The 72,089-nt window shown below is 38.1% G+C and overlaps 2 protein-coding genes across 2 annotated transcripts; one reads left to right on the plus strand and one right to left on the minus strand.

Moving 5' to 3' along the window:
- The first annotated feature begins 453 nt into the window (after positions 1-453).
- Positions 454-6,821, plus strand: LOC135467669 (serine/threonine-protein phosphatase 6 regulatory ankyrin repeat subunit A-like). The gene is made up of 5 exons (XM_064745466.1): positions 454-611; positions 2,304-2,566; positions 2,847-2,961; positions 3,294-3,420; positions 3,775-6,821. The coding sequence occupies exons 2-5, from the start codon at positions 2,312-2,314 to the stop codon at positions 4,250-4,252; spliced, it is 975 nt and encodes a 324-aa protein (XP_064601536.1). The 5' UTR covers positions 454-611; positions 2,304-2,311; the 3' UTR covers positions 4,253-6,821.
- A 24,336-nt stretch (positions 6,822-31,157) lies between these two features.
- LOC135468864 (homeobox protein Nkx-3.2-like) lies at positions 31,158-38,936 on the minus strand. Its single transcript, XM_064747323.1, has 2 exons — positions 38,250-38,936; positions 31,158-32,248 (listed from the first exon to the last, which is right to left on the minus strand). Exons 1-2 carry the CDS (start codon positions 38,734-38,736, stop codon positions 31,824-31,826), a joined length of 912 nt encoding a protein of 303 aa, XP_064603393.1. The 5' UTR covers positions 38,737-38,936; the 3' UTR covers positions 31,158-31,823.
- Between the last annotated feature and the right edge of the window lie 33,153 nt (positions 38,937-72,089).

Below are 72,089 nucleotides of genomic sequence, written 5' to 3' on the forward strand. Positions count from 1 at the left end.
CCTAGGCCTACATGTAATTTCCTATATAGGCCTAGGTCTGGTCTTGTAGAGCTGGGCTTCAAAACCTTGTGATTACACAATTTTCTTCCATGTCTACAAGCTTAGTTACTCGTTGTCATGGTAACTTTTACCTGCAAAAGTTTAATGGCTTACTGGTAAGGAATTAAACAAAAAAAAATGCCTCTGATATATGCCATATAGTATGGTGAACTTTTTATATCGGACGTCATGTTATATCTGTTATAATATGCCAAAATCAAGGCAATGATATTTTCTATTAGGCCTGTGCATTTTAGACCTATATAAGTTGATTAGTTAACAAAAAATGAAATAAGCTACTAGTTCCGTCTCAAATACGACTACAGTTATTCGCTTCGTAGATGCCGTTAGCAAGTATTGCAGTTGTGTATGTTTTGCAAATTAATGATTACTCCCTTAATCCGGGCTACAAATTCCAAGATGGCGGATACGTGAATTACGAGGCGAAAATCAGCGAAATTCACCATTTTCCTGTTATGTTGGTCCAATTTTGCTGATTCGTACAGCGTCTGCAATGTGAAGAAACTGATATTTGTGACTTTATATTCTACAACAACGCTGTACTGAACCGGGTTAGTGTTTTTTCTCGTCACAATATGTTCTTCATTTGACTATATCACTGATCACAACAACAACATCTGTCAACATCCCCCCCTCCTCTCCCATCACACCTCTCACGTTCCAACAGATATGTTATATTACAGCTAATTTGAACAGTAGAGCGGTCACATGATATTAATTATCTAGTATATGTGCGTTATGAGAACGCCGTATCCGTGGGTTCGGCAGTTTCACATCTCGATCAGTCATTGACAGCTGATAGAAACGATGACGATACCGTACGCAACTTCTCTGTGTAAAGCTTCTGTGTCTTAAGCCCTGGATGACTTTGTTCGCTTTTTTGTTAAATATATACTTTAAATGACACTCACATAGTCTTAGCTTGCTGCCATTCATCTTTCTAGGATACTAAGTACATTACTAACCTCCCTAGTCCATCTAGTTCAATTGAACTAAACGTCGAGGTTTATTTTCAACAATTTCTGATATTTATCTGCCTCGACATTTAGTCATTGAAATAAAAAATCCAGTCAGTACATTCTGTGAAGCACGTGTTGTAATGAAGGTGGCCTTTCTGAATACTGTCCTCTTCATTTGCTATCCTCACCAATGGAATTAATAAACTTGCTGCCTTAAGAATATTACATTTCTTTACCAGCCTTTTGGAAAAGTAAAGGTATGAGTATGTTGTTCATTAGGTGGCCTAACCACGTCACAAAAAAAAAAAGAAACTCAATATTCATGCTAAAATTACATATATATTGGCTAAAATTAGCAGACCAGGTGCCCCACAAAGTGGAAGAAATAGGGTACATGGACTATAACCTCTCTGGCCTGTCCAGTTACTCCTGTACAGAGCTCAGGGTCCTAGAGCACGAGACTGATAAAAAATTCAAATGTAAAATAGAGAACATAGTCATCCAGGGCTGTTCTGTGTGTAATCAGTGCGTTCAGGTTAGTCTCCAGTGGAACTGGCAGTTTCATAAGTCATTAAAATTATTACAACTGTAGGGGCAGTCGACATGGGCCAGATTGATAAAAATTAAGAATTTAAACAAATGTTATTGAGGTGTAATCATGGTTTGCCAGAGTGACATGTCAGATAAAACCAGGCATTGTCATTACATGTACATTACATGTACATGTACATTGCATGTACAGTGAAATTTAAGTATTAAAAGCTTTCATCTGATGAAATTTAGGGAATGTGATTTCTTAGCTTCACACCATCAAACAGATATAGAGGGCCTCACTGTCCTATTTCATCAAACTTTTGTGAAAGCAAGATGATACAAAATCATTGTTCATTGAAAGTTAAAATGTTGGTTGGCTTGATATGTGATCAGTCTTCACAAAGCCAAGAACAGTTATAAGAACATCCAAGAATTTATCTTCATATACATGTATGAAATAGATCTGTAATTCTTCAGCCTTTTCGCATGTTTGCAATGTGTTTATTCGAGCATGTTACGAAGGCATTATTCTGTGTTGCCTGATAGAATTATACTTTTTGTGAAGGCCTGAAACTGGCCAATCCAAGCAGTGTAGTTTTGTCATAAATTGCACTGAAAGTTGCTCTTTCATATGCTTAAAGGCTGAGGAATTAATCATGATGTCAAATGAGAGGTACAGTATTCAAATTTCCATTGTCAGAATATGTGGTCTTCACCGTATAGGAATTTTTTATTTTGCGATTTTTGTAGCTGCTTGAATGTGGTTTCCCCACCTGTGCAGTATGGGTAACTCCAAGTCGGGACGAGGGGAAACAGTTTCTTTAGGCATGCCTGCCCGAGAGAGGGAGCTTCACTTGGCAGTCATGGCTAATGACAGAGACAGCTTGAGGGCAATCCTAGCTCAGGGAGTGGACATAAATTACCCGTGGAGCAACCCTGCAGTTCCTAGTGTGAAGGACAGCACAACACCTCTGCTGGCAGCCGTGTCTCTGAATCATGTGGAGATCACAATGGTAGGAAAATGAGGGATTGAACTCCTACAATTTAACTTAACTTGGTCTTCATTTTCTGGCTCAGCCCATGATGTGTCATTAGCTCTGTGATGTCAGCAGGGATTGATACATAATATGTCATAACATTTATTTTCCAAATGGTTTCATGTATAACGATGCACAAATTTACAGGCACCAATAACTATGTCAAGATGCATCTTCTAGCATCTGTTGCTAGAGATGGTGTAATTTTTATCTTTTAAACTTATTTTTATCGAACATCTTGGTTCTGTTTTTGTAGATTCTTCTCAAGGCTGGTGCTGAAATTAATCGAACTGACAGAAATGGCTGCACACCTCTGTACAAGGCTGCATACCATGGTAGGCCAGTACTGGTGGACATTTTAGTGAGGGAGGGTAAGTTTGGAAATTTCCACTACACCTTAGATAACAGAACAGTATCAAAAATAGACATAACTACCTTGGCATTGTCATCCATGTCCATGGTTAATAACTGACACTGAACATGACCAGCTTACAGTGTGTCAGAATAATATGTGAAAGCTACTAGCACCACAGTACACTTTTCAAGCTGGCAGTTCTGAGGCAGATATTGTAGTATAAAGAAAGAACACCTTTTCTTTCATTGTAACTAAAACAAAAACTATGTATCACATAAATATTTGAAATGTATAATGTCATGTTTTTGTATTTATGATGCAATATAATAATGTTCTTGACATTTTCAGGCGCCGATATCAACAAACCTGACAAAGATCTACAGACTCCGTTGTATATCTGTGTACAGAATGCTATAGTACACTCCAGCTATGCAGCGGTAGACAGACTTCTGGCTGCTGGAGCCTCAGTCAATGGGTAAATGCACAGTTTGCCTCTTCACAGCAACAACAAAAAAATCCACTAGTGATGCAAATCACAGTCTATAATTGTTTTTCTTTCCTTACTCTTTTACACAGGAGAGGTTTGCGGATTTCATGTTGCATTTTTTTGTTATCAGACATAAAGGTGCTTCTTCATACAGATAATCCGACAGACGAGAAAATAATGTGTTCCTGCCAAAAGGGAGGTAACTGGATTCTGTATCAACATGAGTTATGTACCTTTGCTAACACTTTCGCTCTTGCCAATTTCTAAAGACTGATATGTTAAGATGGCAATGGCTCAGATGTACCTTATGTTTGTTTGTTTGTTTGATGGCTATGTTGACAGGTGTGACAAGGCAGGGCAGGCCCCTATCCATGTTGCAGCCCACTGGAAGCTGAAGGATATGATCCGTGTTCTGTTGAACGTGAACAGCGATGTAAACATGATAGACTACTCAGGGCGGACTCCGCTGTATGTATGTGTTAGTTCTCTTAGTACCGGTTTATATAACGAAGACCTCAAGTACCAGGTCCCTTGTATAAAGATTCTGTACAGTGCTGGCTGTGACATGCTGAACCTAGTGGACTGGCTGAAGTGGAAGGGGCCTGGGATCCCGGCCGAGCTGCTGGCAGACGACGAGAACTTCTTCAGCTGGTACACGTGCAACATGACCTCGCCTCATTCCCTGTCTAACCTGTGTCGTAAGGTCATCCAACAGCGTCTCTCGCAGCGGGGAAACTTCGTCAAGTTTGTCCACAAGTTACCTCTTCCTCACAAAATGCAAACTTACCTATGTAGACAGATGTTTCACCTGCCGAAATGAATGCAATCTTGTAGCAGCTGTGCTGGTATTCTCTCACACTAACCTGTACATAATGCAATCTTTTCACGTTTCTCTGAAGTAGCTTCGTTTGATACTGTACAAATGGTAAAATTTTTCTGGCCTGTGAGCAGTTGAATTTCAGAAAAGGAAAGCCAAAAATATTGAAACCCAGAGGAATTTCTGCAAGATATAATATTGAATCATTCAGACGGTATTTAGCAGAAAATTTCTGTGAAGTTTCTGGATGTTTTCTGGAGTGTTTGAGATATTAGTTACAGTCTTATGGCTGAACCTCAGAATCGGGGTCTGTCTCTAGGGAGTGAAAAGTTGTGTGAGTGTAACATGAAACAGTTTACTTTATGACAGACTAAAGCTGGCAGCTATAAAAGACAAATAATCTATTCTGGATCGGGATGCGCACTAACACTGCATCACAGAGGAGTGAGCACTGGTGTAGAAAAGAAAGGCATGATATAAATGTAACACTTAAAGATTTTTTTTTTTTATCAAGGGAAGAAACTCTTCCAAATTTTAAACTTGTTAGCTTTGTAAAGTTATCGCCCTTGCTATGAATTCAACTGGTACTAATTAGACGTTACAATATATCTTGGGCTAGTTCTACACCAGGTTTATGTCCTATCTTGTAATGGCAGTTGTCTGTTTATTCTGTCTTCGTATTCTGTCTGCGTAATAATTTGTTATCACAGGGGAAAATGTTTTTTTTTTTTTAAGTTCTTCATTCTTCTGTCACCTGTGGAAGATCATGGGTTTCCTCCCATCATTATGCTGGCCACTATTGTATAAGTGAAATATTCTTGAGTACAACGTAGACTGCAATCAGACTAATAAATGAATAAATAAATTCTTTGTCAATTTGATTTTTGATCTGTGTAAGTAGTGTGTGGTAGTGCTGTTTGAAAATTAGTATTAATACTGGTTCACATGCTATAAGCCTTTGCTGGAACAAAGGAGATAGCTTGCTAATCCTAATTGGTTACTTTTCTTCAACTGACTAAGTGACTTGTATCATACTGAGTATGTAAGTATTACATAGTGAACACAGATCTTTATTTAGTCTGTTTCCTCTTTTCATTGCATTATTATAGGGATACACAGGAATGATCATTAAGAGGATTATTAACACTTCTGTATTGAGTGAAGTGTAACGATCAATTTTCTGCCCAGATTGGAACAAAAATATTTACGGGGAAAATAATAATAATAATATTTATTTTGGATTTTGGATAATGAAGCAAAACATAGTTTTAACCCAAAACCTAAGACGTTCTTGCTATGCCCATTTTTTGTTGGGTCGAGCGGGAAACATTTTATACATAGTCCATGTTTTTCGGTTTTGCTTTTGTTTTCACAACCTTGTCTCATTTCAAGTGTAATAGTTGTAGTAGCAATTAATTTAACAGTGCTTAGTTTTTATTTTCTAGTCAAAGGTGCTTGGTGGCACTTCCTCATTTGCAGTTTTGCTCATATTGAGTAGTGCTTTTGTCAACTCCAACAAATGTTTTATTTGCTGAAATTGTCAATTCAGTGACTGATCAATGATTTTCTGTTGTGTATATAAATGTACATGTAGTGCTAAATGTTTTTGTATTCTATAATCTATGACTTGTAATTTCCAGAGAAAAAATGAAATTTTTGATTAGATGGACAGTGCATGTATGCTGTGCTTGTTGCTTGACCATGGATGATTTTCAGTTTTGTAATTTTACCTCTGATATATAAAGGAAGGTATTATGTATGCTTAAATTCATTTCTTGTGAAGTTCAAATTAACATTATGTAAGATAACATCAAAGCATTTTTCCCTAGAGGTTAAGGTTTTCTTTTCGGGTGAAGCCTGGTGCCGAGCATTTATTTCAAAAGGATTAATTTGAAGCTTTTCAGTTCTTCCAAGCTTTGATGCTACAAAAAATGCACAGGAGATTTTGTTGCAGACAGAGTCCTTAATTTTGTGTCAGTTGATTGCATTATGGGAAGAAGGTTTGATGAAAGTGGTATAAATGATGGTTCAAGTTTCATACATGTTGAGACAGTTGATATCATACAGTGGCAGTGTTACTGATGATTTCACTACACTATCCAGACTGTATTACTTCACACAGAGGGGACTTATCAAGTGGGAGGCATCAAGAAAAGAACATTTAACATGGGTAAATGCAGGGTGACATTATTCGGCTAAAAGTCACTGATATTGACAAGGGAGATTTTGGGAGAAAAGTTAAACAGTATGATTATTGAATGTAATAATAATCTGCATTTACATGACTTGGTTCAGCACACACTGTAGGGATAAACCTGTGAGCATTGAGCCAGCAGGGTGATCATGGGTTGTTGGCTTCAACTGTTCATATTTAGTATTACAACCCATATATATATATGTTTCAAACAAAAAATGTTATTTAAAGGGGCTGGAACCTTGTAAAGATATCTCTAATTACTCTTTATAGTTTACAGAGGCTCTAGATGTAGACTAGATTTTGTTATTTCAAACACTTCCAGAAGATTTACTTTATTAAAATTGTAGCTGCTGTTGAAATTCAGATGTCTTATGTTGTTTTTGCCGAATGGCTTGCCAAAGTAAATTTCACTATACCTGATTTGATTTATTTATTTATTTATTTGATTGGTGTTTTACGACGTACTCAAGAAAATTTCACTTATACGACGGCGGACAGCATTATGGTGGGAGGAAACCGGGCAGTGCCCGGGGGAAACCCACAACCATCCGCAGGTTGCTGGCAAACCTTCCCACATACGGCCGGAGAGGAAGCCAGCATGGGCTGGACTTGAACTCGCGGCGACCGCATTGGCGATAGACTCGTGGGTCATTACGCAGCGCTAGCGCGCTAACCAACTGAGCCATGGAGGCCCCATCTGATTTGAAGTTCTGATAAAATATGTGCACCACAAAATAAAAACGTTTATGGCATTTTTGAAACTGGACGGCATGGCAGTGGTCAACTGGTTAGAGCACCTGCCTTTTAGTCTGAGACCCCGAGTTTAATCGATAGTCGGGTCAGGATCAGCAACGGCAATTTTGACGCTGTTTGTTACACGGCTCGCAATAAACCAAGACTTTCCCAGATTCAAGTCAGGAGTATTTGACATGGCGTTTCAGTGAGGCGTATGTTCGGTGGAGGACCAGTGGTTTTCAGCGAATGACTAGGTATGCTTGACTGCAAAATGGTCCTAAGAGCACCATCGACCACCAAGATCCCTGGAACAATTGGTGTAGGAAAATCTAGAAATGTACTGTCCATCGGCAGGAACTGAACCGTCATCTTGTGTGTCAGCGGGATTCGTGCACCTTACAACTGAATGAGCCACGCCCACTAAACTAAATCAAAAAGCCAGCAAAGTGCATATATTACTATTTCTGGATGTTTTTACTACTTACTTTGCTGGGTTCTTGGTGTATGCGCAGAGAGAGAGAGAGAGAGAGATGTAGGGTATTATTGTCAAAGCAGTTTACTCTATTGACCATCTTCCAACGTCAAATCTTTTAAAATTATCCATTAACTAAAGATGTTTTCTTATCTATTAACTACTATATGATAAATTAAAAAGGGCTTAAAATCTGACTCTAGCTACCTTCAAAGTGTTGGTGAGTTAGCAGGTGTGGGAAGGGCTTAACATGTGCCCGGTGCGGCGTAAGCCGGCCGTGTTAATATTTACACTGTTAAGTAAAAACCGTTTATCTTCAGCCCACATGGTCTTTCCGTGCACGTGGGTTCTCTGGTCTAAATAGTTTGGAGATCTGGTGTTAGAGAGGTAGGCCATATTTTGACTGTTGAAATCCTCCGTCTTTACACTCTCTTCAGGCTGTCCACGCAGTTTTCCAGGGCAATTTTTTACCCTTAATCTCTCCACATTACATGTCATAGTGAATAGAGCCATGTTGCTGTATTATACCTTCCAGTCCTTAATGCAGTGTTTCTACATTAATGTTAAAAGTCTTGTCATACTCTAATTTCTGAGAATGGGAGTAATTTTGTTTTAGGATGTTACCGAACAATATTTTAGAATATTACTCTAAATTTGAGTATAACTTTCGACATATTTACCAAACATTTAGCTTAAGCAATTGCAAGCTAATGTATGTGTACTTAGCTGAAAGTCGAATAATTTCAACTTTAGTATTCCGGAAAACAACGAAATATTCCGTTTAACCGGTTGCATTATATTTTATGCATGTACATGTACTATACGGGGTATATGCACGATGTTGCCCCATACACTGAAAACCGCCATTCTGGTTATTCTTTGTACACGTTTCCTCTGTGTTGCCAAGTATATCTTCATTATACTATTTGTTTACTATTTCCGTTGGGCAATAAATGAATACAAAGGTGTGGTTGTTGGCGAAGATTTTCAGTAGATTAAACTTTATGTTTTGAGTGAGAGAAAAAATTCCCATCTTTTGAATCTCATGCTGTTCACCAGTCAAAATGAATATGTATGAAGTTGGCGATATATCAACGACTTTATATCTTAAACTACACATACATTTTCCCGTAACTTGCATCGGCTGAACATTTGGAAAATACACGCGGTAATTTATAATCTAAGCGTGCACTAATATTGTGTTCATCAACGGGCGGACAGAATAGAAAAACATATACATTTCTTCGAATTTGTACAATGCCTGTACATTAATACGCGATCGGTAACTTGAAATAATATGGAAAAAACAAGCAATTTAACCATTGTGTGGATTATAGATATTAGCTATACTGGTGTTAACCCCCCCCCCCCCCCCATCATTTTTTATTTGCTTACCTGTAGATCAATCTCAGTCTACAGACACACACGTCAAGTTACAGGGACAACATATCTATAACAGATGATACGTATAACAATGCGGTATTCAACAAGGACTAGAAAAACGAAATAATATGTATAAGGAAAAACAAAATAGAAAATACTGAATATATGTGTGCTGCTGAGAGTGATGTGAAGTGATCTGAAATTAATTGCTTTCTCTTCAAATGGCATAACAAAACCTGGATGAAAGCAGTTATCAAAATAGGTTTGACATCTTTCTAAAATTTATTTGCATTGTTTTAAAATTGTTCTAAAAAATTCACCAAATATATATATATATATATATATATATATATATATATATATATATATATATATATATACAAATATATGTACATGTACAAATGTGATCCAATGTGTATGAAGAACTTGTTGATGGAATGCAATATTTTAATTTGTATTGTTCATAAAAGTAACCTCCTCTCCTCTTCTATGTATATTACCAGGCATATAGAAAATAAAACACACGTATATATTCAGTGCTTTAACCTACCCTCATTATATAGCTTGGTTTCCATTTACTCTTAGCCCTTTTGTCGTGGAAGGTTAGGCTATGCCTTTGGTGATGATTTTGGGTGGCCCTAGCCTCATAGAATTCCTCTTAATGAGATAAAACCAGTTTAAGCTATGTTGGGATTGTTTCACTCCACACTGATATTTTCTTAAGAGGCGCAGACAGAAAACAAGGCTATTGTTATCAGCTTGAAGGCAGGTAGCCTCTCAACTGCTGCCCGCCGCTGCCTTCTCGGGTCATACGCCCAAAACTTACGCGCCAATTAGCCCGCTATCTAGCCATCTAAACAGTCGCTTGTAAGAGGGTACGGTAAGGGTGAGGATACCTGGTGGCTGTGATTATCCGGGGGGTGGTCAGCCTCCTCGACTCCCCAGGACCGACTTCTAGATCCCCATCAGGCGTGCCGTGCTATCGCAGAAGCTTTGGGATCCGAGCGCCGGTACAATTTGTTGTCCAAACACAGGGTGATACGTGACATTTGTAGATCAAACGTTGGAAAATTTATCAAGCGCCGTTTGAGACGTGCGGACCACCAGACTGGCTGTAATAGCCTCTGGCTCTTCTACTCGCTCGTCGTTTTGTCCTAGGCTCTAATTAGTCCCTCATGGCCTGGGATAGATGCTCTTTGCTGACTACAATCCGGATCAGGTCTTACTGATCCTGTGCCACAAGGGAACACACAATAACCACTGAGGAAGAAGCCAACAGAAACTTGACTAAAGAGAACCTGTTATAGTGCTAACAGAGACGTGTCGGCCTGTATACTTGGCTGTTTGGAAGAAACAAGGTGTCAGGTTCCGCTTTCAGTTTACCTGGGAAAGTACAATTCATGCACATTCCCGGAAACTTGACTCCCAAGACTTGATTCATTACAAATTTATTACGGACTTTTTGAGAAGCATGCATTAAGTCGGCTCAAGTATAAGACGAACCATTTTTCTTGATCGTCAGAGTGAGATGAGTCATACTTGTATACCACAACTTTACTGGATTCTTAAATTGCAAAAGTCCCCATATATAGCCAGGTTTATTACGGGCACAGGAAGGTGTACAAATCAAACTTTTGTCAACCCTGTTGACGAGAGTTTTATGAGAAGGAGAGCCAGTTAAGGTCATTTAAATACTGTTATTTGTATCAGTAAAAAAATCAGATGCATGTCAACAAGCCCGAGAATCCATAACAACCCAAACTGTCTCATGGAAGAACTGGATGCCCAAAAGCAGATACCGTTAGACGTTTTCCACTTTGGATTTCTCTATTCTCTATACTGCGATTCCGCCCCAAGATATCATTGACCAAGATATAATTTCATCCTTAATTCTCGCAAACAAGTCCAGAACAAGTCACATTTGCATTAACGTCCAAAGCTACAATGTTTTGTTTTAGTCCTAACATTTATAATAAAGGTTACCATTCATGGGGTATTTCATTGATCATTGAAATAGTGGAATTTCTAAAAGTCCTTCTCTTACACTGTCCTTATGACAGAAGGGATAACTTCAATTTTGAAATTATAAATTGTCCCTATGTGGATGGTAAATTGTATACATATGACATAAACGTATTGAGGATTTGTTGGATTCTGTGTAAAATGTAATACCAGTGTGATAGTTGGCAAATTGTCCCACGTACATAACTGGTGAAATACGGCCTCTTGTCAAATTTACCTCAGTCAGGGGTTTATTTTGACTGTGATAATATAATCTATAATTCCACTTAAATGGGGTCATAAGGGATGTATAAGCATCTATGTTTATTACATTATTCTGGAATAGTTGCGTAACTGATGAGATATCTATATTTGTATTCGACATGCAAAACAGCGATCCATGGACAACCAGTTTTAAAGTGTCATGTCATGCATATGTATCACTGAATACAAAAGGTATCAACAAAGATCCAGAGTAATCTATGTGTCTAACAGACATTCATATACCAGCCATCAACCCAAATGGACGCTCCAGGTCAGTAATCGCAAGACCAATTTCCAAAAGACGTTTAACACAACCACCGAAGAACTAAGAGAGAATATAAAATACGTAATTAGGACGGGATCATGTCAACGGAAGCAGTGCGCAGTTTCCAGTGATGCTGAACAAAAAACCCTGCAATTTTAGGCGAATGAATGAAATCATGCACTATTCAAATCGTTTACCATGCCGCAGTGTATAAGTTGTCGATAATTCAAACATGTATCTCATTTGCGCTTTGTCTACAACTGTTCATATATCCCCACGTGATGAGTCACTTTAACACCATGAATATATAGCCCCGGGTTTAGTGGACTTAGACACAGTCATGAAGCAGAGATTCAGCTGCTGGGCACTCTTACAAGAGAATTATACTCTTTGTAAAATTTAAGAAACTTAGAGTGAAGACGTTTGATATAACCTTGACCAACCAGTTTTATGGTAATAACTTGTGAGGTTCACTGAAACCGCTACAAAGTATAACTAAAGACGTACAGCATCTGATCAATGCTTCATGGCGAGATATGTATATACGACATTTGCAGGACCTTCGGCATATTGCTGTCCAAGAATAATTTAGAATATCAAAATTGTGAACTGTATACTTGTAAATTATTGTAAGACCCGAGCACCGACAATGACAATGTGATAGTTGGCAAATGGTCACACGTAACTCGTGAAAATTCCCTCTCTTCTCAATTTACGCGATGCAGTTCGGCATTTATTCTATAACTGTTCATTTGCCCGATCTCCTCCCATCATAAGGGAAATATTCTTGAGTACGACGTAAAATACCAATCAGATAAATAGATAAATAAAAATATAATTTTTGCTTAAACAGTAGCAACAGATCGATTTCTATTTAGCACCCTGGCTTAAAACTGGTGGTTAGCTCCTTCTCTCGTATATACATACTACCAACTTTGTTTGCTTTATTTATATATTATTTCTCACATAGTGCTTTAGGAAATGGTGTTTTGGAAATGAGTGTTCCGATTATTGACTTGCAACTTCCCTTCGCGACATAGGCTTACCAGTGCTACACGGAGTCAATTTTTCTATAGCTTTTTGTTTTATGCTTATGTTTTATTTTAAGCACAGAAAACTCTTTTAACATTTCAGTGTGCTACGATAATGTATATCGTTTGGAAACTATCGAAGGCAGTCTATGCATACTGCAGTATTTGTGTGAAATTAATATGAATTAAAGAGCTGCATGGGCTTAACCATGTGATACACTTTTGAAGGGTTATACTCATGTCATCTTCCTCATGTCATCTTCCTCATGTCAAATAACTGCCTCTTTTTACAGATAAAAGTAATATATATTATTTGTTCATCAGTTTTTAAATCAAAATTTTTAAATGAAAATAACTTATCGATTTGTACTTTAATGTAATAAAAATGCGCAATAACTTCATTATATACCTTTATACTTTCATTTATATAATGCCACAGGGCATATAATGCCAACAGAGGTTTGGGCCATTCCCGTTTCTGTCCGAAAAGAGACTGATTTTCCACAGCGGGGGCGATAACGTATTAACGTATCATTGTTTTCCCAAGTTAATAGTTCTCCTAAAATTTATGTGCAATTTTATTCAGCACGATGAATAAATATCTCTCTTATATATAGGCCTTGCGTTAAGAGAAATTAAACAATATTATAGGCCATAAGATGCAGAGCGCCATAGATATACTGGACACTCTGTCCAAATTTTAATACAACAAAGCTGTACTCGGTGTAAAATTTAAGAAACATGGAGTTAATAAAACAAAAGACTTGCAGGAGAAGCAGATAGCGGTGACAGTGTAATAACTGACAAATGACACACGTAACCAGTGAAACATGGCGTTATAACTTGAGACGTCAATAGAAATTGTCACACACGTAACTAAGATGTGCATGGTATTATACCAGGTGAAGGTTCCAGTGTAAAAATGTAGGAAAATTCTTATCCAGATGACAACTCACAACAATCCTGTGGCCATAACCTTGCGTGTATACTGGAATGAAAACTATAAATATATAGGGACGTTATATCCGTCAGTATATTCATTCCCTCCACCACTGTATTGCAAGATGATCACTTTACTGCTATATACTGCAACATAACTATTTGCTAAACCACTGTCAACATGCATGGTAAACTCTTGTGTTACTTGATGTGTAACCATAAGGCCAGCAGACAAAAGCACGGCCCAGTCATTTTGCATGCCACATCTCATGCGCTGATCAATCGTTTTCATGCAAGACTATATGTCAGATATACAGAAAGTCGAGTCATCCAGCATAAACGCATTAACCTATATGTCAGTTATAGTGACGTATCAAACAAGTGCTTATCTGATACTTTGTTATATGAAAATGGTGAGGGATGAACAGGAATCTCATTTCGTAGTTTTTCTTTTCTTAGAATTTTTCAAATTTGGGATGGATTTGTTTCTTTGTTACAGATTAAATGCGTACAAGCTGTCTGTCAGTTTGCTAACCATTAAAATAGTATATACAGCGAAAAGAGTACTGCTTTCACATCCGTGTAATGTTTAGCCTGTAGATCTATATTTTTAGTCTGTGATTACTTCCTATTGTAACAGAAGCAGTCAAATGACCACCATTATCAGGATATAATCACTTTATAGGCAATACATACCAGACTTCCAGGTCGAGTTAATCTGTGAACAAAATTGATCAATATATTACTAGTAATGGGACTCAAGTTTGTGCATGAAATTCGCACGCAAGCGTGTCTTGATGGCAAACAGTATGACCCCTATGCAAAGATGTTTGACATAACACACCTTTCATCCTTAACTCCTTCACGATTCGTCCACATGAGGAAGATATTCACAATGCGACTTGCCACATTTAAACGTTTCCAGCCGTTCACTGGTATTTTTTACACTCTTCCCTATTTCTGTCGATTCCCACGTGAAAATCAACCTTCCGTGAATACATAAATATTTCAAATACTGCCCTTCTAATACATTTCTGAGGAAAATGTAGATTAAACTGTTTTGTAATATATAAATTTATAAACCATGTTCTGAGTTAATCTATGTGTCAAACCAAACATTCGTATACCAGCCGTCAGTCGAAACGGAAGTTCCGAGTCATTAATTCCAAAACGACGTTGAACACAATCCCCCATAGAACTAAGAAATTATATAAAGTACAAAATTATAGGACAGAATCATGTAAAGAGAAGGAATGAACGGTTTTCAATGATATAAGAAAGATGCGAAGAATGTTCTGTGCGAAGGAATGAAATCAGTATTAAAACCGTGTATACTATATATGCCAATAAATATATAAGTTGCCGATAATCCAAATAAATCAACTTTCCAGGGAAATGATCTCTTTTCACTCTTATCTTTTCGCTTTTCTCCCTTGCCTTCAACTCAATATTCAAGATTTTTTATATTTTTATATAGATCATGGTAAAATGATGAAGAAAAAAGTATACACATGTAATTTGCCAGAAAAAATCGATTTGTTCGTTAATTTGTTATATACCTTGCAACATTGTTTATGTTATAATCCTATAACTTTTAAATGCAAATTACAAATGGACAAATTTCCGGGCCGAATTTGACCGGTTAATTTTTACGTGTAACAATTAGCCAATTCTCACTCTTTCGTCACTGCGTTGGTTTTACCCTCTCTGTATATATTTTGTATTTCGTTGCTTGATGAAGTCGTTCGTTGCTTGATGATCTGGAATCAGTTATTGCATTCCATAGGCCTACAGAGCGTTCGGTGACCGGGGAGACCCAAGGAATATTAAAAATCATACCTTTGTTTAATGAAATCGAATGCCTTTCGAATATTGAACTCATATTGGTAAAGTCTATATGTATTTCAGTTATGCAATCAAATGGGATATTCAGAACGAATCATGTTTAAATCCACAGATATAGTGTCTAACAATGTACACATATATAGTCTGATGGCTATAGATAGAGGTATTATATTTACGAATATATGAAATCACTATCTAGAGTTTCATTTCCATACTGTTTACCACTGTCAAAGCTAATCTGTAAGGTCTTTGTACACTCAGTGAAATCTAAACCATAATCATCTTGTCGCGGAAGTCTTGTGGAATTTCACACAGTTTACACACCAAATGAAGGCTCACTGTTGACGGCGATTGTTAAAAAAGACGATTGACAAATGGCTTATAGCGAAAGCATTACATTCTTGAAAAATATTAGTATTTTATGAAGAACATATTTTATAGGCATTGATGCTTGCTGCATTTGCGTTTAATTTGTATATCAAGTTATGTACAAGATTAGGCCCATTTCGAAACATCAACACAGTTCACGGGTTATGATAAACCATTCTCGTTGTTGAAATTGAAAACAATTATAACTTTATATTTATATTCCACATGTATACTGGTGAAATGACAAATAATATAAAACCCATCTGAAACGTGAATAACTTCTGCATATGCAGCATTAAATGATTAAACGAGTTATCAGTAACAAATCCTAAAGCATCTTGTATCTTCTCTAGGAATTAAAATTGTTTAAGTATTTAACGGAGTGGAATTTACAAGTAAGCTCTAAGTCTCAGACTGCGCCAACAAGTGGTTGGCATGCAATGTAACCATGTATACACATTCCATTTCAGTCTTTGTGAGCGATCCTTCATCGAACAAGTGAACGGTCACCGGGATCTATCGTGTCACCAAGTGGAGGGTGACAGATTTGTAACAGATCGGGTCCTATACTCGTCATTGTATTAGAACATGTGGGCTTCTGTAACACCTTGGTCATCCGGCCCACTTTGATATCGACCCTCGGAAGACTACAAACTAAACCAATGTTATATAAATTAACCTTGTTTGTTTTACTTGAGGCTGTGTATCGCGGACAAGGCACACACCGGGACAACCCTCTTTCCGACTTCCTCTATTCCCTCCTCAGATCTCTTCCAACGACACAGCCCTCTCGTGTTTACAACACCCCTTTTTCCGTTAGCACCAGTTATCCGCATGCGTTTTCGATCGCACTGTTTCGAATTTACAGCACCCTTGTGTTGAGGACATCGATACGGTGTGGGTGTGTTGTATGGTCAGACAAGGCAGCCTTCTCTCCCCTTCACTAATAGATTCCCCATGGATGGCTCTCCGGTCGATTCCTGCCATCTGCGCAAAACTCAACTTTAATTTACACCTAACAACGCACCCAACTACACCCGAACAGCGCTTGAATCCCGAAGTACAGTTAAATGAAAACACATCTTGGATATAGACCAAATAAAGCTAACCTTTTTGTTAAACTTATTAATTGTCTTATTACATAAATACCATGAAGAACACTTAGGCAACCTCAAGATGTTTCAAACGGTGATGATGTTCTAAAGGAGCAATTTTAATTGCCATATTTAGAGGTTGGGGATTCAAGTTCAATTCAGTCAATATTGTGACTTCTCTAAGCGGGTCAGCGTTATGTCCATTGAAAGTGAATGTATTGAAAAAGATAAAAATGAGTGAAGTAATGTCTTCATATCATATTTAAGCATTCACTTAAAATAGAACAGACGGAACTTTGGTTTCCAGAAAATGTATTTGTACCTTTGTTGTCAGAAGGTAAGATAGTTCCTGTGTTGAAATATATGGGATAAATGTTGAAACGAAATAATTTTGTTCTCGTTGATATAAATTCTTTATCATTTTTTTCCTCCCTGTTTTCATCGAACTTTTTGGTATGGCAATCCCATAAAAGAACAAATAGGTCAGCACAAAGAGCGACATAACCTTGGAATGTTTTCCTTTATTCCGACAGTACATTCCAAGCTAATATCCGCCTCACTGGTTCCACACAGAGGGCCGTTTCAGGACAAAGCCATTGTTAGGATCATAATGGACTGGCGGTTGAACCCGTGCAGTTTTTGGATTGTTGTCGCTTTTTATCAGTTGAGAAATGCCAAAAAATATTTCCAAATTATTCTAAAATGCCTGCATGTCAGAAGAATCTGCTTCGGTTCAGAAAGCCAAATAAACACTCGTTCTGCGATTATTTCTGCGACCATATGAGGCCAAGATGTTCTACATGATGCGCCCATTCCACGCTCTCCGCGCATTTACAACCACTTACCGGCTACCACGGTTATCCTCACCCCTCGCTGAAAGCGCAAATACCAGAAACATTTGCGATGGACAGAAATGTGCGATGACAAGATATAAGTTAACGATGAAAATATAGCGTTTTATATACGCACATATCTGTTGGCGAAGGTGGATAAAAATACTTATACACACTAAACATTTGAGCACATTTACCAGAGAGAGGTGTACAACTCCGTCATCCACTCCGACGACATTCTGGTGGTAATAGTGGTGAATAGTACACATGTGGATCGGGGTTAGTAATGGATGTAGGTTCTGTCTCTACACCTGACACGAATAAGTTGACAGGGTGTACGGAAACACCCTGACTGGCCGGCTGTATAAGTGCTGGGGTCTGGAGGGGTGGGGGTAAGGGGTGGTTGTGAGGCTTTCTGGCTTCAGCATGGGCAGTCGCATGCACAACCCTTAGTACTGAGTCAAGCAAAAAGTCTGTAGGAGAATGGAGAATCAAACGTCATCTTCACTGTTTAAATTATTCCCCAGATTGCGACAGGAAAGGTGCCGTTATCCTTGCCTCCAAGAAAACCTTCCCAGATAGGGACGGCTGATGGAAATCTGCTCCCCTCCCAGTGCACAGGTTAACACCAACAGTTGATTAGAGCCATCGGTTCGGCAGAATTGCCCCTACCTCTACCAACCCACTACAAGCCTCACCAGCTTTACTACAAATGTCACCTGCCACATGCCACATTGGACACGGCTCTGTATAACTACACTTTTTTCTCACTCAGCATAACTATCGCAAAAAAGCATTCCCAGGAGAAGGGACCAGGTTTGTCAGGACCTGGTAATTGGTACCTGAATTTCGTACCCAGTGTTCCGTGTCTGTTTTTATAATCACCACGTGTATAGTTGTGAAGATTATTAATCTCGTTTACAAAAACGACGACACATCAGGGTGCAATACAAGGCTATTCAAGTCATGTTTTTTTCACGTCGATCTATTGCCCTATACCCTTGTCAATGACATAGTCATTTACAGAAAAGCTACGAAAAATCTGACTTACGATGTGTTGTGAAGGTGATCATTAATACTGAACCTTCTCGATACGTTGAATATGTGTATCAAAATGCATCCCAACATGCCACTGGGTCGAAAAAAGATTGGTTGTTATAACATTTATAAAGAAACATTCATATTTGCTTCAGAAATGCTTGTCACGCAACAACGTGTTATGATCTTTCACATTCGGTTGTATGTAAAGATCATTATTGACTAAATGATATACAAATTAGCTTAAGCTCATTCAGGAGGGGCCTTTTATAACACCTAATATTTGATTAACCGAAAATAATTAATGGAAATATGAGTTAGCTGTATATAATATTACAATAACCGAAACAATCTTGGGGATTGTGAGTTTACCTCAATTATAGGGTTTCATTCCAATCGTTCAAGTAAATACCTAAACTTAGCAATTTATCCACTCCTAGTACAATGGCTTAACTAGAATCAGGTAAAACTTCAGTTTAAAAAATGTTAATAGCATTTTATTAGAAACAAAAAATGCAATCCGACCGGGTCCAAGTAAATGTTTTCGACGGCCGGGTGTACAGCATTAAGGTATCTTCCTATGAACAAATGGGATGAAGAAAAAGCTCAAAACCAACACAGTTGGAGAGAAAACATGATTTATACAAAGAAATGGCAGTACTTTTTTAGAATTCTCTTTTCAAATGATTTTATTACTTATTTGGAAAAATTTGAATTTCGGAACAGAGAAAAGTTTGATAAAGTTGGTGTACACTGGCACAGTACCTTCCTTATTCTTTATCACAAAATTGCGCTTGTGAGCTCCTCTAACGGCTTTGAATAAAATATCCAGTGTGAATAAAATATCCCGTGTGAAGCGAACATTTTTCGAGGAGAACAAATTGCTTGAAATAAAAAAAGTGTAGTAAAAATCATCAGAAAGTCTGCTGTGAACTGTCTAAAAATACATGTAGTAATTTAAATTCAAATTCCTTTCTTTTTTGTTTTCTCCTTTGAAAAACAATGTGAATGGCATTCAGCTCATGTGCTTACATTCCTGATTTTCCTGTTTCCTTACGGCTGGTTAACACATTCAGGTGGTCAAAGAAGGGCGTTAAGGCAGAACGGGTAAGGAAATATAATCGGCTCCCAAGTCTTAGGAAACTGGGGGTGGGGAGACTTGTCCACCAGGGACAGAGACAGAGTTTATGAGCGTGTAAATGAGACGGGGCGTGGGGCTAAGAAGCTATTGAACACCCAGATCTGTCTGTCGGACTCCGGCGGACACGTGCACAATATGACAACATGTGGATGACATGACGCGGGTTTTATGAGTCGCTGTACACTTAGATATTTCTCCTCGTCCACCATGTGTCAGCAACCTTGAAACCATTCTAATATATTTGTGAGCACATGTTTAATATTGTATTTCTACATCAGTCCTGTTTCTCCTTATACACCATGCGAGTGGAAGAGACATTCCACTTGTTGTCCCACACTTATACCGAGGAATAAATCACAGGTATAGTGAGGGTTGCATGTCAAACGAGTTACAATTTCAGAATCTTTCATACAAAGATGTTATTTGTAAAACATTACAATCTGGGCTTTGTCTACCAACATTTCGACATATCAGTTAGCTTGAAATCGGGTAGAATCGGATATACAGAATCGGAAGAGCTATGGACTATAACATTATGGGGTCTGTTATTTTTGAAAGCGCTTTAAGCTAAAGTATTCCTTCTTTGTTATGGGATTTACATTTGTCTGAGTATGGCAAAGATTTTCATAACTTTTACCAAATCTCTACAGTCCATTTTTCGCATAACTTTTCTCATGAATGGTGAATTTGTTCTGGTTTTCTAAGACGAAATTCACCAAGCATTTCCTCAAAAAAAGGATAAAGTTTACATGTTTTTCAATGTCAATGCGTTCATCAAATGTTAAAGACGTATATACGAACTTTAGCTTGATGCATAATGGCTGATGTATGTGACAGAGTTTTATCACTTGTCGATTATCTATAAGTTATGTTAAGTAGCCGCCTCCTTCAGACCGTTGCACGTCGTCAAGAAGCCTCTTACACAATTGTTATCCACACAGACCACCTAGGCAGCGCAGGAATTCGCAGGCTGAAACCAGATAGTCCAAGCCATTAGAGACAATTTTATTCCCTCGGATTTTGTTGATGCCGATGAGAGCGAGTGTGTGGAGAGGATATCCTGTCTCAGGCAGACGGAGCACGCTCCCCTCGGGCACAGGACAGTCCTGGGGGGTTTCAGTTTGTATAAAAGCATGTATAACAGAAAGAGACTGAACAGTGACACTAGATTTAAAAACATCAAGTACCGGGCACTTGGTGATGTTATTAATTTCTGTATTAAACCCATTATCGCCAGATAAATATTTTACAGAAGGTTACCCTTCACTTCCGGTCTGGAATCCAGTAAGTGGTGATCCGTCAGAGACTGGGCATCGTGTGTGACAGCGCCACGCACTCATCTAACGCCCGTTTGTTTTTAACCGAATCCTTAATTGTCGAGGTTAAGCGTTAATGTCTTCGAATAAACAGCAAAAGGACCAATCTCATCGTGTGTTTAATGGGGCCATGCGACCCTCGATTACGGTTGCTCTTTACTCTCCTGTAGTTTTACATGACCTATCATGTATGCTTAGTGTGAAGAAGTACGTGCTTTTGGCTGGAGTGCGTCTCTTGAGGATTTTTACACGTATATTGTGCTTCAGTGATTCACGGACAATTTTGCACTACAAAAGATTAAAGCGGATCAAGTGTAATAATAAAGCATGTGGGGTGAGGTTGATCGACCGTGTTGGATTTACAGAGATCGGACACAGCCAATCACTAGACTCTCTGTATAGGACTCCTGAGAAGTATCGGTCTGCTAATGGCGTATTCTCTCGTCTTTTGGCAATTTACAACTGATGTGCGTTTGGTAACGCCACTGATACCCCGGGACTGGGTGTGACTGGGGCAGCTGATCACGACATTACCCCAGCCACAAAGTACATTGAGCCCGCGGTTGCATGTATACCTGTTCCCTGTATATTGCCTCATTAAACATTTATATGTACTTGTAGCGAAGCGATAGCGGATTTTCCATGGTTACGCGGACGGGTCGGCTAGCATGTTATGTCAGTCATGTTATTAGAGCAAAGTGAATATCACGTAGATTATACCTTATTCACAATACGAATTTGATAAGATTAAATCAGCTTCAAAAGCAGGATTCCCCTTAAATGGCTAATACTACATACAATAAAGGTATATATTCTTGTACATGTATGTGTGAGAAAAAGGCATCTATAACCCAAATGATGTAAAGGAGATGTTTTGCTGTATTTTTAATGTTTAATGATTGGTCTAATGTCTTTGACGTTCTTGATGATTTCTCCAAGGCAGACAGGTGCATGCTCGTCTGGTGAATTCCGGGGGTGCCGGAGGCGTGAAGAGGAGGGTGAGCAGGACAGCATGATAGGTACATTCACATGTGCTGCCACTGGTTTACAAACACCCACCACGAGGTTTACTTCATTCCGACCCCCAGTCCCTGCCGGGGAACACGCTGTTCTTTATGTGGACAATATTCACTGCTTGTCCAACGCAGAACCTCTAATAATTTCTTAATGACGCTCTGTTGAAGGATGGCGATAACTAATTGGTTTCTTGAACTCTACTCCATCAGGGGCCGGCCCTCTGGGCTGCCTTTGAAATACATCAGAACAGAGTGAACAGTGCCAGAGCGGGAGTACTCGCTGATAGCTGGAGAGTGGGCATTTGGAAAACGGCTTACCTCTATGTTCTTCTGATAAAAACTACTTCATGTTTTCCCTTCCAAATCGACACCAGGCTGTTTCACAATTGGTTCAGGTTATCCCAGAGAACAAAGGCTTGCCTGTCTTTCAGGGTTTTGCCTGTAACGATAAGCCTTTATAACTGACCACCCGGAAACGCTCTTCAACGAATTAACCTTTCTTTGAGTGGAAAAGCATACCGATAAGATGAATTTGGGGTGATGTGTGGCAGTGGCACCCGCTTTTAGAATTCTATTTTCATTATATGTACTACAACAACAGTTACTTAACAGATTACAGAAGAGAATAACTTGTTTTCGTCGAAGTGACTTATACATTACAATTTATGCATGTATGGAACGTGTTTTTAAGTAAGATTTTTAGTACACTGTAGGCTGTATCATAAATTAAGTAATAATCATATTATTAAGTATTTATTTATTTATTTATTTATTTATTTATTAACTATTTAACATCGTCGCACTCAGTATTTTTACACTTATACAACTCCTTAGCCAGGCAGGGGAGGAAAGTTTGAGCGACAACATCGTGAAGTACGAAAGCTTGTTAGAGCAAGTATCTCAGTAGTTCGCTCATTCATTTTCTTGTTAAATATTTTTCGTTAATTACGTTATCTAAAGTTTATAGCCAGTAAAAATCGACTTTCTGTACTATAAAGAAGCTTCGTGAAAGTAAATTCTCTAGCCGTTTCTTTCATCTGTAAACCATGAGTGAATTATCTGTAATTCATAACATTATCATAAATCCTATAAGGGGATAATACAGCCTTCTGGATCTGTAAGTCACTTACTGACAGTGGCGTTGACTTAGTTGTTAACGCTGGACGTTATGGGGTTGTTGAGGTATAGCCGTATAGTTACCAGCTCTTGACGAGACTTTTATCACCCGGTAAACAGCCGTTATAGAGTGATTTACACCTGCCCAGTGCAGCATTAAATCTGCATTCAGCCAAACTCCCATTGTTTACACGCCAGATTTTTCCCTTCCACGCACCTGCAAATTGCTGGGAAATATCCCAGAAGTCTGTTTCTGATGACGACAGGCAACGCTGGTTGCGATAAGGATCACGGCCATTGCTTAATTATAAAATGGCGATTGTTTTGATGTGTCATTCAACACTAAATATAAGGGAAATGAATTTATTTTCAGGAAGGTATGAATTAGGCGAGTCAGGCGACAAACTTTGCCCTATAGATGAAATCCCACTAAACAGAGGCTTTAGGTCTTCCGCATTTCATCGGTGTGACCATTTGCCAGCTATCACACTGTTGTCTTTTTATTATATTAGTTTCCTAGCTTCTTTATTTGCTTGTTTTATATGTTCCATTATTAGTGACTTGTGTCTTTTGTGAATGATGGTACATCGCCAGCCCATTGAACTAAAGCATTGTTCCGTCCGTTATAAATAAAGATTTTTGTGAGGTACCTGCATGCATGGCAGACATAAATAAATAAGTAAATAAATTAGGGTCTGCATGGCCCAGTGGTTAACGTGCTAGCGCAGGATAAGGATCCAGGAGACTCTCACCAAAGCGATCGCCTTGTCCAGCTATATAGCTCATGCTTGCTTTCTCTTCGTTCGTAGACAGGAAGGTTAGTGGGCAACCTGCGGACTGTCGTTAGTGCTCCCCCCCCCGGTTTTGCCCGGTTTCCTCCCACTATAATGCTGGAGCCAATTTTACGAAACTTCGTAAGTCATATTACTCGTAACTTTTTTTTCGTAAAAGACGTTGTCTAGATTAAAATGCCAAAAGACGATGTCATTTGTGAGAAATGTTAATTTACGAAGTTTTGTGAAAGAGGGCCCTGGCGCCGTCACATCGGTGAAACATTCCTAGGCACAGCGTAAAACCTGCAAATAAATAAATATATTTACGAATACATTATAGCCTTATAATGTAAAGCCCTGTCCTTGTGGTGCGGTTTGTTTTTTCCATCTTGAATTTCTTCGTGTTATCCCGGCCCACCTTAGCTTTGTAATTTTTTCCGTAAATGAGGTCACATCATTTTATCATCTTAGCACCTGCATTACTGAAAACAAATTACAATTAACTGAACAAAGTGTGGTGAAAGTGGGTTGTTGCAGTTATCGCATCTGTGAAAAAGTTTTGTGTGTTTCGTCCCAAAAATTGTTAGCTTTATAAAAATTCGTGTATAAAGTTTTATAACTAAATACACTTATGATAATACTGTGACGTTTGATATAAAACACTACGGTATATAAAGATTTAAAAAAAAAACAGAGCAGCGACGACAGTGTGATAACTGACAAAGCGTCAAACGCAACCGATGAATCTGATCTCTGGTCAATTTACCTCATGCAGCCAGGGTTTTATTTTGACTGTTCTTGTAGGAACTTATACTACAATGGCTAACACCACGGCTTAAGCAAGTCAATTGCCACTTATCACAAGCACTGTCGTCGCTGCTTTTATTCTCATTGCTGTACTCTCGATGCTGTATATCTTTGATTATACTAATATTCCTAACGATTTTGACATGAGACAAACCCTATAATGGATGAGCCACAAGCTGGTTTGGGATTGCATTTTGGACATGATTTGTTCCACCGATGGAGATCTAAATCGAATAACAAAACTATATACAGCCTGACCTACAAATGTCAATGTACAGCATACACTTGCTCTCACACGAGATTAATCAATCCGTATGTATACAGTTATAATCTTGCCTCGACTAACGTGGACATTTTTGTCTTCAAATTGGAAATAAAAGTGCACTTTTCATTTTTATATTTTGAGTCTGTCTTTCTTGTATTTTTCTGATGTCCATAGCAGTACATTAATCATACATTAACAAGTGTATCTTTCGGAATAAGATTCCACAATTCTCTGAATGAAATAGCATTAGACAAGATCTGTCTTTGACTGACTTCTTCAGTAGGTTGACCGTTTGCATTGTTTTTGGCACGCCATGCATCGTACATAGAAAAGGCGAACTTTGTAAATATTAAATAATTTGAAAGGAATGAATAATTTTGATGCGAGTACTGTTTTAGATAAATAAATATATTTTTCTATCTCGATTGCCCAACTAAATGTATATAAATCAGGCACACAAACAAATCTCTGCACTAATTTATCCCTGTACTGACCACGTGTAACGTAGTTGTAACTCACAGTTGCAGGCTCGATGTTCTTCGCTTTCTCTATACCAGGGACATTCCAACATCACGTGAGTATTCGTGGCACGAGGCGGGCCTGGCTTGTTAACAACCATTTAATGACTTATCTCCTCCATCCATCATATTGTCACGTGACCATCCAGATACCTGAGAGTCGATGTATGTTTGTTCAGACGGGCAAAGCGGACGCGTATTCCCCATTTGTCAACGTCGCTGCAATTTAATCACTATTAGCAACATATGTGTTTGTTTCGTGGTGAAAATGAAAATTAGGTATATCATGTCATTATAGTCGAAATACCTTCAATTACGCTATTAATGTGTTGTACTTACGATGCCAATTGGTGTTTAAACTTTAAAGTTTTAACATATATGTGCTATAAAATTGCGACACAGCAACTACATATATGCTTAAAATTAGACCGTGCAGTTTTACCGTACAGTAAACGTTTCGACATAGTGAGTTAAAGAAATTTTATTATAAAGGACATCTTGATCAGGTCACAGAAATTAATCAATAATCGATTATGATGTTCAATAAGTAGCTGCACTTAACGGGTTGTATAACAAAATATGCTTGCTTGGGAATTTTTAGCGTGAAAAATATTTTAAACATACTTTTCTGGATAATGTATTTAGAAGTAGAATTCTGTTATTTTTTTAGGTTATGTAGCTTATATTTTATTCATTTTTTATATCAGAACTTTTAATTGGAAAACACTTATTTTTTTCTAATGCTAGTTCATTTTGTCTACTGGCCTATATTGTGCTGTGTTAATACATTATTGAAGTCAAGTTTCTTGTACATGCATGTACATTGTGTGCGACAATCAAAAGACAATGCAGATTGCACGCTTTACCTCTTTAAACCCTGTCTTATTTGCAAAAATATATCCATGCTGGAAAATTTTGCTTATAGATAAGTAGGCCTACGTAAAATGTCTTAGGTCCGATAAACTATTCCCTAACCTATATATACAAACTGCACTGGCACGGGAAGGCATGAAAAACCACGTTCACACTACATTCATGATGCTTTTCGGCCTTTAGTATATAAAATATATATAAATATATTTATATTTATCAGACGTGGGCATTGGAACTCACATAATCAGATGGAAATTACTTCGTTTTTACTCAATATTTCATAGACAGTTTACACCGTATTTAAGGATATGTCAGTTATATATGTCAGTTTATTGGTGCGGCACACCGGTCAAGGCCACGGAAACCTCCGCATGTCTCAAGTAAACAGCACACATCTCTAGCCGTAAGACCACACCTGGGCCAGAGGGAGCTGGGATCGAACATCTGAATGGCCAAAAGATATAATGCATACAAGGGTGTGTTCCTTTTTTTTTTTTTTTTTTTAGTAATTTCATACGTGTCGACCGTTTCTTTATACGTCGGTAATACCGCCATGTATACCTGATGAACTCAACACTCACCTCAGTACAATTCTGCCTTTGGGATGACGTTATGGACGGAATCCGTGGCCGTTTGTTCGAAGGTGTGTTGGTTGATACTTGTATTAAATCATATTTTATATTTAAAATTTTAGCCAGATGCAGTAAGTCAAAATATAAAAACAGCAGATTTACTTCATATTTAACAGACTGTTATTCAATTTGCTTGGACTAAGTACAAAATTGAAGACTTGGCTTAGTATTAAATCTGGTATTAAGTATTGAAACAATGTTAAACAACTGCGCCCCTGGTAAGATATTAACTATTCATATATGAGAACAGTCGTCAATAAAGCTTTTACTCGCGGATCGCCATTGCTCGGGAAAACGCACACGTTATCTACAGCAGAAGTGTGGTAATTGTGAGTGAGTGAGTGCTTAGGGTTTAACGTCGTACTTAACAATTGTTCAGTCATATGACAACAAAGGAGTGTGTGTAGGCATTACCATATAAGCACTGGTCAACTTAAAGACATGCTTTTGGAAATGATATACTTACTATTTAAATTGGCCATTTAATTGACAGGTGTATCTACATATATAGGGCCCTGTCACATGTCTGGCTTTATACACTATGTCTATATGTTAATAATATATGTATGAAAAACGCACCGGTTACAACTAGTGGGCTACAATCTAAATATTCAATGTAGATTCTTGGATTTATGTCATCCCAAAGAAATTATTTCTGTTCTTTATTTGACAGGGTTTAAAGGCTTTACTGAAAGGTTTTGTATGATCGCGGTTAGTTTCATGGATGTAGAAAACACCACTGCCTAGAGGGAAAACCTCCTGCCTTTGGCAAGTAAATGATGGACTTTTCCAATTGTGACGTACAGGCATGCAGTGGAGCCGGGAGAAGGTGGGTGGGTTTTGGAACAAATCATTTGCGCAGCACGCCAGTCTGCATGCAGTAAGAAATCACTCAACATATATTATTTATATATTTATTTATCTGATTGTTTTTGCGCTATTGACTGGAGAATTTTTCACTTATACAATGGCGGTCATTTTCCTGGGTGGAAGAAAAACTGCACGTTCCTGGATCCGGAAACAACGGATCCTTGTCAAGGTACTAACTTTCCCATTTGCATATAATAAATAGCTGCAGTATCCTCAATATCATCCACAGTTTCAAATACATAAATTAATGGTGTCAAAGGTGAAACGTTGAGGTTAATCAAGAAAAACCACAATTATCTCCACCAAGAGGTTATGTGTTTTCACCAGCTATTATTTGTATGTCCGTTCGTCTACCTGCCTGTCTGATTATCTCTCCGTTAGGAACGAAAAAGTTATGCAGTGATTTGGATAAAATTTTGTGCAAATAAGTTTACAATGGGTCAAGGACCATTAAATTTTGGTGGTAATCCGGATCGACGTCCGGCTTCGGGATTATGATTTAATCAATTCTTCAGTAAGAGAGTTTATAGTCCTAGCTTTGTCTATAGTGTAGGATTTGTATATACCTTTTGCTGTGGCGGAGGTTCGCGCTCCATTAGTGCTTTCTAGTCATGACATTATTACATATGGCTCCTCGTCTTGGATTTCAGTAATGGGGAAACATTCCAGTACCTCTATACACTAAATGCTCGACGCTCAGCCAGGATACCAAAGTTTGTTACCAAGAGTGTCACGACTATAGAAAGTATTTGATTTATTTGATTCATTTGATATATTTATTTGATTGCTCTTCAACGCCGTGATCAAGAATTTACACTTACATGATATATTGCGTTCACTTTTCATAAGTGGAGGAAACCGAGGCAGTGGAGGCCTCGGGACAAATCACTAACCTTTGACCAGTTTACTGACAAACTTTCCAAAGTGTGGGGAACCGACTTGCACGATATATTCGTGGAAGACACGCGGTCTTCAACGATCCTAAAATTACATGAACTGTCTAATCAACACCGTGGACCGTTTTTGTCATCACTGAACCTGCTGCACCTCGTATACTAGTGGTTGAGAGTCATTAAGCCCCGTCCCACGCCGACTGGTGACTTTGACATAATGCTGCAGTGAGGCAGCACTATAAGTACTGTCGTAATATCACGGGAATAAAATGGTCATGTATTGCGATAATGGTGTAATCTCTATACCTGTATGGAGATTTGCACTTACTATTTGAGTGCTACAGGTAAACCTGTATAGGTATATATACTATGTGTATAGTATTGCTGTGAACTTGTTTCTTCTCGGAAAATGCTTGGGATACACGCGTTCACGGTTTTGCGTTTGGAACGCAAATAAAGCCACGTGGTGCTTTTTGACCATTCAAACAACTTACATCGGTTGCGTGGGCATTGGCTTAGCCAATTCTAGCTCTTTTCAGCGTGCTGGAGTTTGTTTAATTTCCAAAAATGACCTACCTGACCGTATAAAGCGACACTGTAAACTCACGTAAATACAGATTTCAATGAAAAGACTTGGAAAAATGACATGTTAATCATCCAGTTGGCAGTTTGCTGAATATACCCACGAATACATTCACGAGTTTTTCATGTACTTCAATAAAATGACTATTTCCTGTTACTAACGTGCATTTTCTAACCACGATGTTGCTGAAATACTGCTATTGTGGCGGTAACCCACTCTCAATCAATCATTCATTCACCCACGATGTGAATGAATATACCGAAATTTGATATCTCATCCAAATCAATTCAACAATTCTTCTATATTGCATTTTTTAACCAGGTTCTTTGTAATATATGACTATGATCTACATGTATATAATCTCATTTTTTAAAACTTTTAAACAATGTTTTAAGATAAGAGTATATCTCTTTAAAAGAAGTGGGTAAAGTGGTTCTGCAACATTGAATAATAATATTGATGGGAGGCTGCTTGGTCATTGCTCTATACTAACCTGCTAACCACCTCAGCCACCCCTCGAGCCCCCCTCCCCCTACCCCACCTCCACCCCACGGCACCGTATGCAGAACATGAAACAAAGATGGGCACCAGAAGTTCTACGGGTCTATTTGTCAAAGCGTATTAACCGCTATAAGTCAAGTCTTGAACATCAAATCTTAATTTGACAAGCAACGGCTGGCTCTTAGCAACGAGATATAGTAAGATACGAGCCCACAGACAAAATCAGACACTTCTCCATGCTTCTTGAAATTTTCAAATCTTTGACGAGAATTTTTGGGATACTTGCTCTGAAATCAATTAATCAATCAAACAATTGTCCAATGAACAAAGAAAATCAACATAATATATGATCAACTGAAAACGTGTTGATCCACCAAAAATCCTAGCATAATGCAAAAGCATGCATAGATACTCCAAAAAAACTGTGAGAAGTCGCATATTTGACGTTTCAATACTTCTACAAAATTTTATTTTTCATCTTCCCGTCTTTATCTTAAGAATTTTGTCGAAATGTTTAAACGTCAAATATAAGACTTTTCAGGTTTTTTGGGGGGAACATCTCTACTTTTGCATTGTGATAATCAACTGAAGGGCTACGACTAGCGTCCACGCTTTGAATATTTGAGGTACTCTGAAGTCAAATAAGGTGCACAGCTAAATTTATAAATCTAAATAATAAATCTAAATGTATACAGAATACATGTATATTTAAAAAAATATATGGCATAAGGTGAATGGTTTACTCATAAGACGGTAGCCAGCATTATGGTGGGAGAAAACCGAGCAGAACACGGGGGAAACCCACAAACATCCACAGTTTGCTGGAAGATCTTCCAACATATGGCTGGAGAGGAAGCCATCGTGAGCTGGACTTGAAGTCGCGGTAACAGCATTGGTAAAAGACTCATAGGTTATTGCGCCTCGCTGGTACGCTAACCACCTCGATTCTGTAAAGCCACTAAGTAACATAAGCTTGAATTTCAAGCTAGAGATCTCCTAAATAGCTAATCCAGACTAATCCTAACGACATATATATTAAATCATAATATATGGCTTCATAAGGCAAAATTTCTTTCACTGAAAAGCCACGAAATATAATGAAGAACATTAAATTTTCAAACAATGAAATGTCGTTTTAATACGCCACGAATGTCACTAAATAACAACATAATACAAGTACAGAAAATTAAGCATCATGGATATTCTCATTCATGGTTAGATGAGAAAGCCTGTATGTCGATACGAAACAAGTACGATATCGATATGTAAGTTTAGCAAGAATATACTACCCTGACACGGTGTATATGTGTTGAATAGTTGATATATTTCCGGACCGGGCGAGTTTACTTAATTTGCAACATAAATAATCAACAAATACTTAGCACTGGGGACCATAAGAAACGAAACCACGCTTCTGAACTCTAAAGAGGTTTCCCTGGTGACGCCATATGTCGAATGAGGAGTTAGATCCTTGTCACGTCCCAAAGAATATTGTTCCCATTGTCCTCATTAAAGAACATTGTCCACATTAACCTTATCAAAGGATATTGTCCATATTGTCCTCATCAAAGTATATTGTTCATATTGTTGGTATCAATGGGCCTTGTAAATATTGTTCTTTTCATATTGTCTTTATCAAAGGATATTGTTCATATTTTCTTTATCAAAGGATATTGTTCAGCTTGTAATTATCAAAGAACATTGACCATATTGTCCTTATCAGTGGACTATGTTCATATTGTCGTTATCAAAGAACATTATTCATATTGCACAAAATGGTGTTAAAAGTCTTGAATCACAAAACCTATGAGTAATGGAAATAGAAGGGAAATACTGTTAATCCGGGAATTGGTATGGATGGGTAGAGGAACGGCTTGAGTTCATTAGGATTGTACAGCCTCTTATCGTCCTTGATCAACACTTTCACTGCCACTTTCTTCGCCGTGCTCGGTAAAGTCTGCTCCTGCTGTAGTTGACGGCGTTTTGTTTTATATCTCCGGTTTTGGAACCAGATTTTCACCTGCGTTTCAGTCAACTTCAAGGCTTGAGCCAAATCAGCTCTCTCTGGCCCCGATAAATACCTCTGATGACTAAATCTTCTCTCCAGTTCAAAAACTTGAGCGTGGGAAAATGCAGCGCGAGAGCGTTTCTTTCTTGGCTTCGACGTCTGCGGTTTGCCGCCATTTTCTTGTTTACCAGCGTCTATTGTTTTCGTCTTGTCGCCGTTGCCTGGAATCGATACACACAGTCTGAGATTATTTACAGTCAGCAGAAAGTCAAGCACGGGGGTAGATGTTAATAAAATGAGAGCAGATCTGCTGATACAAATGCTATTTCCTGTAACAGAACGTTTTGTGTAAAAGAGTAGTATTGTAACAGAGAAATGTTATATACAGGCGAATGCCCTCTATACACACATGCCTTGTGTTTTACCTGATTTTTCCTCATTCAACTTTTAAAGCAAGAAGCATACACAGCACATGCGGATACGTGTAAGTGTGACCTAGCATTAATGCTTGTTATATAAGTACGGCTAATGACAGAAGATTTACTGAGCTGGACATTATATCTGCATATATATATTGAAGGTACCTAACCTCTTCTTCCCAAAATTATTCGCTGGTACGTCAATTATAACATGACCTGCAAGCAATGCAATGGTTTCTATGGATAAACATCCGTATGTGTGTTTTTCATGGAATGTGCAACTGTCATTTATAAGAGACAACCGTTTTGGTTAAGGCGTGAGAAAGTCTCCCTGTACTATTAGTTATATACACAATCGCTGTATACACATATGCGGAAATATATAAGATCAGTGAGCTTCATATTGGGTGAAACAGTAGCAGGTGTCAGTTTAGTACATTCACATGAACAGTAAGTTAAAGTATTAATGACTTGTGATATTCAGAAAATATCGGCAAAAATTCTATGTACTAAAGAAAATGTGTATATTTAGGGATTAAGCTATCGGCTTATCTGAGTTCACAGCGTTTGCACATAGAGAACCGTTATTGTTATGAGGAAATGGGGCTGTACAGGCCAGGCCTTGTCCATCGTGAATAGAACTCTGTCTTAAGTCTAAACAGTTTTCTAACACTGGTACCTTGTCCGGAATTAGCCTCATGAAAGACATGACATTCCAAAATTTAATAATCTGTCATCACGTATTTTAGTTATGGGCGCCGCTCGATTTCTCTAAGAGTAATCTCAGAAAATCTATAGTCATGACTCCTTGCCATTCATCTGATTTCACTTAATCTAAAATAAACAGTCACTGGAGTTTAACCAAGAGACTCTCTTATTTTATAAATACTGCTTGAAAATTGAACAAGGTGTGATAACCTTCGTCGGCCAAAGGACGCATCATCGAATAAATCATTTTCCCAATTTGGTGACATTTTTCGTTTGATAGGGAGTTTCCATAGATGCGAAAGCGGAATTATTTTTATAATAGCTATAAATTTTAAACATGGAACGACAGACTTTATACATAATTCTATACACTAGCTTCTGTTTGTTTTAAATAGTTATTACATGTTAATTATATTATAAACAGATATATACACAGATCATTACAATAATTCAATTATTTTGTAATCGTGAAGATCACCTTTGGGAAATAATGTTATCATGAGGTCATGTAATCACGGAATTCTCTTCGAGGCCATTTGTTTTTGGGTAGACCTTCTGCATTTTGTTTTAATAATTTGTTTTAATAACTGACTTAACTCTGCAATCTGGAATTGAACATTTGCGATTCTTGGCTGCACGAATGCTTATGTACTCAATAGCAAAAATCACACGGAAAATTAAAATAAAGAAACGAAAAGTAAGATACAAGTAAAAAAAACACACATTTAACAATTGCAAAAAAAAGATTTATATATATTTTTCAAAAATTATATAATCTATATTTTTATTCTTATACGCGTTTACTGAAAGGCGTGTTTTTCTTAAAGAATATATTCGAATTTCAGTCTTAAATGCCCTTCTGTATATATTATTACAGTATATAAACAATGGATCAGCATCAAAGCAGAGACGTTAAGTTGTAAGAGTTCCACACGACATTTAACCCTGAAGGGTGTGTGAGTGGATTTTTAACCCGGTGAAGTGGCCTCTACGTGTACATATACGTGTCTGTTCTGTATGTATACTCGTGTTGTATGCCCAGCTTTGTATGGAGAGCTCACCCAGCAGCGTTTTGTTCAAATCCACATTTCCCATCTCCGAGAACTCAGCGTGAGTTATAGCACTAAACCACACACATGCACACACATACGACCCTACATCACCAGACAGACCTCCTCAAACCCATGTAACAATTGATACCACTTATCCACGTACAAACACATATACACACTAGCCAAGTAGAGTGGAGGGGAATAACCGAGAAAAGCCGTGATAGTTTATTCGAGCACAGGTTCACTCTGTGCTCTGATTGTATAATATTTCACAAAATATTATTATCACAAACAAGTACCATCTTGCACTTGAACGAGAAGCCTCAAAGAAGAGAGATACCGATTTCTTACAGTATCACTGTATATATACAGTCTTCATACGATTACTCTGGCATTAAAAGCTACAGTCCGTGTCTTACACCACTAAATAAGCAAGAAAAATTTCGAGATGGGATAAAACCATGCAGAAGTCAACACGGTTTGAGTGTCATTTATATTCCTTCAAACTCTAACAACAAACATTAGGCAAATTTAAAGCGCCTGTCAAATCTGAGTTGTATGTCGTAGTTTTAGTAGATTATATTAAAAGTGAAAGCTGAAACAAGACAGTGGAGCAGAACAATGTGAAGTATCCGAGCCCTCTTAAAATAATATCAAGACCACTAGTTGTCAAACAAGGAGCTATATTCATTCCACGAAACTCCCACTGCTGGCTAACCAGATGTTCCACCGGGCCTTGTGTGTGTGTGATATGAATTCCTACTCAGCCCGTCCCTATGACAGGAGGTCAGAGGGTGAGGTAGGCACGTGGTATCCATAAGAGGAGAGGAGGACAGAGGCCGGCGATATAGCGATGCAGAGAGTATGTCCTACACGGGGGCAGCTGTTTGGCCTCAACATTTTGGTATCAGGTGACCAATTCAAGCATTAAGCCATCAATCTGCAATACAGGGCGTCGTATTCAAAAAGCCTTGTTAAGATATCTCGATTTAGTCGTAAGTTCAAATAATTCCAAGAAATCAGGAAACATACAGCTCATTCTATTTTCTATTTCCTGGCTGTGAAACAAATCTTTCTACTTTCGTTGGATTTACATGATACCACAGATAGCTCTGCTGGTATTTCTTATTTGGACATATATCTCTATAAAGATGTTGGACATATATCTATATAAGGATGCTGGACATGTATCTCTATAAGGATGTGGGACATATATCTCTATAAAGATGACAAAGTCTCCTTTCACGCTGTCTTCATGGCAACAAGGATAATTTCAGTTTTGAAATAGAAACTTATTCCTATCTGAAAATGGCCATTTCTTACATATTCGTTTGGAAACTGCTACTTTAGTTTGCTTTGGAAATAAGTCTTACGATTATCGATTAGGGCTAGCGAATGTCGGACTTAACACTTTTGATTATGACATAATTTGACTTGTATTGTACCAGCATGTTGTTTATTATATGTGACGACAACACATGTTGAGTAATTCTAGACAAATGACGTCAGATAAGGGCTAGCGTATACGACGCTACGTTTTAAGCGTATACATGGACAGTTAGAATAAAACCCTACCTGAGGTAATTTTGAAAAGTGGCCGGATTTCACTGGTGATGTACGTGTAACCATTTGCCAACTATCACAAGATCTTTGCTCTGGTTATACTATCTTTGCTGCGGTCTTTTATACTGAGTATATTTTTGAATTTTAAAAGACCCTTAGTTTAAACATGTATAAACATGCACTGATAATGTCAGTGTGGGAAGGAACGGTTACGCTTTAAAAACAGTGATGAATGGTGGTTTACTGGTTTCCTGAACATCACGCAAATTACCAGTGCCTTTGCAGCTCTTCTGTTTGCTTAGAGTCGTTCACTGTTGTGTAAGTGTGTGTTTACCATACAAGCGTCACTTATCACAGTCACTATCAACACATCCGACTAATTAAAGATAGTCATCGGTCAGTTTGCCTCTGATGTCCGACCATATTACACTTCTACATAAACACTGGATGAAGGGTCAGCCGTCTTTTAAGGACGTATGTAGACGTAAACCGGATTTGCAATTGACTGTAGACTGTCGGGAATCAAAACTCAACACATATACGCACAAACGCTACATTTGTATCGTCTAAGTTGTTTGTAAGTTATAAATTATGAGGTGTGAGAGATTTCCTTTGAAGAATGAAAATAGGAGAAAACTGTTAAGCTAAGAACTATATTACCAACACATTAGCAGATTAACACTAGACTTATAAGTTACTATACGCGCTAAAGTAATTTTTAAACACTATAACTGGCATTTTATGTTGCAGCTGTATCATTTATTTTGCAACTCAAATGAGAAAAGCGATTTATTTTATCTGTATCTACACCGCATAAGTCAGAAAATTAAATTATGTTTTTTTATAAAAAGGAAATCTATAACCCTTTTCCTTGCCTGTAAATGGTTGGGAAACAAAATAAAAGTATTATTATCAACGCGTCGTGTAGTTTTTATGTGGTGCTTTAGGTCTCAAGAGTAGTTTTTTCAAAGGATGATGGTAAAATTAATAAATGAAGGAACCTTCGAGCGATCCTTGAAATCAAGATTTCAAACCACGCATCTGACAACTTTCGTGCAGGTTGTTGATTAACGTCGAGCAATTAAGGGGCATGAATTCTACCTCGCCAACTCGTTTAGCTGATGCACACGGCTTGGGATTGACGTACATTAAACCTCGCTTCCTTTGAGGGTTCAATAAAACTTAATATATTCGTGAAGTGTTTTCTACAAATTCAGTTTAATATTGTCATTTCATTAAGTGATTCTGCATATTCATAGCATCTTGTTTTCTACACAGAGCTGTGAATTTATGTACTGTGATATATCAATTACATTTTTGTGATTTTGAAGAAAATCACAATTTAAAAACTTACATATAGATAGGGCAATAATCAATGTTTGTGGGCAATTTTTATACATCTATATTAAAAATGCATTAATCCCTTGACTTCGGTCAATGTTTCACCTGTTGACAACCTGAACTGCGAGTTACTTTGCTGAAAACGTCTACTTCTACTCAAAATAATTTTGAATTAAGAGTTGCGCGGGATTTGTTGGTCTTGATTTTCGTTTTTTCTTGGTTGTCTGTACGTCTTTAATTATATCGTCTACAGATAACTGAATACTTGAATTCAGAAAATGGTGTGAATAATGTTACTATTCAAAATGAACAAAAAAATAAAATACGATATAGAGAGTAAAACCTGAGAAGCGACAACAGTGTGATAGTTGGCAATTGGTCATACTGGTCCAGCCGTTCATGCATTACTTAAATAGTAACGCATTACACGTCTCCTGGCACTATGTCTTCAAGAAAATTAGGTTAAAAATGTGCAGTGATGTTCATTGCAATAATGTGGATTTTTTTTTTTACAATGGATTGGATTTTGCCGTGGAATTGCATGGTTATGTGACCAGATTTGAAAATCATGCAAGTAACCAAATAGTCCTTGGCATCAATGTTATTCTGGTAGCCAGATTTTCCTTGGCATCAATATTATTCTGGTAACCAAAATGACAACATGAACATCACTTCATAATCCTGTATATCCTGAGTTTACGCTGTATACAAAGAACCCCGTACCTTAAATTAACTTAAGTCATCTCGAATGGCTCATGTGCCGATTTCAATCAACGTCACAAGTTATTACAGCAAAACCGGTGTGTCAAGGTGATTTCATCAAACGCCTTCACTCCAAATTTCATGATTCTATAGTAGCCTGTATCTAATTACTTACGTAAAGAAAATCCACTGTTCAAACAAACAAATGCTTAACACTAAGGACATTGTTTAATCTACCCTTAATACCAGTCTATGGGATACTGATAAACGTTATCAAAGTGCGGTAGGAAGGCTTCTGCTCCTATGATAATACGAGAACCCGTGGCCTTACTATTGAGCTGATAACATGTGAGAACTCATGGGTTTGTTAATGACGTGCCAATTTCTGAAGAACCTTATGCTTCTGAAGTTTGAAGAAACATTGAGTTCAATCTCACCTGTCGGAGAGAGCCTGTGGGGGCCTGGGGAATCCCTGTCTTGGAGTAGCCGTGAGCAATGGTGTGAGTCATCGTGATACGGGCTTGGTGAGCAGGAGGCATCTGTCATAGAGATGTCACTATCAGAGGGAGTTACGGCTCGTTCCACAACCTCGTTCACTAACCCGGCGGTACGCACCTTAGCCGGATCCTCCTTCCTCCGGTGTCCCGTGGACGGGGAATCCCCTTGCTCTGACCCGCCATCCGAACTCCAGCCATCCGAGTCTCCGACTTTAATCAGCTCTAAGTCTGTATCCAGCTCTTCGTCCCGGTCTCCATCAGACACACTGTCGCTATCGGATATTCCTGGGGTGAGGGGTGACCCAGACAAATTACAGTGCTCCTCAACCCCACGGGGCGGATGGAGAGCACCTATGTCCGTACGGGTCAGAATTCGATCTATGGAGAAAGGATTCAGATAGAGAGCTGTCGTAGTGGTTTCCATCATCGTTACACCTAGTTCCTTCACAAACACGACATGGGGGTTAGGGGGCTTTTACCCTCCCTGGTTCAATGTGGACTTAAGCTGCCCAAGCGTTCTACTTGTCAAACAGGGTAGCTAGCTGACGAGCCAAGAGAAGCCACTTAGGAAAGATCCTAAACCTTCCACTCACAGCGTTAAACAAGAGTATCTCGCAAGAAGCAGTGTGTTTCGCAGCAAAAGCTCGAGGAATAAGTAGACGAACTAGGTTTCGAACAACCGTATTTCGGATAATGGTTGAGCTCAGGCTGCTTCCTGGCTCCAAACTGACAGCTGGCCAATCACAACTCATAGCTGCCAGTTTCTACCGGTCATTGGCTGCTTGAAGCCGTTGGGGAAACGCCCATTACGAGTTTAGCATCCACTCATATTGGAAATAGTTGCAATAGTTGCAGGCGTCTTTGTTGAACAAAGCCTTGACTTCAGAAAGTCCCATTCAGGTTTAGTTGCTGTGATTTTAACTTGGCATCTCATTTCTCCTCAAGGTCATATATATATATATATATATATATATATATATATATATATATATATATATATATATATATATATATGCCTCATTATATGAACCTTTTTCTGACACTCAACATAGATGAACATTACTAAATTCTGGTCATATAAATGTTAATATATATCACTCACGTTTGTTGTAGCCTAGCAGAATAACTTGATCCTAAAACAATGTTTTTTTCTACGTATGGTTTACATATATTCGTACATCACAGAAAAACATTAAGCTATCCAGTTATCTTGTACATTTACAGTTCCGCTTCCTACTTCGAAGACTTCGCCAGCATGATCTCGCCAGCCTTAGCATTAAGGGTTATAATACAGAATGATGTGAATGAGATGTAAACGGGCAAGATATTGGAATTTGTTTGTGTTGGCGAGCGGGAAGGGGATTAATTTAACCTGGCGTTTTTCACCCCATCCCAAACTGTTACATGTGATTCTGTTTGTTTATTCTCGATAACATAGCAACGTGTATTTCACACGTATTTTCGTCTAACAATACACCGTAGCGGTTTGAGGGTATGGTCGTTCCCGACGGCATTGGAAGTATGTTAAACGTCCACATTTTACGGCTATGACATTTAAGAGGACAAAAAAATGATACTTCACATAATTCGATAAAAGCAAATGATTTCTGTTTATCAAAACAAAAATCCCTCCCCCCTCCCCCACCCCCATACCAGGGCACAGCCCGGGAAAAACTCACTACCATCCCCATGTTTCCGGGAGACCTTCCCAAGTACGACCACCGATTAAGCTAGTGGTTATATTTTAAGGTTAAAATCTTGAATACAACATTTATTACCCTTTTAGCATGGCGAGGTCCAATTGTGGCATCCTTACTTTACATAATATTTCCGTCTTACTCGACTGCATGTACAGGTGAAATATTATTGAGCGCTCCCTGAAACAACAAAGTAACAATAAAAGAACTCTAAATATAATTAAGACTATTTTTTGAGAACACTTAATTTAAGATTTACATAAATCTGGTAAAGTAAACAGTACAGTAAATATTTTTTTTCGCTGGTGGGATTTTTTGGCGCACACATGCAAACTTATTATTTGATATAAATATTTTCAAAAGTTTATACAAAATCTTAATATGTGTAGTATTTAAAATGTACGAGGTAAATAATACTTTACAGTTTTGACTTTTTATCTATAGTTTTCTTCAAGATGGAAGAAACATGTCTTGTATACATACAACTTTGTACAAATATGCCATTGCCAGTAACATTTCTTGGACTGAACTCTTGGGTATATATGGATAATAATCCAGGACACCGATTTGGCATGGCTCACTGATGATCGGACGTCTTCTCGTCAACAGGATTGCCAACTCAAGGACATAAAATAAACAGTGGTTATCTAGTTTTGGGAGTGATGATATATCAGAGTAACGCATTGCCATTTTCTTCGCACCATTTTAGGGCGAATCCGCAGGTTTTGGCGGGAGGCCAGTTGATGATCGCGCAGGTGTGTATAGCACGTCTGTCATCAGACTCATCAAGCGTCGTGAATTGCTAGAATCGCGTGCAACAATCAGCCTGGAACTTATTTGCTCCTATGTAGTTGTCGTTACAACTCGTTTACGTCGGCCAACGTACTAAGCATCTTCATTCACACATGTGTTAAACACCAACTAGCCGGTAATTTGTTAGTTTTCCACTTAATTACTTTCTAACGAAAGATGAAGCCTCTTTGAAATCGTGTGTAAGCGCCGGCTGATATTTTTCTTGCGTTCTTTCTTGTTGACTTCAGCATGGCGGTTGAAGAGTCATCTTTGTTTACTGATAATACATCTTCACGCCGTTTCTGACTAGTATTTAATTGACGAAACTAAATTTGTAACATCTGTTGTGACAGATGTATGCATGTCATGATTTGGGTAAGAAATTAGGACAGCCAAGTTGTGTATGAATGCTATCAGATGTCTATCCGGCCTTACAAATGTACAAGATACATTTTGGTGTCATGTATTTTATTAATTTATTCTGTGACAGGTGTTTTGGGTCGCAATCAAGAATATTCACACTGGTGACCAGGATGTTTACAAGCCGATGCGACCAGACAGGCTTCAGAGGCACGTTGTCATTTAGTATTTTCTACGCATGTGCATCAATAGTTAGAATAAAACCCAAACGGAGGTAATTTGACAAGTGACCGGATTTCACCGGTAACAGGATTACAATTTGCCAACTATCACAGTGTTGTCACAGGCGTGTATAGAAGTCTGGTTTTACTTTCTATGCATGCCTTTGTATTGTATTCCTGCGTAAACTAGGACTTTTCTGGCGGACTAAGCCTCTTCGTTTGTTACTTTTGATTTTTGAATACAAATGTGCAATTTGACTTAAACGATTCTTGGAGTTAAAACAGGGAACACTTAAAAGAAGTGCTATATACACTAACACAAAAATGTCATATTTTTAACTTCCTGAGCAGGAAACAATAGGGGTTATTGGATTTTAAATTTTTTAAAAGCCTTCCATGAAATCAGCACATGGCAGTCTCTTGACCAACTTCCATTCGGGTGAAAAACTGCACGCGAATTCGCATCAAGTGGATTAGAAAACAGCACGCGGATTCGCGGGAATTGGATTAGAACACGCCCATTACTCAACTCAGCCAACATGGGTGTCGCGTATACTGCTATATACATATGACTCTTGTTTTACTCCTGTTCGGATTTCCCACTGTGACAATGTATGTCATTGCTTTATTTAGCTATTTTATTGGTGTTTTACGCCGTATACTCAAGAATATGCATGCCATTAAAATATACAACACTAAAACTTACCCATGCAAAACAGTGATTTTACCTACAGTATTTCTCCCCTGTTTTGTCTATCTTGCTGAAGTTTTTCTGGCATACGATTTGAAAGGGAACAAATGTTGATTTTTATACTAAACCTACATATTCACATTTTCATCTTCTCTTGCGTTATGTAAATGACTACAGAAGCATCGCACTGAAGATGAGCTTCGTGAACTGAATCCGTACTTCTACATACATAGTCACCGTTATCTAGATATGATTATCCTGGTTGTTAGTTTTATAGAGTAGATGACAACAGTCGATCGCCTATACACTCTTGACCTCTGAGTAACTTCAGGTAGACTTGAATGTGACTATTTAGCGCGCGTTGCGTATTTATGATCGGTATAAAAGTAGCTTTGATGGCGATATACCCCACAGGCTACTGGCTCTATGTACCACACGTGGTTTTTAACACCGTCAATGTCTCGTGCCACTTATCGAATAGCAGTCATACTTTCGCGTGCCATGTGGGCCGAAGAATCTCCGACATAATGGAATAAATGCTGAATTCATTTCTTGGGGACGGGAAATATGTAAATAAAAGCCTTGCGGTAAAAAGCTCCTCAGTAAACGCGTGGAAGTCTCTGGCAGACTGTACGCACTAGAGGATTCTCAAAGCACTTAGCCAAAAAAGCACAAAGTGGGAAATTTGTGAAAGGAGGCTGTTTTTTTAGCCACCCATAACTACTGTCATTTTTGTGGATAAGGGTAAATGATATGGGTATTGGGACTTAATATACATGTACCTCCGGCACACAAATGAGTACCACACATACAGGCTTAATGCTGGTGGATGGCGAGGGCGGGAGATGTGTGGGGCCGTATATGTGGACCACCGTTTACCGTTTTAATCCTGCATAGCATTGTCCATATGTATTTTATTTAAGCATCTACACAGCTATATATGAACATTTTACTATCAGATCATATCTCCTTTACAGAAATAAACCTATTGTGATGATATTTTAAAATGTAAATTACCTTTACTCTCTTTGTTTTAGACACCTTTGTAAGGACGACTGGGTAAAATGCTCGAATTTGCCACTCTCTAGAGGAACATATACGGGTTGTATACTCGAAAATTGTTTCAGTGTGACAGATAGATATATTAACAGATGAAGAAAACTATGTAGTAAATTTTATCTTTTCACATTTCTCGCTCACCATGTCCGCAACTCTCCATAAGGCGGAATAACTTAAAGGCTGGAGAAGAGAAACTCAATGGGCAATATGGGTAATGAAGCCCGTGAACACCACAAAATTCCAACAACATATTTATTTATTGATTTTATTTATTTACTTTATTGCAGTGGTTTTATTTTTTTTTTTGTTTAACTGCAGTGATGTGCCTTTTCTGCAGTACTAAAAAAATTTAAAAATAAATAACTTAATAGAGGAATATCGTACCTGGTTTGTTGTATTTTATGTATACATCTACTTAGTTTTAATGGTTGACGAAGCCGGTGATATTTTGTGATAATTACCATCTACAAATGGCCGCATGTGCATGGGACCGGGACGTGTGCGATAAATATTATTGGATCTCGTCCCCAAAAACTTATTCGTCTCAAACTGGGTGTCGCGATGAAAGCCGTTACGTAAAAATTGTCTAACCATGTTATTACAGCTTTATACGGAAGGGTCTGAATCTCCATCCTCGGCGCTAATGAAATCATGTGAGAACCCGCCACTTAATGGTGTTTGTTAGTTTTAATTATCTTATGCTGTTTGATATCGGCACACGTGAACGGGTCCTGCAAGGAATCCGCCATATCGCACGATATACTGGTGAACGGTTGCCCATTCAAAACATTCGTGTCTCTTAGAAGTCACGTTCTCATGATGCGATTTGTCAAAGAAACTTGTCGAAAAACTCGACAAATCGCATTGTGTACTATCGACTTAAAGTGAACACAAAGTCTGCCACTAAATTTACCCACCGAAAATGACATAGGACACAGTTATTACAGAAAAATATGTATAAAAAATTCTATAAAGTTATGAAAGCCGAGAAGATGAAGTTCAGCATTGGGGATATGGCACTGACAGGACAACTCACTCCGAGTAGCCATGTTGTAGAAGCCCTTACGAACTTGGCCTGTCACTAGCACTGAAAGCGTCACGTAATAATTGGCTATCACGTCAAAAAAGCTATAAGCTCTCGGTTGTCGGTGTGGTTTGTTATATTGGATAGACAGACATCGATTCAATAAATTTGATTTTACGGTTAGTTTAAGTGTCAGTCCGATGCATTTTGAACCACACATTTATGAGCAGGGAACTGAGAACGGTTGCACGTGTCACAGTGCATACATGTTGGGCGGGAGGCAGCAATAACTTGTCATGGTGAGCTGGCAAAAAAAAAAAACGCCACGGGAGAGTCATTGTTTGAAGAAAACAATGTGACTCTGGATTAATTTTCCTCAGTAAAGTCAGACTTATTACTAAAATATCTTTAACAAAATATCAATAAAAGGGCATGTTATCAATCAGAAGGTTCTGCTATGTTCGGTGAATTACCTGAAGTCGGTACAGCCAGCTAGGCCTAATGCTTACACCCATGCATGACGAGGACGAGCAGGACCGCTAAAAACATGACGCTTGTGTCCACAAACGTCGACCTGATCGAGTGCCAAACTAAAAAAAGAAGACACCGGCTCTTTGAACACGGAACAGAGCTGATACTCCTTGACTGGGTATCATGCGTTTTTGTTTGTGTTTTCTCATTGTCACATTGTTTAATACCGATATGGTACGGGAGAGCTCCTAGGTTTTGTGACGTCCCTCTAAATAGCTTTAACATGGCAAAATGGCGTCACCAAATGAGTGGCTAGGTACTGACGATTGTTTGTTATTTATTTTGTTGACAAGCGGTTTAGAATTTTTAAAAATATTTTTAGAACATTTCTGGAATACTGCTTTATTAATTAATTCACCTTTAGTGGCTGGCTTTAAGTTCACTTTAAGAAACAGAGCTTATATTTTCATTACATATAAGACAAGTCGCACGGTATGAACATTGCCATAGTGATAGAAATATATTGCTTATATATATACAGACCAAAACTGCTTAATGTAAGCAAAAGCTTGAATAATAAGTTGTTAGAAAAAATACGGCTAACAATATCAATAAAACTCAGAAACGAATGGCACAGAGGTATGTTCGATGTTTTGTAGAAAAAGTTGGATCCATGGCTGTATATAAGGTTAAGATGCACACGAATTCATGAAATAGACTGATATGGTTAAGCGAATATTAACTTATTTAATTCATTGGTCTTTTACGCCGTACTCAAGAAAATTTCACTTATACCACGTCGGCCAGCATCATAGTTGGAGGAAACCCGGCTCTGGAAACCCACGACCATCCGCAGGTTGCTAACAGACCTTCGCACAAGATCAAGTGAGCATGAGCTGTATCCCTAGGGACCGCATGCATTGTAGTATGCGTATAAGCTAACATGAACATTTGTAGGGGGTCGTTTTAAGATAAGGCTGTAAAATTCGAAAACTTCAGTGAACAGTATGACAGTAAGAAAACAAAACACAAATTACGTTTGGTTGGATCTGAGTGATAATAGAAAAGGGTTTTGGTCTTTAATAAAGGATCGTTTTGGAGCTTCCCGAATCTTCTTGTAAACAAATGTTCATTTATGTTTGAGATAGAAACTTTTCCTGGCAAATGCGTGGGCGGCTTCTTTCCGTCAACCACATTTGTCTGCATTCCTGGCTGCTTGAGTTCATCAACATGTGCGTAGTCATATAATCAATTCAACTCTGAACTCTTATCGGACAATCTAGTATCCCGTTTGAATCCGCTCCCTTGTCTCCAAGTATCATCTCTCTGCACATGCGCAATTCCTCTTTAACTGACTGACATTATAATTGATCGGATATCAAAGGTTATTCTGTGACACAAATAGTGTTGAGATTAGAAGCGCTGGATCTGTATAGTACCGTCATCAGACAACCCACTCGACCGGATTAGACCACCGGGGTGATGTTTTCTCTGCGTAACTCGCCCGGGGCCCATTCTCTGGAGACTGGCCAGCCACGGGACCTTCCATACAGTGGTTAGAGCACCAAATTAAATAGCTGTATTTACAACGTTTTCGTACCCGGTTATGTTTGTGAATTAAAGCGATACCATCCTAACAAGGAAGATATTGTTCATGCAAAAAATTGATTTTTGTTGTTGAATTATTTCGTACTAACGACAATGTCACGGGTAGGCCTACATGTATAAAATAAGCAGAGGTCAGAGATATGCAAGATGCATTGACTAATAACAGTAAAAATGTAATGTGTATGTACGTGTACAGAAGTAAAATGTAAAGTAAATGAAAGTATTTAATTTAAGCATTTTAATTTAAAAGCTTTAAAATACAACCAAGCAAACAACATCCTTTCACGATCCCTTTCGAAAGCAGGATTCTATGGCTTTGGAGTGCATAAACTATTTAGACATGTATTGGTCAGCAACAGAACTAATCAGATGACTTCTGTGTCAATTAATGCATGTTACTCAAAGTGTTTCTCCAATTTTTGGCTAAATAAAGCAACTAGTGACTTTCATTTTGAAGCAAAATAGAATTTCCGTTTCCAGATGGCGGGTGGAGCGAAGGCCTACTTTTCCCACCCTCTCGACAACAAGAAAAAAGATATTGTTCTAACCATACTGTAAGGGGAAACTGAGTGGAGGGGGTAATTGGTCGGCAACAAGGGTTTTCAAAACAAAACCTCGCCAGTGAAATGTGTTTCCGCCTGGTAGTAATGAGCTCTTGTGAAGGCGTTACAGTGAAGGAAACCCGAGCAGCGAATCTTAAAACCGCCGGTGGCCTTTTCCAGCTTGTATCAGCCATGGTTCTGTTTCCTCATCGAGATGCCTGGGGAGAGGTTCTAGTTAATCGAGACGTCCGAAACTTAGCTTAGCTCTCGTCTGACTAAACATTCGCTCCAGTGGTCAGTCGGATATTTCTTTTTGGTGGGATATACACACCGGCTTCGCAAAAGAATGATTCCTTGTTGGCAAGATTTGGTGCGCATGCGTACAATTTTCCATGACGGTTCCATAACATAAAGGGATAAATAATCAATGCTGATTGGCTGACAGCGGAGGGATTTCTGGATTATGCATGTGCCATGCCTGAAGGGTTAAGGTGTAGACAGGAAAAGTAAACCAGATTTGTATCAGGTCAAAAATCTCTGCATTTGTTTTTTTTTTCCACCTAATTCAGATTAAGCCATGGTGCAGCGGGAGTGTAAGCTGCTACTACTTAAGCATTTATACGTTAACAGTTACAATAAAACCCTAACTGAGGTAAGCTGCAATAGACAGAGGCATGAATTCGCCGCTTACGTATATATAATATAATATAATGAACGATTTAAATTCCCTTTCAATCCCCAGCATAGCCATATGACGCTACAAGTATACTCAATGTGATCTATTATATAGATCTATGCGTCGAAACAGATATTCGTGTATCAGCCGTCAACAAATAAGGACGTTCCAGGTCAATAATCGCAAGGCCAATTCCCCAAAACAACGTATGGCACAAACCACCAAAGAACTGAGAAAGTATATGAAGTACGAAAAAAGGACAGAATCGTGTAGAAAGAAAGTCAGCAGTTTTCAGTGGTGTTGGAAAGACACAAGGTATGTTCTAGGCGACTGGGTGAAGACAGTATTCAAATTGTGTACCCTGCTGGAATATGTTGTCAATATCAAAATATGTATCTCAGTTGTGCTTTGATTGCAACTGTTCATATATCCAACGTGGCGATCAAATTCAGCACGATGAATATACAGCCCCTAGCCCCGGGTTAAGCGGAATTCGGAACAATCACGAAGCAGAGTGCCAAAGGTCCTGGACACTCTGTCCGTATTTACTTACAAATGAATTATACTCATTGTAAAACTTAAGGAACTTGGATTCAAGGTGTTTGATGGAATAACCTTGACACACTACTTATTACAGTATTAACTTGTGGCGTTGATTGAAATCGTCTCGCAACACGCAGGATCTGACCAATGCTACAAAGCGAGATATAGGGCCTATGCACGCTGTATGCAGAAACCTTCGGTATATGATAGTAGAAAATGGCCATGCGTACGTAACAGGTAAAACTCACTATTTTCATGACCACTTGTCAACTATCACACTGTTGCCGCTGTCATGTTTTTACTCTCTATGATGTGCAAAGGGGATTTAATTCATTCATTTAGATTCTTAACCCATAATGAAACAAATGGACATACTGATTATGACTGACAGAAGTTACAGGGGAGGTAACTAGTTAATGGGTTACCATCCTGTAGTTATCTCCCATCATTCGTCGCAGGGGAAATACTACTACAAGAATGCAACTACAACACACATTGAGAATACAAGATTAGGCTATTCATTAAACCTGGCTGATGAATATATCTAATCGCAATATATTGGTAACAAGAAATCATGAAGATGTTTTGAAATAAAGAGTAATTCCACAGCATACCCTTGCAACTCTAAAAATTAGCTTTCTTGTTTGTTTTTGAAACTGTAAGTTACAAACGACGATTCTTTTTCTTAAGCTTTATAACATTATACTTAAAGAAACATAGAATAGTACTGGATACGTGACTTGAATTTATTTTGAATGGTAAATGTTTCATCAGCCGTCAAAGAGTAGTGTATCTTAATACATTTTATTGAAAGGTATTGATGCATATTGTAATACGATTATAGTCATTTAATGGAATCTGTTAATAATTTTAGAAATCCTATAGAAATCCGCTGCACAAAGCTATGTGGACCAATTGTTTCATTTAAAACATGTAATTTCCCTTTTTGAATAGAAATGTGAATTATTTAAATCAGCGACGTGTAACAAAGGGTTATCAATATCATTTTGTACCTAATTCCGAGGTGCTGGAGGGTGTATGTATGTAAGCTGATACACTGTAACACCGAGACTCTTCAACCTTATCTCATGTTTGCAACGTGTTTACTTCAGGATATTCTGACGCACGTTGTGTTTCCCGGAAGCTTTGTGACACATACTAAACGCTATTTACTCAACTCGTGGAGAATGAATCTTAAACCTGTGTAGACTGATGAAATAATACTTTTTGTGAAGCCCTGAAATTGACCCATCTAACCAGTGTGGTTTTCCCACCAAAATCATATGAAAAAGATGCATGAGTTACACTGAAAATATCTCTTTCATATGTGAACAGGTTGGGAAATTAGAGTACTTACGGATACGTTAACAGAACAAACCCAAACGAACTAAACTGATAAGAGGCCGAATCTCACCGGTTTTAATCCTCAGTTAAGCCCACTGGACTTTTTGGTAATAAGTTTGTAGCAAATGACTGTTGGAAGGGAAGTAAGTAATGATTGCTATTAATGAGTATCATAGTTTAAAACTTATTTATCGACGGCAATGTTGCCTTTTATGGGGTTTTCATTCACTTATTTAAGTTTTTTTTTGTTATCGGGATCTGTTAGCTACGGAAGCCTATTGGTGTCAGGGCGAAACTAAATTGTGGGGGAAAACTTTCTTATCTCAAAATTTCGACTTTTTTTCCTCGAAATTCTGTCTGTTGTGTGAATCAGTAGGGGTATATTACTCTGCATTAACTGTATCTAAGAATGACAATGACTGGTTTTGCGTGTGGAAATGGGTGCATTTTATTTTCGTCTGGGGTTATGCTATATAGAGATGTTCTTCTCTTTCTGCTGCAGGAACATGGATTCATCGTGTCAGTGAGTAGGCCTACACTAAACAAATATTTACAAATGGATTTCCTGGAATCAATTTTCTGGTACATTACTTTAGCAGGGATACAGATAGATGCACATGAATACTCTCGAGAAAAAAGGCGAAATTTTGACTCTTTCGCTCTCAATTTGGGAACAATGCAGTTGGTGCTAACAATTGGTGCCGATATGGGCGGTAATTGTTGAGTGTTAACGTTAATTTGTATCATACAGTTACCTCCCTTGAAACGCCAATCTTTGATAGCGGCAGTCTGTCTCAGATCGTGCTATGCATGTATATGTTATTTTTTTAAACCTAATTTTGAGTATGGCATGATAATATAGTAACAACAATATCACCCTGTCGTTTTTTCTCTCTGGTTTTGCTCTCTGTATTTGCTATAGCACTTGATTCAACCGTCAACTTTGGTGAATGGTGAAACAGACAAAATAAAACTTGTATCGTGTGTGTGATTATCATTACTATATAAATCGCCATCTAGAGCCCATTAAAGAGCATTTGTTCTCCATCAACATACACAGAGACTTGTACACAGAGACTTATCCATTTGTGGCTGACTTCAATGGTTTACCACAGGCACTGTGGTTTACTCTATATACTCTTAAATTGACCGCAATCGTATTACTAAAAATGCATCAGTGTGTGGCGCTGAGCAACAGTCAAATAATCAGTGGGAACCGGGAAATCTACAAATTTTACAACGGATACAACTTGCATTCAATGCAAAGGCGTTCCAAGTCGATAATCGCAAAACCAATTTTCAAAGCAACCCAAAACACCCCTTAGCAAACGTATGCATAAGAAATTATGGTATAGATATAGAAAAAAAGCTTGTAAAATGTAAGAAAGAACCCGTCATCAGTTTTGAATCAGTCGATATGTCGAAGGCATGATATTCAAAATCAAATTTCAGAAAGTCCTAGTCCGTAAATGATTTCATTGTCGGCAATCTGGAAAACTTCTGTATGTGTAAAAGGTCATCAATATACCGCCTTTAAGTTGATGTAATTGGTACAGGAAATCGTTGCACAATTGGTACCCATTCGAGTACATACATATATATGTATGCTGTTGGTAGATGGTATGGCTGAATTTCAAAGGCCGCAGAATAGAACCCACACCTCGGGTGTCTTAGCGACTGGAGGTCATGCGCATTAACAAGTCGGTCCCGAGAATGGTCCCTGTTTGTGTTAATATATAAGTGACTCTAATATGTACATGTTGTAAGTCTTAAATGTAATAAAAATAATAAAATATCATGAACAAATGTCATCAATTTTCAATTAATAAAATTCTCCAGGGGTCGCCATACCAGGGAACAACTTAAACCGAAAGTACAAACCAGTTTGTTCTTCTAAAGGGATACAACCCTAATCTGAACTCAAGAATGACTGCTTATCCCTGTTTTTCTACGGACAATAATTTTCCTTAAATACAAACTTGTCTCACACCAACTATAACCGCCTGCGTCATTTTTAATATGCATAAAATATAAAGCATTTTCCGTAATGGGAAATTTCAAGAAATGTTTTTAAAACTAGGAATTCTCTCAATACATTAGCAAATACATTATATTTATTTATTAATTTGATTGGTGTTTTACGCCGTACTCAAGAATATTTCACTTATACGACGGTGGCCAGCATTACGGTGGGAGGAAACCGGGCAGAGCCCGGGGGAAACCCACGACCATCGGCAGGTTGCTGGAAGGCCTTCACACGTACGGAGAGGAAGCCAGCACGAGCTGGACTTGAACCCACAGCGACCGCTTTCGGTGAGAGACTCCTGGGTCATTACGCTGCACTAACGCGCTAACCAACTGAGCCACGGAGGCCCCCATTATATTTAAATCATATATTTAAATAAATTAATGAATATCCATGTCGAGACATGCGACTTGTACAATTCAAGACCACAAAATCATATAGTGTTAAGAGATTTATTTCATACAGTTATCTTGTTGTGATAGCGACACGTAAATGGAATCTATTGAAGTCCATCAAAACGACAAATCTAAAGTTGTTCAAAGTGGTACACTGTTGTAAACAGGGTTACGTTATTTCACCTATACACGGTGCAGTTAATGCTTTAGCGAAGATAAAGTGAAAAGCATTTAATTTCATGGTGTCAGTATTAGTACATCAGACATCTGTGCCTGTGGAGTGAACAATTCTCTACTTGGCTATATGATATTTGATGTTATACGAGATATCCCCAAATTTTTGGGCGAGTTGTCGTTGGCATATTCAAGGCATAGAAAATCATAACCTTAAGTGATGCCTTAAGACACCTGATTAATCGTGATGATTTTGAGTCTAGTACATCGTATTGGTACTCGGATGAGTGTGCGTGAATTCTATACATGGTTGTTCAGGTATAAGAGTGGTGGCTGTTGGTGTTTGGAATATTGTCGTGTGGCAGTCCCCTGGTGGGACTGACTTACACCATAACCATATGGACGTCCACTTAACTTTATTTCAGGTTATCCTATATAAAAATAAAGAAAAAATCTCCCGTAGGACACAACAAAGTGCCTGGAGAATTCCGGCCCTGTTCTCTCTAGCAATCATACGCTGCATTGTAAGGTAGTTAACACTAAGCGGGCTACCCGCTGTCGCAGCTTTTTTCCATCAGAATTTATTACAACTATGTAAAAATGAAGCATGCAATGAATGTGTTGTTGTCATGTGAATGTTTATTAAATGAGGTGACAACACCGTGGTTTAGGTTATTCAAGACCAATAACGTCAAATAAATTTCAATTAATATCGCTGCACTTTTTCCTGATTCTGCTTAAGTCAAGATGCTTTGGGGTTTAATTTGCTACTTATTAAGCATTTACATAAACGGAATAAATTGCAAGGTAATTTAGGAAGAGGTTGGATTCAGCCGACAAACAAAATGGACGTTCTGGATCAATAATCGCAAGGCCACTTCCCAAAACGACGTTTAACACACAAAGATACCAAGGAAGCACATAAAGTACGACATTAGGACGGAATCATTTAGAGAGAAACAGTCAACAGTTTTCAGTGATGATGGGAAGACACAATGCATTATTTCAGCTTGGGTTTGACTGCAACTGTTCACAGATCCAACGTGGCGATCTAATTCAAGACGGTGAATTTACCAACTATAGCCCTGGATTAAGCTCATTTAGACATAGTTCTGTGGGCTGTGTCCATATTCACTTACAAGAGAATTATACTCAATTGTAAAACTTGAGAAACATAGACTAAAGGCGTTTGATGGAATAACCTCGACTCACCAGTTTGACAGTAAACATTTCTCATGTTGATTCAAACACAACACAAATGCTACAAGACGAGATATGCACACGTCGCAAGCAAGGCTCTATGGTATATTGATATCCAAGTAAGAGTAACGTCAAAACTGAATCTGTCCCTCTTGTTGTAAAGGGAACAGGGAATCCAAGGCCAGTGGAAATCATTGCCCATAGCCCTGTACCTGACAAACTTCGGGACATGTTGCCGCTGCCAAACCAATGAGAGCAGGATTCGAACGCGCAACCTCATTGGGTTATAGGTTCCGTCGACTCTGTTGTCACGTGACTGCCCACGTTTACACATCATTAGGAGAAGGCCGTAGTGTATAGAGGTTACTTCTCTTCCTAGGGCAGACGAGGCGTGGGTTCAGAGGTGCGGATTTCGCTCACCCTATCTGTTTGTGTTTCTTCCCACGATAATTCCAGATGGTGTTACATAAAGATAATATGGCTTCGCGTAAATGCGTTGTTTGACGAATAATCTATATCAGTAAATTCATAAAGAATATCATTCACTAACTGTCAACCCATGCAGATCGAAAAAATAAAACTTGCTTATTGTCCAATCACACCTCTCCCTGGCTTCCTCGCTGGTGCATCTGCCAGCAACCTGCGGACTTCTGTGATGTGGGTTTCCCACCGGTTCTGTCCGGTGTTCTCCCACCATAACGCTGGCTTCCTTCGTATAAGTGAAACATACATGAGTATTGTTTTGAGGCTGGGGGATCCAATTCAGTGCTTTCAACTTGTTTGCTTCGCCATCTAAAATAACAACAATAACAACAACAGCAACAACCAGAGAAATGAAATCAGAAAACGTTTATTTTACTTGTACAATGCAAGGCGAATAAGAATTTAGTTCTATTCATTCTATAGTCAGCAATGAATCGTGAATGAACGGTGAATGAAACAGCTAGGTTTCCTGTCTACACGCCAGAATTTAACGGGATGTATGCTTGATATACTTATGACCTTCAGTTTTTGAGCAGTTTTTGTTCCAAACATGCCTAGGCAACACGTGGGACTACTTCTCTTTGCATGATTCCGTCCTAATTTCCTATTTTATATACTTTCTCAGTTCTTTGGTAGTTGAGTTGAATGTCGTTTGAGAAATTTGCCTTGCGACTATTGACCTGGAACGTCCGTGTTGGCTGACGGCTGGTGTACGAATGTCTATGTCACCGCATAGATTACAGGTATGCTTCTAAGAAATGGTATGAGAGAAGGTTTACATTCCAAGGAAACTCTTAAGAAACTGTATGTCCATCAATGGTAAAGCTTGCTACTTTCCGCTCTATGCTTTGGTTTTACACAAACAACAAACGCTCCCTAATTATGTTTCGCAGAAGGTGAAAAAATAACATCTCTGCTAATTGGTGTTTGCAGGGTTTGGTTTCCTTCTGACGAGTGTGGGGTAGTGAACGCTTCTCTCAGAAAACACGTGCTTAGTTATAATGGTGTGTCGTGACAGGCAAACGCCACGAGGCGATAACGGTATTCTCTGGCATGTTGACACGAGGCTTACCACATGGTCCGCCGAAACTTACACAAGAAGAAACCGACTTGTTACGTGGGCTGTTAAAAATTAGAGATAAAGTTAAGAAAGCTCAAACTCGCTAGGATGAGGTATTAAATTCTAGCCAGTGACAAGCTCCGCTTCAAAGTTTTGTAACTGTCTTTATTCCATGTCTGGTTTGTTTAATGCGCTGTCAGCCCATGGTGTGGTACGTATTACAGATAACAATCTCCATGCTGCTTACCACACTCCGAAGAAAACAAAATCTGCACCAAGTGAGTTATACTCTGAGATAGACATCATATGAGATATATCGTTAGCTATTTTGACCTCCAAACCCGTAAATCCATCCTGACATTACAACTTCATATGTCTCCATGCTCTCAGATAAACATTGGTAGGAAATTGAATGTGAGTTTCTTAAAGTCAAAGATTTCATAATCAACACAGGAGTTTGGTTGATTTAAAAATCGATGGATTGATCCCTTTTTTCCAAATTTGAAAACCTTTGTGACCAAACTAAAAGTGCCTTTTAAATTAATACCTTTTTTTCTCATTCAGTGAGGTGATTTATTCATTACCAAATTTGCAAATGAAATGAAACGATGAGTGTCACCTTCATTGTATATATATATATATATATATATATATATATATATATATATATATATATATATATATATATATATATGGATTTGACCATCCATGGACAATATCAAAAATCATTTTTCTTAACCCTCGTCCTTCATAATGTTATATCATGGTAAAGCCCAAACATTTATTATCATTTATTTGAAAACTCATTAAAAAAATTTATGAAAATGATACCTCGTTAGTCTAAAGTAATAAAGTAAGTTTTATATTATGGAATACTATAAGGGACGATTACAAACTGTGTCTGTCCGGGCCCTTCTTCAAAAGGTGGTATCTGCCGAAGGCTGCCTAGGCTTCTCGCTCACTTTGTGAATCGCCTCCTTCACAGCTCTCACTCTCTCTCATTATCCTTTTCACAGCCCAGACACCGTGCGGACATGGGGCGGGTTATCTTCCATGTGGTCCTGCTTGCAGTACAGGAGTACACATGGTTTTTTGGCAGAAGGATGTGTTATGTAAGGTTATAGCGTTGTCAGGCTTTACCAGTGGTTGATGGATGGGTTTGTAACTAGCTTAACGAGGGATTTGTTTTTCTTCTGTCTCAGAGCAGCTGGTGTTGTAGAAAGTAATGAGGCCTTCAGAAGGTGTGCTTATTAACATCAAAGGCTGTGCTCCTCCGCGCTGCATGTACAAACTCTTATTAATATTGTGTTTCATATCTACCATTTTTTGCCAAAAATCAACAGTGATGCAAAGGCCGCACAGCCCATGCTTTGTCATGTCCACTAGTGAAGGCTGAAACATTGCTTCCCGGAGGAAATATATTCATCCTTGAGCGGCACTGAGAAGCTGGTAAAACACGTAAACAACCGAACTGAATTTTGTAGACAACAACTCCAGAGATCAGTCCGCAAATTATTTACTTATTTATTTGATTGCTGCTTTGCGTCGTACTTCATTTATACCGGGTAAAGCCAGAGCCTTGTATTTTAACGGTCAACGTTGAATGCTGTCAAAACAGCTTTTTTGGGAAAGAGCCCGAATTTGGGGGTGCTAAGCTGCACGGCACCGCCTTCCCAGTCTGTTGATGAGTATTTTCCGAGTATTTCCGAAAATATGCTTAAAATAGAGGGGTTATTAAGAAAAATATTTATTTATTTGATTGGTGTTTTACGCCGTACTCAAGAATATTTCACTTATACGACGGCAGCCAGCATTATGGTTGGAGAAAACCGAACAGACCCCGGAGAAACCCATGACCATCCGCAGGCTGCTGACGAAGCCAGCATGAGCTGGACATAAACTCACAGCGACCGCATTGGTGAGAGGCTCCTGCATGGGTCATTGCGCCGCGCTGGCACGCTAACCACCTCGGCCACGTAGGCTCCCTCTACAAATATGAAGATGAGCGATGAAGATCAGTGCCTCGCATGTGAGAAAGTTCGTCAGTGACATGCTAAAGGTCGGTGATTTATTCCGGGCAAATGAAATATTCTTGAGTACGCCAGTGAATGAAATCAAATCAACAGCTAGAGGAAAATCATAATGAATTCTTACTCAGTGAGTACCTGCTATAATTCAAACACGTTACAAATTAAGGTCCTTAATTTCTAAACCACATATACTATTGTTCCATAGAGGACGTGTAAATTGTAGAATAAAACCCTATACTGAGGTAAACTCAAAACAGACCAGAGTTAACATTTAAACAGTGTTTAATCATCTTTCACTTTTATGTAGTGCAGCGAAATGTCCCAGAAACCTCTCACCAATGTGGTCGCTATGAGTTCAAATCCAGTCCATGCTGCCTTCTTCTCCGGTCGTGCGTAGGATGGTCTGTCAGGAGCATACGAATGGTCGAGGGTTTCCCCCGGGTTCTGTCCGTTTTACCCCCACCATAATACTTGTCACCATCGAATAAGTGAATAAGGCGAACACCAGTGAAATTAATAAATAAATCATTTTAGTTGTTTTCTGTGCCATTGAACAGATTTGTCAGTTGAAAATTCACTTATGCGTTTCTTTTTTGGCATCTTATATATTTTGACAAACGTAAACAAGGTACTCTTTAATTCAGACGACGAGGGCCTTTCAAAACAATCGCAACTATAAAATCTGACATGACAAAGATTTATGGCACCGTCAAAAAGCCATCCACATGCCCATTTTGCTAATTGAGAGCGGAAGAGCGAGGCATTTCGGTGCGTGACGTAATCAAGTTTAGCCGATGATCTTCATCCCTGTAATTCGGGATCATTTCAGCGTGATGAGCGGGAAGGAATTGTTCTGTAACTTTACCTAAGCGGGGTAATGAGACATTATCGCTAGTTCTCCATTCAGTTTTAAATGGGTAATAAGACACCAAGCATTGGTCCTTAATTTTTACGTGGATCGTTGTGTATCATTAGTAGATCGATACACGAACCCAGAAATAATATGTTTACTTCTAAATAAGGCTGCTAATATTTTGCATGAACAAACTTGCATTTTATAACCACGAATTACCGTTCTGTTTCTTACCTCATTTGTTTTGTTGATAACATTTTTTGTCATGGAGGTTGCAAATGTTTTTAACTGGAACTTAGGAAATCATGTTAATAAAGAGACCATCGGTGAGAATCGATCTGTTTGACTATAAATCAGACAACAAGTGTGGGTAGAGACACCCGTGTTCCATCACATTGCTACGCGGTGCATCAGACCATACTTAGACCCTGGGTTACGAGGCGTGAACACTGGAAAGCAAATTAGCCACTCTCAATGGAAATCTGATCTTGCGTAATGTTGACAAATGACATGGGTTTAACTACACTTCACTGAATTCTACATTTTCTCTCCAATTCAGAGCAGGCCCTCAACTAAAACGCCCTGTGTTGTACTGCATTATTAACACGGAATTAGATGCGGAGCTTTCTTTATGACCTGCCACTAAGCATTAAGTGTTATATTCACCTCGATGTCTATGAAAGGCTAATGATTTCTGCTTTAGTGGCTCTAACCGAAATTGTTCAGCCGTTCGCTTAAGCAATGATTTCACGGTTTCGTAAATCGTATTTTCTTACACAGTTATTTCCCTTGTCATGCTGGACTGACAAGTGATTTTTGCACCGATCAGTTACCTATTGTTTGAATAGCGTCTGTTAAGATGAGCCGTTATTAACGGACAATCTGCATGGCAGAGATGAGAACTGTTTTGCCATCTGATGCAAGGTACTAATTACTTACGCGGAAACTTATCCGGAAGTTGTCTGGTTTAGTCTTGCCTCATGGAAATCACGTGGTTCTGGTTGACCCAGCGATAACCATTATGAACAATGTTTCAATGGTATTAAAATTTTGCTGCTGTGCTGCTGTGCAATAAAAAAGATTCCATGCAAGTATCGATTATTACGACAATGTAATACACAAGCAGTGTAACTTTAAACGAAACCTTTATATGGAGTCAACATTTCAGCACTTCACACTTCCATCATACACATCAGGAGTGACCTTGACCTATGAAGGCAACATGAAATACTGAAGTATAGAGTCACCATTTCAGCTCTTCATACTTCCATCATACACACCAGGAGTGACCTTGACCTATGAAGGCAACATGAAATACTGAAGTATAGAGTCAACATTTCAGCTCTTCATACTTCTATCATACACATCAGGAGTGACCTTGACCTATGAAGACAGCATGAAATACTGAAGTATAGAGTCACCATTTCAGCTCTTCATACTTCTATCATACACATCAGGAGTGACCTTGACCTATGAAGGCAGCCTGAAATATTGAGTCAAAAAGAATGGCTCGTTTTTGGGATTCACACTTCTTGTGTATTACGTGAAATTTATCATTGCGTCTACTCGATTCTGTGTAGGTTTCGATCTTCCACCAATCGTCGCATGATTCAATTAAAGGACACACAAATGAATATAATAAGAAACAGAACCAATCATAAATACACAAGCGTAAAATTAGTTCATTGTAGGTGGTTGTTATTTAGCGGACAAGGCCAGGTATACGGCTGTCGTGTTGTCGACACTTAAATGAAATCTGTGTCACTAATGTTAGTTTATCTTATAGAGTGAAAGAAACAAAGGTAAGTTTCAGGCTGATTATCAGAAACACTATTGAACACTATATCTGAAAGCAACTTTGTAATGAAAATAATTAACTGAAAGTCAAATACTTCAAAAATTAATTGTTTTCTTTTGTATAAACATAATCCCTGATATTGTATACTGGAGTACGATTGGAGCATCCTTGCAATCATACCATGCATCATGCCATATAATGGGTACTTTCAAACAAACAAACAAAAAAGTCTGTCAAAACTGAGACGTGAACGTGAATCTTCACATCATTATCAACCCAAGTGCAAGGTTTATATTTGTGAGCCATTATCCTAGTATCATGTGATACCTGGATAACAGTTTCAATATCAGTCATTAAACTGCCACGTTGGATGTAATCTGTATAGTGTGGCCGTCAGAAAATAGCTGTACACTCACTATTAGCAACACGAGTAAGGAGTCCAATTCAATTGGAGAAACAGGACCTTGGTCATTTAGACAGCTTTATCGTAGAAAATCAGGGATATATAATACTGAAATGGCTCGTGGCAGGCGATTTGACAGTATGTTTGATCGGCCCTCTTCGTCTTATATGTTAACAAGAAATCGGCGTTAACTTTTGGTTGACACCTAAACAACGCAGTACCCACTTGGTAGGCCTAACTTGGGAGTATGGAATTTCTCCTGTAGTGACCCCAAGTTACGTTACCAAACTCAGTTTCAGCCTCACCTGTCAAACACAGCATTGCCACGCCCAGGATCAACGAATTAGTGTAAATTTTATTAGTATATTGTATACTTCGTCCACCAAAGACAAGTTAGGCTAATGTAAATTCATTGACCTGTAACATATAATATAAAAGTTCAAACAGAAGGTGACATCAATTATTGCATATAATCATCATTGATCAATATTGCATCAATGCATACTGGTTATAAGATAGAATGCCATCTAGATATTAGATCTGTTTTATTCTTCCCAGTTAAGCTTTCAGAAATTTAGATCTGTACTCTTCCAAGCTACAAAAACATGTCTTCTGTAATCCTTCAGTAATTCTTACTTCATATCACCTAGATATTCGTGTATAATGGAGTCCACAACGTCACATACGAATGTACCTGTCACATCAAAAGCAAGCCAAATCTCGCTAACCGCCATTTTTGATACAAGTCGACAGCACCAGGCATCGTACGTAAAAAAGATAACTGTTTGGAATGTTAGAATAACATCATTTAAAAGGGCTAATGACAGCTTGTTTGAGGGTCGTAAAATTAATTTTAGTCTAGATAATGAACCGTAAGAACTATAACCAACTATTGTGCAAAAAGAAAATCATCTTAAGCTTCCAAAGAACAGCCAAATCCACCCTATATAGCAACAGTTACACGTGATTCGAAAATGGTGGTTTGTAAAGTTCAGATGCTGTCCAAATGGATGCGTCGGTTATATTTGTATTAATTGCGACGTTATGATCTTTATTATTCCCGCAAAGTGGTGCCATATGAACACTTACTTTTAGATCACTGCACACCTGTTTTCGTCACGTACAGCTTTGGTCCGTGGAGGACTGCGCAGGTGACATGATTAAGTTCCAGGTTGGTAAATGCAACCATTCAGATCGCTTAATGTGGAAGCTAAACTGGGAGCATGGCCAGTTAAACTAAAAATGCCGTCTAACATTTAAGTTCCAACGTTTACAATATTTATACGTATGATTATGTTACCATAAAATGTTGCACTGAGAGTTAGGATGACAACTCTTGAAAAGTGAAACATTGACTAAGTTATCCTTTTGAGACCATTTTTTGGTATATATATATTTCTTGCATGATAATGTTCTAAATGAAGATGTAACGCATGTTTAAGAAATCCATTAGTGCTAAAATAAATTTCCTTTCAGTTAACAGCTGTCTTCAACCTAAGTTTTCATAATATTTATATTTAAAATATGTTCATAAATTTGATCATAATTCAGATTAAACGCATGTGTTTGGACATAAACAATAAATTTACATTCAAATAAATTTAGTAGACATGCATCACAGCATTTTTCGAAAAAATCGAAAATAATTGTCACACTTTTCAGCTCTTTCATTTGATATTTGCATCGTTTTTATGTTTTCTTCTCCTTTAACTGGTATAATTATATTCTGAACGACAGTGCGCGTGAGGAATGACAGTCTTTGTCTATGGAATATTGGATATTATAGGTTTGCATTTGCAGCTTATGATCCAAAAATATTTAATTAATCCCCAATAGTTAACATTAATGGACGTATATGGTTGTTTTTAACATTGATTTATTGGCACAATAAGCTAAAGGCTAAGCATATATAGGGCATATCCTCGTGAACAACCGAAAAGTTACTTGCATATCAGACTCCGAACCCTTGACATATAACCGAGAAGTGTATTGTATTATATCACCGGGCATTAACGTCACTGCATTTTTTCTAATACTTAATTCTACTTCAGACATGGTGTTATAGGGGGCGTGTATCATTTGCTACTAGTGGGGCAGTTACATGAACGGTTGGAATAAAACCTTAACTGAAGTAAACTGACAAGAGGCCGTATTTCACCGGTTACTTGTGACCATTTGCCAAGTATTACACTCTCGTCTCTCCTTTAATTATACTCTATGTGATGTAGTTCTTTTATATCTGAGCTGTGATATTCTTGTAAAAATTATTCGTGACATCAATGTTGGAGCATAGTGCGGTGTTTATCATGCATGGCATTTGATATCATCGAGAAGTATATTCTGTTTCTTCAGACATATTATTGAGTTGTAAACTCTGTATCCCGTCTGCCAGGACATCGCGTGATAGAACCTTGATGTGAATATTATTAGCCGCGCTGTGACATCATAAGCTTACAAGTGATGAATGACGTTTGACTAAAGGTTTGGTCGACTCGACTTACCCTCCATGCTCTCGGGTACATTCCCTGATCTCTTAATTCGGCAATATATTGCTTTTGACGAGTTGACACAAGCATGCTAACGGTTTTTCAAGAGACGGGTTACTTTTCAACCCTTCGTACTAGATGCCAGTGCCTACAGGAACACCCCATGTTGTGGGGACGTCAGAGCAATGTACAAGTCGTATGAATTGTTTCATATACTCAGCACTGAATGCCCCTTAGTCATTTTTTATATAAAAATGTCCTATTCACTTAATGGGAAGAAAATTAATTTAAGCTGTAGCAGGGTCGTTACTATCAGGGGTACGGTTACGCGGGGCTGTGTGGACTGGGTTGTACCCATTGCACGCCTCCTGGGGTGTTGAACATCAAAGGAGGCAACGAGATTCTCAGATAATATCACATTTAGTTAACTATTATGATATGTGATATATGTATACATCCCGGACCATTGCAAAACTTATGCATTTCGAGCTCGCATATTCGCCATTTTTTTATGATGCCATAGCTTGTCTCGCCGTTTTCCTCTTTCCGTAATGACATTTCCTGGTTAGGGTATTACACTAACCCACGCCACTTCCGCCGTATACAAGCTAACTGGATTTGGACCAATCAGTGACCCCCGTAGCTTGATCCGCGCAACTATCCAAACTCAAGGCGGTTCTGTTTATTCAAAGCCGGATACTGAAACAAGTACGTGGAGGGCAACTAAGTCTAATAGGATTTGTGGGCGTTTTCCCTGTGGAAAAATGCGTTATTTATTGCAAAAATTTATTCGTGTTAGTGTGTGAAACATTAAATCATAAACAGTGACTTTGCTTCACATGTACACAGTATTGCTTTTTTCCTACCATAGATATATGGTGAAAGGGCGTAAACTGTTTAGCTAATAATCAATTTATAGGGAAGGACTTTCCTGGGAAGTTTTTTTTCTGTCGTTTCATGGTCAGTGTTGGGAGAAAGTCTCTGGACACTACAATAATGAATGACATAGTCTGCACAGATTATAGTAAAGTAAATGGACACCTTTTACTATGATCAAAGCAGAGATTCGTATACGCATCGTCAACCAAAACTGACGTTCCGGTTAAATAACAACAAGACTAATTTGCAAAACAAAGGTCAACACAAACCACCAACGAACAAAGGAAGTATATAAAGTACGAAAGAAGCAGTCAACAGTTTTCATTGATGGTGATAATGAATGACTGAATGAATTTTCTAGGCGAATGAATTAAATCAGTATCCAAATCGTGCTATTTTGTCAGTTGTCGTTGATCATATTATGTATCTCAGTTGCGCTTTGATTTGCAACTGTACATTCATCCAATGAAACGATATTATTTAACACGATGTATACACAACTACCATGTGGATCCTGGTTAAGTCGAATTAGACATAATCATGAAGAGCAACATATATATTCTGAACACTCTGCCCAAGCATATTTTGTCTAAAGGCAGAACTGTATAATCTGTATAAATTTAAGAAACTTAGAGTGGACCTGTTTGATGGAATACTCTTAATATACTAGTTCTCATATAGAATAATAAATTATGGCGTTGACTGAAATCCTCACATGACAATGAAGAGACATTAAAAAACATCGAAAGGATGAGACAGCCAGCGAGGTAAATTCAAAATGTATAACTGTATAGTGCCATTATGGTTTCATGTCAACAAGGTGTTAGTTTTAATATAACCTAATGGACATTCTTCTGTCAGGAATGATGGAATTCTATTGAAACCCTTGATTTGGCAAGGGTAGTTTTATCCACAAAATTAAGAGGCAAAGACGTATAAATTATATCTTAATAGTTTTTTTTTCACGAATAAAAGCGTGAAAATGGTATTTTTGATTTCATATTTTACTACACTTGGACATATAGATGTTTTCTTACTCACTTGCTTATTTATGCCTTAGAGGTTTCAAGCTAATATGTCAGAATACCTGGTATTTATGGAGCTCTTATACTGACAAACTGTATCAAAAACGAAAACTTCGTCTTTGATCTTTATCCACTGACCTGCGTGGGAAATATGCCTGAAATTTGGGTATAAATACATTTTTTTAACTATTGGCTAAACTGCATTAAGGTTACACTGAAGTTTATAATATATACAAATGTTTTACGTGGGTTTGTAAGTCTTTTCAGTCTTTTCTCAAAATTTCCACACTTAATTTGCCCATGATTTGTCTTAACCATGTTGTAAGGACTGTATGAGCGTGGCACAGAATGAGCATGTAAACTATTTGCCACATTAAACATACTACTTCTTCATAGGCCTACTTTATGAGGGAAAACAGTGAAAATAAATTTTCATTTAAACCTTTTACGTCATAATTAAGAATATTTGTTTTCTATGTTATGATTAAGATTAATACTTTATATTAGTCTGGAAAACTATAGGGCAGTTATGTCATCTTTGTCAGATAAGTATATGTAAAAAAGCTCCAAAATATTCCCAAACGCTTCTATTGCTCATATGTGCGGAGCGACGAAATGTAAATGACAGTCTTTACATTAATATGTTGAATAACATGGTTAGGAACCGATACCAAAACAAGACTGTAAAATATAGAACATACGTCTGCAGCTACATCAATGCAGCTACATCGCTTAGACTGGAACTGACAGTATCAAGAAAGCATGAAATATAGAACACTACAGCTTATAGTTAGAAGAACGACCACTGTGCGATAGCTGGCAAATGGTCACATGTAACCGGCGAAATTCGGCCTCTTGTCCATTTAAATCAGAGTTTTAATCTAAACTATTCGTGTAAAAGCTTCAACGGAGGAAACCGGTAGTACCATGCATGACTTCCCACAGAAATGTACAGAAAAGTTCGGGTCAGTTTAAGTGTGACATCAAACAATTTCTTGGACTTCAATCGGGGTAAATCAGGCAAGGTCATAGGTACATAGAGTCTTTTAGCTCTGGTGTCAATGGATCTAAGCAGAATAAGGTAATAAAAATGTAGTGAGGTTAATAACAATTTATTACACATCTCTGGTCTAAAATTAAACAGACATTGCCATAACTCTGTGTTTATGCGCAACAAAATTAAGCTTTTTATTCTCGTTGTAGACACGCATGCGCGCATGTTTTATATGGTCTGAGCAAATCTACTTCGTCAGCATGTATGGAAACTGTCCATGCGAAATACCGTAGTCTCGAACAGTGATAACATGGAATACCTGTTAAATTTTTACAAAAATAACTTGATGTCATCTTAATGAGGCTGTCAGTAAATTTAATGTTCTCTGACAAGTTAAAGGTGTGATTTATGGCTAGTACAGGGAATATGTTCATAAAAGTTAGCGCAGATTACAGATCGTGGAGACAGTGTCTAACATGTCTGTATTATCGGAACGCATAAAAATGACAATGGCGTTAGGGCTGAATATAGCGATGCCTCGAGGCGCGCGCCTAGATGGTTGGGACCGATTAGCCCAGCCATAGGGGGTAGCCTTCAAACTTTATATCTAGTAATTTGTGACACTCAAACTTCAGAATATCACCGACTGGGTTAGAAACTCTGTGTTTAGCTGACATAAAAACTTCGGTAGATTCTGGTCAATGTAGAAGAGTAGAAAAAAAGAGATCATTGCCTATTGGAAGATTGTTATCAAGTGGACCCATTTTAAAGATAATTTCTCACTTGCTACTTTTTCTTTACTTTTTATGATGTCTCGTAAAAACACTATGTGTTTCAAATCATGCTAAGGCGTTTTGACTTCTGAATGGAATAAAGGCCATATTGCTTCTCAACACAATACACTTGTGAGTTTTTGTTTGAGTCTTGGATGCGGTACGTTTAGTCCAGCTATTACCATCCAGAACATTGTCTCTTCGGTAGGAGTTATCTATTTATGGGGGCAAAGAGCGTTAAACTGTATACACTGACCTAATTGCCAGTTCGCTACCAAACCCTTTGGCTTGACGAAAGGCCCATAATTCTTAACAGTTATTGTTCTAGAAAACAGCACAACCCAGGTCCCCTATGCGGAAAAGACATGGAGTCAGATAAGGTGGCGAGCTGGGGAGGAGAGGAGGGGGAGGTCACACTTTCCCAACTTTGTCTGTGAATGTCAATCAGATTAATGAGGAAACCGTCTGTAGCTTTGATTGGATATGTACAGCACTGGAGACTGGCCGGAGAATTCTCAACGGGTCATCCAAGACGTGGTTCTCAGCTTCCGTTAGCCAGCTCAAGCCGTTTAACCACAATTACTCATTACTTTGCGCACACTTTTTGGGACTGGACCAATTGGATTGCTTAACGCTTTGAGCCACAATTATCGCCACGTCGGAAGACAGTGTAATTTTCTTTCCCTTCTAACGCGGCTAATCTGGGCAAGGCGTGACATGTAAGGCCACCAGTTCTCCACTGATAACTTGAGGTATTTTAGGAAGTTGTATTGGTAACATCGTTTCAAGCAGTCAATAATTCATGGGATCTCAGATTTTTAATTTCAAGGCGAAAGTCACGAACAGATTTGGTATAGCTGACCACCCCGAACTATCATTGACCAAACTTATTTCTTGGGCTTCTCTTTTACTACAAAAGCCATTCTCTTCCGATATCTATTCTTCACAACAATATACGCATATATACAATGAACATGATATCTGTAGACACGAGTAATACATTAATTTGAGGATCTATAAACCTACCTTTCTATGTTTTCGTCACCATACATGAGACATGTATTGCCATATGTATAAAATAGATAATAAGTGGAATGCTAGAATGCTAGAAACACGGTCAAATTTAACATTGTTTCTGATGTGCGCTATTAAGTATATATGTAAGAGCATTGGCTTAAATCTTATGATTCAAAAATAATATAACTTATAGGGCAGTACTGATGAAAAAAGCGTGGACACTTAGCAATGGCTATCGAACCGGATTTTATACAAATCAAATGATACAACAAACTTTTCTCATGTAAAGATTTTGCATGCGGCTGGTATTTGTATGTGAATTAGTTAGCCCTTTTCCAGCTGTGCGATATCCCAACACTGATGATGACGTATCTGAAACCGGTTTTACCATCGTACTTCACAGAGACATACCCAGAAGTTTGGACATTCGGACAGCTCCACTCACCCATGGCAAAAGCCCGGCTCACGAAGGGACCGGAAGCCCTACACATGTTTCATGAAAAAGAAATCCATCAGGCAAATGTCATAAGTCATTCTTCTGGAAAACAGAGTTTGAGAAAATAAAAGACAATCCTTTCTGCGGACTTTGAAGCGGACACGATCTGGAGCTTGTAGTGCGCGCGTTTGATTTATATAGCTGATAATTAATAACCCATGCGACTGTCTGTAGTAAAACATCCCAATACTATAGGAGTTGCTTGATAAGATCTGAATGAGTTTTCTTGGGCTAACAAGAATATGATAAAGTAATTATATACGGCTGAATGTGTTCGAAATCTCATTCATAACCTCGGAAAACCAACACCTTGAACTTTGACAAACAGAGATAAGATTCATATCTCTCAGGGGTTATATGAAATTTCACACCTAAACAGATGATTCGGACAAGAGACGAAGATGCGATGCTCGTCTTAACCTTTTGAATTTACGACATATTAATTTCCGAGTTGTCGAGATGTACCGTCTGTGTTATAGATGATGAACTGCCGCCGACACCTGCCCCTAGTCAGTACGCAGAGTACGCCGCCAAAAACGGAATCATTTGCTCAGGGTCTGAAAGTGAATGGGAGTGAAAACTTATATAATAGATAATTTACATTCCTGTGAAGGCTGGCTCGGTTTAGGCGAGTTATCAATGGAGTATGTTTTCGCCTATCTTCTCAAGCATCTGCCATGTGCTGTCTACGGACCATCAAGCGAGAGTAAATCATAGGAACAACAACAACGTGCACTGTCACGTTTTGTCACATACTAAATGAAATAGCCATAGACCTATAACTTTAAGACAGGGCGCAAAATTACAAGTTAGTATCTGTTACAAGATGAGAAGACAAGAATTTCTCAGATACATCAGATATGTGTATCTCTTAAATCAAATTGTAGTTGATATACAGACTCATGTTGAACTTTTCGCATGAGTTGCTATAAAACTTAAAGGAGAAGAAAACATAAAAATGATGCCAATATCAGATGAAAGAGCGTCAAAACTTATTTGCGAATATGGTCTTTAATATTTTTTAGGTTTTGTTTTTCAAGAGAAACGGGTATTTGAAAATATTTTTGTATGGTGGGTATTTGGGACCAACTTTTGGTATTTATCGTTGTTGCATAATAATGTTCTAAATAAGGATGTGATGCTTGCCTAGTAAATTTGTGTGAATGTAAATTTGTTGTTTGTATCGAAAAATATGCATTTAATGTAAATTATCATAATATTTATGAACATATGAAAAATATAAATATGATCCAAATTGAGGTTTAATACATTTGTTAGCTGAAAACAACAAATTCTAGTACAAAAATATTTATTAAACCTGTGTTACATCCTCATTTATGACATTATTTAACAAAAACCATAAATACGTAAGGTGGTCCAAATACCCACCATACAAAAATTATTTTCGAGTGTCTTTTTCTCTTTAAGGAAAAATCAGAAAAAATATTGAAGACCACATTTAGGAATAACTTTTCGCACTCTTTCATCTGAGCTTCACGTCATTTTTATGTTTTCTCCACCTTTAATTCACAGATTGCTTTGATCCTTATCTAGGCTTATTCCCCTGCTTTAAATTAAAACTCAACAAATGTGCAGTACATGAAAAACTATCAACAAAACATAAGTGTAGGTCATACACAATGTCCACAGGAATGCGATAATATGACGCAAAGCCTCAATATTCAGAACAGAAATTTTTAAGATATTGTGCAAATGAGGCCCAGACTTATGTCAAATAAAATAAAGAGGAGGAAAATGGGCTTATGCTTGTTGTTACGTATAGAAAGTCTATGGTCGAACAGCTGTGGAGATTACTAAATGTTATTCTTAGATTCTAATTATTATTAGAAAAAAAAAACATAACAGAAACTTTAAATATATATTCGCCTGTTCAAAGGCCATAGGCTTATACCACACGAATGTATACTAGTATATTTTTACTACGAAATTACGCTGATTTTGTTGTTGAGGCTCATAAAATATAATTTGTTAAAGTGTAACTGCTGTTTCATTTTTTGCCTTGTTTTATGTTTACTAGACAGGGCATTGCTTATGGATTTATAACTTCTTGGTTTATTGTCACGATGTTTCATTTTGCACACACATTGCGTTGTACGGAGCCGTAAAGGGGACATGGTCAGAAAAAAATTAAATGGAAAAACACACACACAGACACACACACACACACACACAAGAGTCAGTTATGTTTTTTTTTTGGTAAATAAGTCGTGTTCACAAGATAACTGACCGTTTGAAATGCACAATTATGTCCACGACTTACCAAAGGATGACTTAAGAAAGATCTCGTGCACAAGACATAATTGTACTGGTCATTTATACTGGTCATTTATCTCTTGCTCTCGGAATCTTTATTAAGTCGTGCGCACAAGATCTTTACTAAGTCGTGCTAGCGCTACACGGACACAAATATGTACATAGACAAAATTTATCTTCTCTGGTAAAACCATAATTATTCGTTTATTTATTTTGTTGATCTACCAGTAAGCTCAGTATAATGCAAAAACATACATATCGTGTATACATACATGATTTCAAATTGTTGCAATATTTCTAATAATCATGACTGTCATTCATTCATTCATTGTATGTATATTTTGTTGAATTTACCAAACATTTTAAAGAGACACAAACTATCATAAAGGTATTATGATTTAAAACAACAATGAGAAAAACAACCATTGAAGTTTATTTCAACCTTGTAAAGTACATACAACCCATTGATGTCGTCTACACGCATGACATTTGTTTTCTTTGCACATCTTGCAAGATAAAGATCCACAGAGCCGTTGTGGAGAGCCCTAATCTCAGACGAGATAGATAAAGTGTGAGATAATGAACGCCGGGCCCGGAGTGGAAAGTTGATTGCACAATACAGTTAATTGTCACTTTCCAACAAATCTTCACAGACCCCCATATTTAGAGAGACAGTGACAAATGAGGCTGCTAAACCTCGAAGCCTCTTCTCTCGTTAGCTGTGAGATTTCCTGATTGCCCAATTGATTTAGGTCAGCGTTCACACTCACCCTGTAATTATCGGTTACATTATTCCGCGCACTTAACTGACCAGTCTGGTCATTATGTGGACGTCCATGGATGGACAGTGACCAGAATGTGCGTGGTCAGGGCTGTGTGATCAAGTGACGGATGATGAATCATTAAGAGTGGTTCATGTAGACAACGCTATAGTGGTCAGTTTTCCGGCTGTGACTAATCCCGGTGATTTAGCCGTTTTGTGGCCACGCCCCCATCATTTCGGTTATTCATGGTCTTCTATTATACTTTCGCCGATGATTATCCTTTGATTAACTCTTAAACGTCACATATGTTATACAATCACAATGTCACTTGTTTGTTAACCTTCTGTGGGCGTTCACCTTGACAAGTGGGTATATAGCTTGACCCGATGCCCTGCACGAACCTATCTCACGAAGCCATTTTGAGCTACAATGATACCGTTTTTGAGCGCGTAAATTTAAATATCCATATCGTGTACAATGCCATAGTTTATAAGCTGTTATTCATCCAGAAATATATATAAAATATGTGATTTTTTTTAACACGATGCTTATATTTATTTATTTATTTATTTACTTGATTAGTGTTGTACCCCTTATACTCAAGAATATTTCACATATGCGACAATATGCGAGGAAATCCGCAATTGCAATGGCTGTAAGACCTTCCCACGTACGACCTGTGAGGAAACCTGCATGAGCTGGACTCGAACTCATAGCGACCATATTTGTGAGAGGCTCCTGGGACATTGTGCCGCGCTAGCGCCCTAAACACTCGGCCACAGAGGCCACACACACGGTGCTTATACATCTCATGGCCCAAGGCTTAAGACTCACTTTAATATGGGGGGGGGGCAAATTAACATTTAATCGAGAATTAATGATATCACTAATTCATTTATTGATATCGATAAAGAATTACTGATATCAATAAATGCATTATCGATATCGATTATTCATTTATCGATATCGACTATTTATTTATCGATATCGATTATTCATTTATCGATATCGATTATTATTTTATCGCAACAAAATTCAGAAAGTTCAAATTCTTCTTATAACGACATCAATGAGTTATATTGTAAACGGATCATTGTTACAAATGCGCTGATTCGTACAACCATGATATGCCTGCATGCGTTAATCTAATGCAATGAACATCAGATTGCAAGTCAAACGCGAAATCAGGTCAATCGGCATATTAAAGACAGATCATAAAACTGCCAGTACGTTTGTTCGAGTAGCAGAAGGTCGCTTCGGTAGAATTCTTCAGGGCAGTTCAAGCATTACATTTCTATCGAAAATAGCTTGCTTTGTGATGAGTGACATATTTATGAAATCCTGATAATTATCTTTGCATGTACCGTGTGATCTGTGCTGTAACTGTCCATTGACTATAGTCTGCGTGTATCCTGAAGTAGTTTAGATGGGTTTATGCCATGTGTATATATAGGCCTACTGCATGTTTTACACCAGATGTCTTGGGCTGGCAGAAGAGCAGCTTTTAGGTTACTAACAGTCGTGTTATGGCGGGTGTGAGGACTGGATACGGCTGGCCACCAGTCCCTATACTTGTTGAGCCTGTCAATCACCGCTTCAGAGAGGTGAAATAACAAGGCAGA

The sequence above is a fragment of the Liolophura sinensis genome, chromosome 6 (genome assembly GCF_032854445.1).
Source record: "Liolophura sinensis isolate JHLJ2023 chromosome 6, CUHK_Ljap_v2, whole genome shotgun sequence".
NCBI classification, from domain to species: Eukaryota; Metazoa; Mollusca; class Polyplacophora; order Chitonida; family Chitonidae; genus Liolophura; species Liolophura sinensis.

Bases quoted from the DNA above. Each gene is read 5' to 3' on its own strand.
- LOC135467669 (XM_064745466.1), top strand. From the start codon at position 2,312: ATGTGGTTTCCCCACCTGTGCAGTATGGGTAACTCCAAGTCGGGACGA. The intron at 2,567-2,846 runs GTAGGAAAATGA...CTGTTTTTGTAG, and splicing joins ATCATGTGGAGATCACAATG to ATTCTTCTCAAGGCTGGTGC. The intron at 3,421-3,774 runs GTAAATGCACAG...CTATGTTGACAG, and splicing joins GCTGGAGCCTCAGTCAATGG to GTGTGACAAGGCAGGGCAGG.
- LOC135468864 (XM_064747323.1), bottom strand. From the start codon at position 38,736: ATGATGGAAACCACTACGACAGCTCTCTATCTGAATCCTTTCTCCATA. The intron at 32,249-38,249 runs GTGAGATTGAAC...TATCGATTCCAG, and splicing joins CCACAGGCTCTCTCCGACAG to GCAACGGCGACAAGACGAAA.